The 70,915-nt window shown below is 47.3% G+C and overlaps 5 protein-coding genes across 7 annotated transcripts; 4 read left to right on the top strand and 1 right to left on the bottom strand.

Moving 5' to 3' along the window:
- Positions 1-26,721: 26,721 nt before the first annotated feature.
- Positions 26,722-29,789, top strand: LOC136535727 (calcium uniporter protein 2, mitochondrial-like). Its single transcript, XM_066528099.1, has 2 exons — positions 26,722-27,341; positions 29,169-29,789. The coding sequence occupies exons 1-2, from the start codon at positions 26,850-26,852 to the stop codon at positions 29,670-29,672; spliced, it is 996 nt and encodes a 331-aa protein (XP_066384196.1). The 5' UTR covers positions 26,722-26,849; the 3' UTR covers positions 29,673-29,789.
- Positions 29,790-32,668: 2,879 nt separating this feature from the next.
- On the top strand, positions 32,669-36,923 carry LOC136486606 (proteasome subunit beta type-4-like). 3 transcript variants are annotated; one of them, XM_066483548.1, is made up of 7 exons: positions 32,669-32,844; positions 32,957-33,060; positions 34,883-35,629; positions 35,704-35,833; positions 35,970-36,111; positions 36,341-36,526; positions 36,626-36,923. In XM_066483548.1, exons 3-7 carry the CDS (start codon positions 35,611-35,613, stop codon positions 36,737-36,739), a joined length of 591 nt encoding a protein of 196 aa, XP_066339645.1. In that variant the 5' UTR covers positions 32,669-32,844; positions 32,957-33,060; positions 34,883-35,610; the 3' UTR covers positions 36,740-36,923. The 3 variants fall into 3 exon arrangements, with proteins under 3 accessions (XP_066339645.1, XP_066339654.1, XP_066339659.1); XM_066483557.1 differs by having other exon boundaries at positions 32,943-33,060; XM_066483562.1 differs by lacking the exon at positions 32,669-32,844 and having other exon boundaries at positions 33,047-33,060; positions 34,883-34,911; positions 35,497-35,629.
- Positions 36,924-41,180: 4,257 nt separating this feature from the next.
- LOC136486593 (uncharacterized) lies at positions 41,181-42,932 on the top strand. Its single transcript, XM_066483531.1, has 2 exons — positions 41,181-42,152; positions 42,280-42,932. Exons 1-2 carry the CDS (start codon positions 41,341-41,343, stop codon positions 42,533-42,535), a joined length of 1,068 nt encoding a protein of 355 aa, XP_066339628.1. The 5' UTR covers positions 41,181-41,340; the 3' UTR covers positions 42,536-42,932.
- Positions 42,933-43,014: 82 nt separating this feature from the next.
- LOC136486599 (thylakoid lumenal 17.4 kDa protein, chloroplastic-like) lies at positions 43,015-45,605 on the bottom strand. The gene is made up of 3 exons (XM_066483540.1): positions 45,308-45,605; positions 43,614-43,860; positions 43,015-43,450 (listed from the first exon to the last, which is right to left on the bottom strand). The coding sequence occupies exons 1-3, from the start codon at positions 45,512-45,514 to the stop codon at positions 43,227-43,229; spliced, it is 678 nt and encodes a 225-aa protein (XP_066339637.1). The 5' UTR covers positions 45,515-45,605; the 3' UTR covers positions 43,015-43,226.
- Positions 45,606-47,825: 2,220 nt separating this feature from the next.
- Positions 47,826-48,481, top strand: LOC136486583 (uncharacterized). Its single transcript, XM_066483523.1, has one exon. It carries the CDS (start codon positions 47,947-47,949, stop codon positions 48,220-48,222), a length of 276 nt encoding a protein of 91 aa, XP_066339620.1. The 5' UTR covers positions 47,826-47,946; the 3' UTR covers positions 48,223-48,481.
- The last annotated feature ends 22,434 nt before the right edge of the window (positions 48,482-70,915 follow it).

Genomic DNA, 70,915 nt, shown 5'->3' with positions numbered 1-70,915 from the left:
CATACTTGATTTCTTGTGAAGTTATTTAACTCTTCATGCATAGCATTCACCCAATCAACATCCTTCAATGCTTCATCTATCTTCTTTGGTTCAATGGATGACACAAATGAGAAATACTCACAAAATGAAGCCAATCTTGATCAAGTTTGCACACCTCTTGAAATATCACCAATGATAGTGTCTAATGGATGATCCCTTGCAATATTGGTTGGTTGAAGGATTGGAACTTGATTATTTGCACTTGCTTGATCATTGGGTTGAGATGATGTACTAGCCACTTGATCTTGTTCATTATCATAAGAGCCACTTGTACTAACTTGATTTGTATCATCTTGCACATTTGAGCTAGAGAGCACTTGCACTTGATCATCTTCATCATCATTCACTTGCCTAGGCCTCAATTCACCAACATTCATGTTCTTTATGGCATTTAAAAGTTGAATGCCTCTAACATCTTCCAAGTTCTCATTCTCTACTTGTGAACCCTTGGTTTCATCAAATTCAACATCATGAACTTCCTCAATAGTACCACTATCAAAATTCCAAACTCTATATGCTTTGCTTGTAGTGGAATAACCAAGTAGGAATCCTTCATCATATTTCTTGTCAAACTTGCCCAATCTAGTGTCTTTCTTCAAGATATAGCATTTGCAACCAAAGACCTAAAAATATGCAATGTGCTGACTTAGTTAGTCGATCTACAATAACCCATATTGAGTCAAAACCTTTTGATGTCTTGGGTAGACCTACGATAAAGTCCATACTAATATCCTCCCACTTCCAAGCTAGAATAGGCAATGGCTGTAATTCTCCAGCGGACCTCAAATGTATAGCTTTTACCTTTTGACAAGTATCACACTTGGCTATATATTGAGCAATCTCTATCTTCATTTTGATCCACCAAAATCTCTGTTTCAAGTCATGGTATATTTTATTACTTCCCAGATGAATAGATAACTTGGTTGTATGTGCCTCTTTAAGAATTGACTGTCGCAACTCAAGAACCTTTGGTACCACTAGGCGATCCTTGAACCATAGCACATCTGCATCATCTATTCTAAAGCATGTCGCTTTTCCCTTTCTAACTCTTTCTTTGATATGAACTATACCCTTGTTTTCTTTTTGAGCGGCAACAATCTGGTCTCAAATAGTTGATTCAATAGTTATATTGGTCAAACTACCTTGTTGGATTATCTCAATATTCAACTTCTCCATCTCTTGACATAAAGTCAGATCCATTGTTTTTACTACCAGACAATTGCAATGACTCTTACGACTAAGGGCATCTGCAATCACATTTGCCTTACCAGGATGGTAATGCACCTCTAAATCATAATCTTTAATCAATTCTAACCATCTTCTTTGTCGCATGTTCAATTCTGATTGAGTAAAGATATACTTTAAACCCTTGTGATCTATATAAATATGACAAGTATTACCAAGCAGGTAATGCCGCCAAATCTTCAGAGCATGGACAACTGCTGCTAACTCCAAATCATATGTTGGATAATGTTCTTCATATCGCTTAAGTTGTCTGGAAGCATAGGCGATGACTTGGCCTTCTTGCATCAATACACACCCAATACCAATACCCGAAGCATCACAATACACATCAAACGGCTTCTCGATATCTGACTGTGCTAACACTGGTGCAGTGGTTATAACCTCTTCAAAGTCTAGAAAGCTTCTTCACATTTAGGTGACCAGACAAACTTGGCTTGGTTCTTCAACAATCCCATGATGGACTTGGATATTCTTGAGAAATCTGGAATAAAATGATGGTAATAACCCGCCATACCCAGAAAACTCCTAACCAGATGAACAGTGGTTGGTGGTTTCCAATCTAGTACATCCTTAACTTTGCTTGGATCTACTACAACTCCTTCAGCTAATAAGACATGTCCTAAAAACTATACTTCCTTTAGCCAAAAGTCACACTTACTGAACTTGGCATACAACTAATGTTCTCTTAGGCGGGTCAGAACAATTCTGAGATGTTCCGCATGTTCTTTCTTGTTCTTGAAATATACTAAGATGTCATCAATGAACACCACTACAAACTTGTCTAGCTCAGGCATGAATACTAAATTTATTAGATACATGAAATGAGTTGGGGCATTCGTCAAACCAAAAGACATTACCAAGTATTCATATAATCCATATCTGGTGGTAAATGCCATTTTGGGAATATCTTCAGGCTTAATTTTGATTTGATGGTAACCAGACCTCAAATCAATCTTGGAGAAAACTTTAGCTCCAGCTAATTGATCAAAAAGCAAATCTATCTAAGGTAAGGGATATTTATTCTTAATGGTCACTTCATTCAATGGACGATAGTCAACACACAACCTCAGGGTCTTATCTTTCTTTTTCACAAAAATAGCAGGACATCCCTAAGGTGATGAACTAGGTTGGATAAACCCTTTATCAATCAACTCTTGTAACTGAGTCTTCAACGCAGCTAACTCCTTGGGAGGCATCCTATAAGCTCTTCGAGAGATCGGAGCTGTTCTAGCTTTTAGATCTATGTTAAACTGAACATCCCTATCAGGTGGTAGACTGGGTAAATCTTCAGGAAAAACATCTGGAAATTCACCAACTACAGGGATATCTCTAATCTCCTTGACAGAAGTTGCACAAACTTTTTTCCACTGATCTCTTTAAGGTTGGAAGTTGGATAAGAAGCTGAGAATTATTATCTGGCAAACTCAACCTTATTGTCCTATTCAAAGTATCTATAACAGCTTTATGCTGATATATCCAATTCATTCCCAAGATCACATCTATATCCTGATCTTTTAGAATAATCATGGTGGTGGGAAAAATATGCCCACCCAGGTTTATGGGTATCTGGTATACCATTTCCTTAGTACATAGACGTCCCCCGGGCGACTGTATATAGAAATTTTCCTTTGTTGCTCCAATTGGAATTTCATGCTTTATGACAAAGGTTCTATTGATGAATGTATGAGATGCACCAAAATCAAAAAACATAACTACAGGATGATCGGTGACAGGAAACATACCTAGCATCACGGGTTCCCCTTCTAGAATCTCCCCAGCTTGAGTATAGAAAACCCGTCCCGTCTTCTTTTCATCTTTGCCCTTCTGAGCATTTTGGTTGTTGTTCTTGTTCTGAGCTTGACTCTGTTGTTGATTTCTAGGAGCCTTTTGAAAATTTGGATTATACTACTTAGGATATGGACATTCCCTAGATAAATGACCTGACTTCCCATAATTGAAACATGGGTAATTGTGGCCTTGGGGTGTTGGGGCACGAACACCAGGAACATTTGACTATTGGGAGTTTGGATAAGTCATGGTAGGACGGACATTTGGTTGTTGACCAGCTTGGAACTGTGGCGGATGATAAGGAGGATGATAGTGATTCACTGGATGATAGATTATCTTCTGCCTCTTTTGATTGCCACTGAAGTACCCAGCTAGCCCACTCTTTTTCTTTTTAATCTCCTTATGCTGCCAATATTTTTCCTCTGAAGCAATAGCAATGTTGACTGCCTCATGATATGTGACATTGGTACAGGTAGTCATCATGGTCTAAAGTTTGGTATTTAGGCCACGCATGAACCACTTCTTCTTCTTGGCATCGGTGTTAACATGCTCATGTGCATACTGTGAAAGATGATTGAACTTGCCCACATACTGCATGACTGTTTGATCACCTTGCTTTAAAGCAAGAAACTCATCAATCTTCATGGCCACAAGGTTGGACAAAAAGCAGTGCGGAACTTAGCCCAAGTTAACTGAATACCTGCTGGTTGCATAGCCACAAGGTTTGCCCACCAAGCACCTGCTGCACCTCTAAGCTGTTGGGTAGCAAAAATAGGCTTCTGAAACTCAGTGCATGGAATAAGGTCAAACTTCTGCTCCATGGTACGAAGCCAATCATCAGCTTCAAGTGGTTCGTCAGCCTTGGTAAATACTGGTGGTCGGGTATCCGTGAAGTCAACATATGTAGCTTCTTGTCTATGATGATTACGACCACGGTTCCCTTGCATCATATTCTGATTGCTTTGAGCTAACTCCCAAAGCAACCGAGCATTATCTATAGTCACATTGACTAGTGCTACGATAGCATCAGCCAAAATTGGTGGAACTGGTGGTGAATCAGGAATACAATCCTCGTCTTACGAAGAACCAAGAATAGTCGAACCCCAAGTACGACACATCTGTTCATGACAAACCAAACTTTACTCACAAACATTTATTAAACTATTACAAGAGCTTGCTACAAACACATTACACAGGGATCACTTATTTATACACAAGTCTACACTTAAGCAAGACTACCCAACTAGACTAGAACTCGCTATATTACAACTCTACTCTTCTCCTCGATCACATCAAACCTCGTGATTGGTATCCATTCCTGAAACATTTCCACCTTCCTCATCACTTTCATTGGCCATCACTACTTCTGGATCTTCTTCTTCTTCCTCTTCCGGTTCATCATCATCTGCTATGATGACACCTAGGTCCATTGCATCTGTCTGAGGCTCATGATTTGGATTCAGGAGATTATTCAGCCTATGGACTTCTTCATACAGATTGGTATAATATTTTTCTAAGTCTTCTACATAGAACTCTAACTCATGAGCTCGGGCTCTAGCTACATCTTCTCTATGCCAAGCTTCATTTCTTCCTTCCACCATTTAAACTAACATATCAAAGTTTTCACTAACACATGAATGATGTGCAATGCATATGATGACATGGCATGTTTTAGGGTTTAAAACACCAGAGGTGTTACAATGCTTAACCAATCTATTTAATTGTTTCATTCCAACATGACCAAGCCTTCTATGCTAGAATCAACCTATGCTAGATTTAGTGAACAAGCATATAGATAATCTAGCTTCACTAGCATTGAAATCAACCAAGTATAGATTCTCATATCTAAAGCCTTTGAAGATCAAATTAGAGACATCTACACTTATGATATCTACATCATCTACCCTAAATATGCATTTGAATCCAAGATCACATAATTGAGCCACGGATAGCAAATTGAAGTTCAAGCTCTCTACTAGCAACACATTGGAAATGCTCATATCATTAGATATTGTAATCTTACCAAGCTCTTTGACCTTGCCTTTGCCATTATCACCAAATGTGATACTATCATAACCATTATTGCCATTGGTGTTGATTGAGTTGAACATTCTTGCATCACTGGTCATGTATTGAGTGCACCCACTATCAAGAACCCAATGCCTTCCTCCAACTTTATAATTTATCTACAAAAGAAGATTAATTCTTTTTAGGTACTCAAACTTGCTTGAGTCCTTGAAGGTTAGTCACCAAGCTCTTTGGTACCCAAATGGCTTTCTTCTTTGAGCCCATCCATGGTTTACCAATGAACTTAGCCTTTACACTATTTGTACCCCTAGTAAGCATGTAGAAAGAATCAAGCTTAATGGAGGATACATTAGCATTTTTGCTCTTGTTTTTGTATTCATGCTCTTTATGACCAACTTGCTTACAACTAGTACAAAACCGACCATTGTTCTTTACAAAACTAGTCTTGTGAGGAGCAAAAGCTGTCTTGCCTTTCTTGGGGGTATAGCTTAATCCCTCTTTGTAGAGAAGCTCTTTGGCTACCCAAGCATATAAGCAAGCAGTCCTCACCACCATAGGCCTTAGCCAAGGTGTGAGTGAGCTTATTGACCTCCTTCTTGAGGTTCTCATTCTCAACAATTAGTGAGGCATGACAAGTGTGACCATCACTACTAGATGAGGTGGAAGTAGAAGTACTACAAGAAGGGTTAGCGGGAGGAACAATGATAGGCATAGATAATGATTCATCAATTATATCACAAGTAAAGCCTACATTGCAAGTTTCAACATGCTTCTTTTTATTTTGCTCATCAAGCAAAGTGGAATGAGCCTTTTCAAGCTTTTTGTGAGCTTTGCCAAGCTTCTCATGGGCTTCCTCTAGCCTCTCATGAGATGCATTGAGCTCATCAAAGGCTTACTTAAGGGTTTTTAGTTCCTTACGTAAGCTTTTACATTCCCTTCTCTTGATGTCAAAGTGTTCTCTAGCATCTTCTAGTATGTCAAATAATTCATCCTTAGTAGGTTCATCATCATCACTATCACTTTCATTTTCATTTCCATTATCATGTTCCTCATCACTTCCATCATCATAAATTTGTGCCTTAGTGGACTTAGCCACGAAGCATGATGGAGTGTCGAAGAGAGAAGGCTTTTCATTGATTGCAATGCTTGCAAGTGCCTTCTTCTTGGTGGTCTTGTCATTATCAGTATCATCATCACTTGAGGAAGCATCACTATCCTAAGTGACCACATATGAACCACCCTTCTTCTTCTTGAAGGTCATCTTGTCCTTCTTCTCTTTCTTTTTCTTCTTGTCCTTCTTCTTGTTGTTATCATCATTGTCGCTATTGTATGGATATTGAGTAACAAGATGATCTTTGCTTCCACATTTGAAGCACCTTCTTGACTCTTCCTTGTTCTTGGATGAAGATTTCTTCCTTCTAGCACGGTAACCTTTCTTCATCATGAACTTGCCAAATTTCTTAACAAAGAGAGCCATCTTCTCATCGTCATCATCATCCCATAAACCATCATCTTCACTTGATGTATCTAGCTTTGCCTTGCCCTTGGATGATGTGGCCTTGAATGCCATGCTCTTCTTTTTCTCATCCTTCTTCTCATCTTTCTTCTCTTTCTTTTCTTCCTTTTCAACATTATCTCTATATGTCTCATCGGTCATTATATCTCCTAACACTTGGTTTGGTGTCATGGTGTCCAAACCACTTCTCACTAGAATAGTGACCAAAGTGCCAAATCTTGAAGGTAAGCATCTCAAGAACTTGTGGGAGAAGTCCTTGTCCTTCACCTCTTCTCCAAGTGCTTTGAGATCATTGACAAGCACTTGAAGCCTATGGAACATCTCCGGCACACTCTCATCCTCCTTCATCTTGAAGCTTGCAAACTTCTCTTTAAGAATGTATGCCTTTGCACCCTTCACTTGAGTGCCCTCAAATGATTCTTCCAACTTCTTCTATGCCTCATGAGCTCTCTCAATGTTTTTAATTTGTTCAAATCTTCTCTCATCCAAAGCATTATGGATGACACTAAGAGCAATGTCATTATTTTGAAGTAGTATTTCTTCGGCGATGGTGGGAGCCTCTTCATCTTCAATCTCAATCTTTGTCTCAACCACCGTCCAAACATTCCTATTGATTGACTTGATATAAGTTGTCATCTTAGCTTTCCAATAGGGATAATTTGAGCCATCAAATTGGGGTGGTTTCTTGGTGTTGTTGATTTGAGCCATTTTTTCACCGAAGGTTATTAAGCCTCAAATCATGGTGACCTCGACTTTGATACCACTTGAAAGGTCCTAATGGCTAGAGGGGGGTTGAATAGCCTATTAAAAATTTCTACAAAAAATTAACAAACCGGTTAGACAATTATGAGGTGAAGCAAGTGTTGCGCTAGCCTACTAAAAAGCAAGTCACCTACCACAATTCTAGTTTATATAGTTTCTATCCACACAATAGCTATGACGCTACACTAAGTTAGTGTGCTCTCAAAAGCTGACTAAAAAGCCACATTAACCAAACTAATAAGCTCTCACAACTAGCTACACTAAAGAGCTTGACAACTAGTTTATGGTAATATAATGAGAGTGAGCAATTTGTTTATACCGACGTGTCGAAGAAGGAGCCAATCAATCACAAGAATAAATACCAACGATGACCAATCACCTCAGAATCAAATGATGAACATAATGATTTTTTACCGAGGTTCACTTGCTTACTGGCAAGCTACTCCTCGTTGTGGCGATTCACTCACTTGGAGGTTCACGAGCTAATTGGTATCACATGCCAAACCCTCGATAGGGTGCCGCACAACCAACATAAGATAAGGATCACACAAGCCACGAGCAATCCACTAGAGTACATTTTGGCTCTCCATCGGGGAAAGGTCAAGAACTCCTCACAATCATCATGATCGGAGCTAGAGACAATCACCAACCTCCGCTCGACGATCCTCGCTGCTCCAAGCCGTCTAGGTGGCGGCAACCACCAAGAGTAACAAGCGAATCCCACAGTGAAACACGAACATCAAGTGCCTCTAGATGCAAACACTCAAGCAATGCACTTGGATTCACTCCCAATCTCACAAAGATAATGAATCAATGATGGAGATGAGTGGGAGGGCTTTGGCTAAGCTCACAAGGTTGCTATATCAATATAAATATCCAAGAGAGTGAGCTTGAGCCGGCCATGGGGCTTAAATAGAAGCCCCCACGAAATAGAGCCGTTGTACCCCTTCACTGGGCATAACACGGGGTGACCGGACGCTCCGGTCATATTGACTGGACGCTGGACCTCAGCGTCCGGTCACGCGATGCGTGCCACATGTCCCCTCTCTTCAAATGTTGATCGCTCGATCTCAACGGTCAAGTGACTACCGGACGCGCTGCTGCGAAGTGACCGGACGCTGGACCTCAGCGTCCGATCGTTTCCAGTAAGCATTCAGAGACTATTTTTCACGACCGGACGCGTCCGGTCATGCTCGACTGGACTTACCCAGCGTTCGGTCACTAGGCGTTTCCCCTGTGCATGACCATGTTGGTGTGACCAGATGTAGCCAACCAGCGTCTGGTCGTTTCAGCGCCAGCGTCCGGTCGACGGTCGACGCTGCGCTTCTTCTGCTGCTACTGACCGGACGCGCCGGTCCTTCAGAGACCAGCGTCCGGTCACTTACAGTGACCATGTTCACCTGAGTTTAGGGCACCGATGAAGTTCCTAACCCTTGCTCAAATATGCCAACCACCAAGTGTATTACCTTGTGCACATATATTAGCATATTTTCACAAACATTTTTAAGGGGGTTAGCACTCCACTAGATCCTAAATGCATATGCAATGAGTTAGAGCATCTAGTGGCACTTTGATAACCGCATTCCGATACGAGTTTCACCCATCTTAATAGTACGGCTATCGAACCTAATATGATCACACTCTCTAAGTGTCTTGATCACCAAAATAAAATAGCTCCTACTATTTATACCTTTGCCTTGAGCCTTTTATTTTTCTCTTTTTTCTTTTCAAGTCCAAGCACTTGATCATCACTATGGTATCACCATCATCATGTCATGATCTTCATTTGCTTTACCTCTTGGAATGTGCTACCTATATCATGATCACTTAATAAACTAGGTTAGCACTTAGGGTTTCATCAATTCATCAAAACCAAACTAGAGCTTTCACCTGTGTGTTCCTGGAAAAGTTCAGCGGTCTTCAGCGCCACTGCTCCAACTTTTTCGTGCCCTCCATGCCACTGCCGTCAGTTTGGGCTCTAACGCCGTTAAATTACATGTGTGAAAAGTCAAAAATACCCTTAAGTCTAAATATGTCATTAATTTTTTGAGCATCTTAACGACTTCAAATAAAAATACTCAAAACTAGAAAGTTGTAGATCTCGTCGAGATCTATAATTTTTATATAAAAATTATTTTTATTTAATTTCGCAAAAAAGATATGATTTTTCTAAAATATATTAATCATATCAAATCATATTTTTTTGTGAAATTAAATGAAGATAATTTTTATATAAAAATTATAGATCTCGATGAGATCTACAACTTTCTAGTTTTAAGTTTTTTCATTTGAAGTTGTTAAGATGCTCAAAAAAATTAATGACATATTTAGATTTAAGGGTATTTTCGATATTTCACACCTGCAGTTTGACGGCGTTAGAGCCCAAACTGACGGCAGTGGCATGGAGGGCACGAAAAAGTTAGAGCAATAGCGCTGAAGACCGCTGAACTTTTCCAGGAGCACACAGGGTATTGCGATCTTTTTTAATGGCACACGAGGAATTCCCCCGAGGTATAAAGGGGGATACGAGAGGCTGAGCTAGACATCGGTTACTGCAGAATTAAACACCCTGATATGCACCACTACTTCAGCAGTAATATTCAGTGAACGAACAATGTTTTTCTCTCACAATAAATCAACGTAAGCATCAGCAGCAGTCGAATTACAGCGAAACGAACAAGGCCAATCGTCGATTTCATATAACTTTGTTTTTGGAAATTCTGAAGCGACAGAGTGTCTGTTCTATTTGTAATTGGTTTCTTCTAAGGCCACGGGGAATTCCTCTTTTTTTTGGTTATTTGCTGCTTACAGAACGTGGCTGCCCAGTCAGCGTTTCATTTTCATCAGCCGTCTTCCATGTTCCAACCTGTTGGTCCCATGTGATGTTACGTCCTGAATGAGCTGTGTGGTTGCGTTCGTTCCGCGCGGAGTTCCTGCTCCATCCAAACTGTTCGTTCCGTGCGGAGTTCCTGCTCCATCCAAACTGTCTGGTGCTAGGCCGCCAGCCACCACAGGTTCCGTTCCGTACCCCCACCGGAACACTAGCGTCTAGCGCCTGGGCCTCGAATCGACATGAAAGTTTTGTGTGCAAGAATGATACGGCATCGTGGAGGAATGAGGAATCCATGCTGCGTGGTCGTCTGACACGAAACACAACACTGCTAGCACTAGCCTTGCATGATACTGGGTGTGTTCTCCGTTGCAAATTGCAATGCAACCGCAGAACACTGGAATACCGTCCAGGGCTTCACGGAAAGACCCTGTTGTTTCAGGGGAAAAAATAAAGGCTCTGCTTCTTTTCTATGTCCAGTCGCTTGTTTTTTTTATGTATGTTGCTGCTTCTCGTTTCATGGTTCTTGCATCCTTCGTCTCGTGTAGTTTTTATTCATCATCCACGCATGGGGGCTTGTTTGGTTACAAGCCTAGGCTCAGGTTACTTGGACTGATAGCTGTGTCGTCTCTCATACCTGCCTATGTGCTGTTTAATTTAGTGAAAATCGTTATATGTATCTGATCTAACCACTTGGGCTGCTTGTGTAAACTCTCCTTCTTAAAGGAAAAGGGCATAGTTCTGTCAACACAATAAGATATTACTTGTAAAAATATAATTTATTTTCATTTCTCTCCCTACTCTTTAAGTAAATGTACTAGCTTATACTATTATTAATAAAATATTTATATCTTCTAGAAAAAAAATAGTTTTTACGATTGTTTGAATTCAGAAAAAGAAAAAACAATAATTTATTTTCGTAATCAGACTATAAGAGTGCACATCAACCATATAAAATAAGCATATTATTAATGTACATAGAGAAATTCTATTTTTATTTTTAAAGCATATTATTAGTATATTTTTATATGTCTAAGTGTATTGTTAGCATTGTTTAATTATTTATAAGCATGCCATTGATTGAGTGAACGAACTTATCACCTCGATCTTCTATAGACTAGCAAACATGTTTTACCTATTTATTGGTATTATCATACAGAGCAGCATAGGCTAACATGACCGTTGGTCCCCAAGAAAAGTAGTAGGCCATGTAGCTGTCAATTTCTCAAACCCGGCCACCCAAGACAGTGTTATCATTTCTTCTCTCTCCAAAAAGTGTGTTGGGGTATTGCTCCTCTCGCTCCAATGCATGCCTCAGTGAATGCTTCAAGCTTTTGTGAGACAAACAAAGCCCTCGGCACTGACACCTGTGAGGCTATTGATGGATTTGATGTGGACATAGGCTGTATACATGGAGTTTGAGACTAACAGCCACGGTGTCACGTTGGGGAAGTCCTAACCAAACAGATTATCTTCTATCCGAGCGTATTCTATTAAATGTCGAGGTAACTCTCAAAAATGCTTTGCCAGGCAAGTAGTCCAGGGATTCAACCAAACAAATCCGAGATGTGAGGTGTATTTCATTTAACTAGAGCCCTAGGCAAGAAAACCCATGAGAAGAATCTGGTACAGAGGATTCAATTCATCGATGGCAAGGGTATGAAGATCCCACATTGTGTGCAAATCATGCCTTTAACCAAACAAACCCGGGATGTGAAATGTGTTGTTGGCAAAAAGGTCCAAGCGAATAATCTGCTATAAAAGATCATGGATAGCAAGGCTATGGGGATCGCTCATAATACCAATCATCAGATCATGCGTGAGTTGGCTCCATGATTGGACCTACTTTAGTATCATTATTCAAATCACACTATGGACATAGATGCTCATGTACACTCATCCTTGTAAATACTCCTTCTAGTCTTCTACACTTATCCCAAATTATTTATCATTTTTATTTTTCAATGCACGCTTCTCTTTTTTTTCAATACATTTCTATCTCCATCTCTCTCCTTGTTTGTACTACACTTTTTTCACTCTTCTTGCATGCACATAGCTAACAGGTCATCTATTATGTGGTGGGAGTATATCTTATAGTTATGAGCACCTTTGAATGACTCGAGATTGGCGAAGTCACGTAAATCAGTGCATCACTATCACGGGGCATGTCACTAACAACCAAAAAAAATAGCGTCGTTATATTCAATAACTTTAACTGTAAAAAATTTCAATAAACTTAACCAGCTGAGATACGTCCGGTTCACGCACCCAAATTATTATGAGAGGATTAGCACGGCACTCAAACAAGGTTTCTTTGCCCGGTCTCTTCGTTCTGTGTCTACTAGTCTGAGTCTTGCGTCAGATGATAGTTATGTTTGGTGAGACGGATCGACGAAGCTCATCAGTTGGCGTGACGTACGACCAGCATACATGGGTGTTTTCTCACGGATTTGGGTGTCTTTTCATCATTCTTTTACGGTCAGGTTTTCGAAAGAGAGAGGCAAAGGATCGCATCGAGAGCCATCCGTAAATGAAGCAGCCGGCACCGATTGCAAAAGAACACATTCAAATTCCCTGTAATCGAAAAAAAATAGAGACAACAGTGTGCAAAAGGAGAGTGCAGATGCAATGGGCCGATCTTCTTGCATTGCGTTGTGTGATTTTGATTCCCCACTCGTTGTACGAGTACGACACGTCCATCTTGGTTTTTTGAACAGATGAACGTCGTCATGGCACCCATCCGCTTCTCCGAGCAACCGCCCGCACGGCGCGGCCAGAAATGCCCCCAAACCGCACGGTTTTCGCTTGAAAAGCTTGGGGTTTTTATCTCCTCCTCCCCTCGCCTGCTGGCCGCCTGAGGTGCGCAGTGCGCTGCTCGGCTCATGTGATTTGCGGTCTGACTCACGCATGCTGAGATGATGGACAAATTACATGTGTGCCCGGGTTGCAAAGAGCTTTTTAGCAGATGATGGCATTACATTGGCAGCTGCCCTGCTCCCTCCTGCCATTGGTAGGTTCAGGGAATGTGACGCATGTAGCTCTTGCTATGGAAGCAGAGTCAAAGCATGGCGCACTACTGGAGCCTGACTAGGTCACAACACATTCGGTGCGCCACACGTCCACACCAACCTCCTCAGTTCAAGGAAGTGGTAAACTAGTGTGATCCCAATCATATTCTTTATTCTTTCTTTCGTATCATCTTTTTTCCTTTCTACCTCCTTTTGGATGAGAGGCACTGGAGTGGAGTTTGAGACGCACGACTTGGACATCTGCACGCAACTCCGTGTGAGAGCACCTAGAAACTGAAATTAATGTTATGGCATCGTTGAAGAACTCGATCTCAGAGCTAGGCAAAAACTGGCCTGCCAACGCACAACCGCTGCACAAGCCAAGGATTATTCCCTGCTGGGTTTCACTGCCAACGCTTGGTCTGACGCTGCTAGCTTGCTGCTTCGCACGCACATCCGTAGCAACCAATGCCATGGAGGCATCGATAGCTACGGCGGCACGAGAGAATCTTGCCATGTAGTACTGATATTGTGTGACCTAGCTTGCTCCACGACCACAGACCAACTTCTTATTGTGAGAAGCCAAGAAGCTAGGCCAGCATGCCCTCATCACTAATACTAAATACAAAACATGGCAATTTTCTGCTGCTGCTGCTGCTTCAGGCCTGCTGCGTCAGATGATAGCGATGTTTTGCCGGAGACGAACTGATGGAAGAGGCTCCTCCGTCTCTATGGGCATTATTATTAGCATATACGTGTCTTTCGGCTGGGATTTAGGTGCCTTTCTTTCTGCCTAATCAGAAGCAAGGACCCCCCCCCCCCCCCCCCCCAAGTCTGTTGTTTGTTTCCCTCTTCAACTTCTCTTTTGGCCAGGCTTTGTAAAGGGATCGGCGAAAGGATTTGGTAGGATTCACCTTTTTTGTTTAGAAACATCTTTGGTTGCTTGGTCGTTTGCAAGGTGTGTTTGGTTACCGGACGGAGGTTGCATCGTATATCCTGCATGAGCGAACGTAGGCTGGGTGGAACCGTATTTCAGAAAAGCAGATGTTTGGTGAAGTTGCATGAGCGGATACAGCAAAGTTGAGATGTTGTTTGGTTGTCTGTACGAGTGGATGCAGCGTAACTAACCTGAGAGACTGACATATGGGACCGCACGGAACATCTTGCATCGACGGGGCCAGGCTCCGGAGCGAAGGCCAATTTGGCCGCACCGCTGGAGCCTGCATGCGGGCATGCATCTGCATGTGCGGATGCAGCACAGGACAGTAGAGCTGCCCATCCAAACAAGCTGCTTCACTGTTTTATACGGATGCAGGCATGCAGCGCGCCAAACACACCCAAAGATGCCCATGAATGATAGAGTGGAAGTTTTGCGAAGGAGACGGCGGCAGGTGACCGTGACATCAGAAGCTCATGGGCCAGGCGGTCCATCAGCCCATCACGGCATCGCCAATTCCAAAAGAAGAGCCGACGAATGAAGCGAGCAGATCAAATGCAAATGCAAATGCAATGCAATGGACCGGCTGTACGTACTTTACAACGCCATGCTCCTTGTGCAGAACATCCACTCCTAACCTGTCCAATTCCACGCTCGGCTCATGTGATTTGCCGTTTGCGACCTGACTCGGCTCGGCTCGTGTACGCCGCCGCGCTGGAGGCCTCGCCCTCGTGTACGCGCTGCACTGGCCGTTGACCGCGCTGCAGGCAAGGGCAAGCAAGCGGCACGGGGACGCCAGCCGCGTGCTGGGCCTCCCCGCGCGGCCAGCGAAACGTGTCCCTGGCTCATGGAGCTGGCTCGGAGGTCTCCGCCCGGCGAAACGTGTCCCGTGGGTCTCGGCGACAACAGAATCTGGCAGGGACAGGGAGCAAAGAATCTCTCAGACTCCCGCAGCCTGTTGGGCGGATTATTTCCAACGGTCATAAATTTTCAGTCGAAATAGTATTTTTTTCTTATACTAAACCAGTCAACAGTACTTCTTCACGATTCAGCAACGAAGCAGCCCAGTCAAATGAACAGGCTGAGGGATTTTCTCTCACTACCGCACTGGTGCCATCGAATATTTGAATAGTTTTCGAACTAGGCAAGGCTGCCACAAGAGAATCTTGGCATCTCAAGGAATCGCAGCATATGAGTACATGTACAGTATGTAGTGTACTGTGTAGGCATGTAGCATCGCCGTACGAATCTGCCGAGTTGGTCTCCATGCTCGCATCCAAGTTCAAGTTCTGACTTCTGAGACAGCGGCCACACCAACATGGCCACCTATGCGTTTGGCAACTTCAAATTTGTTTCACTTTTTCTTCGCCTCCTGAAAAAGGAGTGACTACAGCTTGTCTGGTTAGTATTCCAATTTATTTGTTGTCCATTATAAAATTCCTTAAGTGGACTATCAAAACGATGAACTCTTAGATGGGGCATTTCCTGTGGAACAACACTGAAGATAGACATAAATATCACTTAGCCAGCTGGCAGTTAGTAGCTCAAAAAACAAGAACAAGGAGGGCTAGGTATCACGGATTTGAGGAGCCTAAACTTAGCTTTGTTAGCTTCCTAGATTTTTAGATACCATCTGCATAAGAACGCTATTTGGATTAAAATTGTAGACTTCAAGTATAATACCAATGAACCTAATATCTTTTGCTGCCCAGATCTAGGATCATCCCCTTTTTAGAAAGGGGTCCTCTGGGCAGCTCAAGCTGCCCATATGGGCGTCAATTGGGTAGTAGGGAATGTGAAGAAGGTAAGGTTTTGGGAAGATTAATGGGTAGGAAATACAAGTTTGGCCATTATGTTCTGGCCGTTGTATGTCATTAATGAACAGCATGGTAAGGCTATAAGCCAGGTCTGGGATGGGCGTGAGCTTATGCTCACTTTTAGAAGAAATGTATCCGAGGCTCTTATGAGCATGTGGTGGGAACTCTGTGGTGTAATAGAGGGAACCATCCTCAACGATGATGAGGATCAGATATTGTGGAGCTATACCTAAAGATGGCAACGGGCATAAAATATCCGTGTGCCCGCGGATAGAAAACTCGATGGGCATGGATATGGGTTTAAGTTTGTGCCCACGGGCACGGGCATGGGTGTGATTCTAAACCCGATGGATATTTGCTCGTGGGCATGGAAAAATGATATCCGCACCCGCAAACCCGCTAGACCCGCGCCAATGACCCTATAAGTCTATATACGGTTGTATGTCTTTATTCGTGTTAATTTATGATGACTTGAGATACACTAATGTAGACGTACTTTTGATTACTCTTGTATGGTCAATGTGTCATACTTTATCTAATGTTGAGATATAGACATTTATTTTTTGATATATTGTTTCTTACTTGCTATTAAGATATGGTTGGGTGCTTTGTTGCTTCATTTTTGCGGGTATACGGGTGTGCCCACGGGCATGTGATATCCGCGGATAGCGGGCATGGGCATGGTTTTCTACCCATGACGGATAACGAGCGCGGGCGCGGGCACAGATTTTTGCTCGCGGGTATGGATATCTAGGGCTAGTATCCGTGCGGATTTTACCCGTTGCCATCTTTAGCTATACCTCTCATGGCACAAACGCAGTCCAATCTCTTTATGCTAGGATTAATTGTAGAGGTGTGTTTCTGGTTTATACTCATGCCATATGGAAGCTTGTGATTCCACCTAGAGTACAGTTCTTTTTGTGGTTGCTCTCTCATAACAGAACTCTTACGAGGGACAATTTACAAAAAAAAGGGATGTTTCGGATCCCACTTGCCTTTTTTGCAGTGAACATGAATCCATTCCACATTTATTTTTTGAATGTTGTGTATCTGTGAATGTTTGGAAGTTGGTTGCTGAGAAGATAGGTGTGAATATCGGTTCTGACTATGAGTCTGTAGCTAAGTTGTGGGTTGTGAATAAGAAACATTTGGTTACTAATGTGATTTCGTCTGCTGTTTTGTAGTGTCCTTATGGAAGTTAAGAAATGAATTTTGCTTCAGGGGGTGTTTTGGCTAGGTACAAGGATGGTGCTGATCAGGATCACAAAGATGCTAAGAGGCTAGCTTTCAATATTCAAGCAGGAGGTTGGAGTGTTGTAGGAGAGCAGAATCGTCAAGATAGAAGAATTGTCAAGGCACCCGACACAGATCGAGTGGAAGGAGGAGATGGCAACGGTTACATCATCACAATTGGTTCCATCGGAGTCTCGGTCTTCAACAAATGCCAAGAGTGATCTAGCTTTTCTTGGGGTTTTGTAATAAGCAGATGGGCTATACTGTGTGCTTCAGTGTGATGCGCTTATATGCCTAAACTTTGTCTGATCTCGAACCCTTATTTGCTTTTTGAAATATAAAAGCAGGGGAGACCTTTTTTCTAAAAAAAAGGAGTGACTACTGGATAAACAGTACTCACCCACTCACTCCATCAAGAAAAGATACGATACCCTAGCTTTATTTTAGAGTGGCAGGTGGGGCACATGACTGGCCCCACCTGTCATTCGATAGGTGCACAGTGCATGTGAAGCATGAAGTCGCTGCGAACCTATCACGGGTCAAAGATGGGTTAGTGGAGTGTGACTGTATCACACATTGGGTGGACCCTCCCTGTTTGTTTCGCTGAAATTTGGCTTATGATGCTGCTTTTGCTGAAATGTTATAAAAGAAAATCATTGTTCGTTCGCTGAAAGTACTGCTGAAGTGACAGGACCAATATATAATCTAGGTATATAGTATTAGCTATAAGATGATGAGATGAGATGGAGTTATCTACATGACCTATAAAATACTACTCACTCGGTCGAAAAAGAATACAAACAATTTCAACTTTAACTACCTCTATATAAAAAGCTACCAATATTTTTTATATCAAATGGAGTTATCTACATGACCTATACAATACTACTCACTCTTTCGAAAAAGAATACAAACAATTTCAACTTTAACTACCTCTGTATAAAAAACTACCAATATTTTTTATATCAAATAAATATTATTAGATTAATTATAAAATACACTTTTATAATACAATTATCTGGATATATAAATTTTGATATTTTTTCTATAAAAAAAGTCAAACATTAGAAAACTTGACTGTTCTCAAATCTAGAATTGTAATTTTTTTTGGAAAAAGTCTCCTTAACCCCCCACCTTTCATACTTCGTCTACTTCACCCCCAACTATGAAACCGTCTGTTTTACCCCCTGAACTTTCTAAAACCGTCTATTTTACCCCCTGGGCGGTTTTCAGCGGCGGTTTGCTACAGTGCCAGTTGTTTTGAATTTTTTTATTTATTTTTGGTGAATTTTTGGAAAATCATAGTAAATCATAGAAAAATCATAAAATAAAAAATCTAATTTTATTGGACTCTACATGAGTAGATCTACACAGTGAATATATAATACGGTATGCTTTAGTATAAATTTTTTTGTAGCTTTAGATTAATTGAAAAATCCAATTTTATCTGTAATTAATTAGAATTTATCTATAACTAAGTTATACATAGTCCAATGAGTACGAAATTTTTACTATAGTTCAAGCATACAATAATTAGCGTACCATAAAAATTTCACCACAATTGGACCATAGAAGCTGCAGCTATGAATTATTACAATTAATTACAGACAAAATTAGATTTTCCAATTAATCTAAGGCTACAGTAAAAATTTTGTACTAAAGCATACCGTATTATATATTCACTATGTAGATCTACTCATGTGGAGTCCAATAAAATTAGATTTTTTATTTTATGATTTTTCTATGATTCACCGAAAAAAAGAAAATTCAAACCCACCATTACTGTAGCAACCCCCGTTCTGTAGCAAATCCGCTGTTGCTGTAGCAAAACCGCCGCTGAAAACCGCCCGGGGGGTAAAATAGACGGTTTTAGAAAGTTCAGGGGGTAAAACAAATAGTTTCATAGTTGGGGGTGAAGTAGACCATGTATGAAATGTGGAGGATTAAGTAGATTTTTTTCTAATTTTTTTTATGACGAAGGGTAGTAAGTATCAGCTAAAAGCTTCTTTGGCATGCAGTATACATCGTTTTACGCTTAAGACCATCTTTGAATGTTATTGACCTTTTTCATACACTGTTATATAGCAACTGAGGTTCCGGGTCTCGCATGTGTTCTTCTGCCCCGTTCGGTGCTCCTCCGGGTGCTCCGACTCCAGCTCCCAAAGCACCACGCTGGCACACTACTGTTTGTTACTGTAGGCATCGCATCATGGCAGAGAGGAAATCGATTCCAACTATGGCAAAAATAAACTAAGGCCGTGTTTCGTCGGGCTTCGATCGATGTGCTCTTGTGCGAGAGCCGGAGCCGGAGCCGGAGTGCCGAAGTCTCATTTTGTGGCTTCGCTTGTCGTACTAAAAGAAAAAGAGCTCATCCCCACCCATTAAAGCACCAGAAGGGCTCCTCTCCCACCAGCGCTTGGTGCGGCTCAACCACCGGAGCCGGAGCCGGAGCTGTGCAGGAGCCGCACCAAACACACCCTAAAGAGGGGCTAGAGGATCTGCATATTTGGCGTTTCTTCTGGCTCTGCTACAGTATTGCTACAATGGAGAAGCCAGAGCTAGGGACACCCCCCTAAACGGGCCCTCGATCTCACATAGAGCTCCTCCATACGGTAAACTAGCTGCCCCACCTGTCCAGACATGGATGACCCTATCCCTCTCTTCTTTCTCCCTCCGGTGTCACTGATGCCGACAAAGGCGTAGCGCGGTGCCACCCCACAAGGTGACAACGAAGAACAGAAGAAAGTCGAGCCATCAATGCTTGAACCATGGCCCAATAACCTATTAGCCCAAGTACCGAGTACTCCAACTCATTAAGGAGCTGTTTGGCACGACTCCTATCTGCTCCGGCTCTGGCCCTATTGGTATTGTAGTGGCATTGTAGCACAGAGCCGATCGTGGCTCACCGGCTCCTCTCTTCTCCGTTCATTTTTTTTTGCCTCGAAAATCGAAACGTCTTAGCAAACTGTACTAAACAGTAGTGCTACAGTATTTTCTAGGAGAAGCGAGCCATGCCAAATAAGGCCGAACGTCCGACCTCTCAATCACTGCATCTCTCGCCTTTCAGTTCGCATCAAGGATTTAGCCCCCATCTTTCCTTCACATCTCATAACAGATCTGACGTGGCACTGCAGGAGGTGCCCATGTTCGTTTTTCTTATAATCCGTACTTTTCAGCTTAATTTTTTAGTCGGAACACTGTTTTTCTCTCATAACAAATCAGCCGGAACCGTGTTTCTGCTTGTTTTTTCAGCGAAGCGAACCGGGCCATATAGCAATGTACTTACTGTAATTTAAACTATTTAGGCCTCGTTTAGTTCTTTGTCTAAAGTTTAGTCTCTATCCCATCGGATGTTTGGACACATGCAGTATTAAATATAGACTAAAAAACTAATTGCACAGATTGCGACTAATTTGCGAGATGGATTTTTTAAGCATAATTAGCAAATGATTCGACAATGCGGTGCTACAGTAAACTACAGTACACATGTTCTAATGACATATTAATTAGGCTTAATAAATTCGTCTCGCGAAGTACTGAGAACTTCTATAATTTATTTTATTATTACTATTTGAACACTCCTATGTGACGCCCTAAACTTTACCCTCTAAATTTAAACAAGGCCTTTACAACGGTTAAAGCAATTTTTAGCAGCAATCACCTTATTTTGGCGCATCTAAACTGGGGCTTATATGGAACAAGACATGGGCACGCACGCGTTTGAAGTGCCTGCCTTTGGCTTTGTTTAGGACGCGTTTAGTTCCGAAAATTTTTGGCTTTGGGCTATTGTAGCACTTTCGTTTGTATTTGGCAAAAATTGTCCAATTATGTACTATTTAGGCTTAAAAGATTCGTCTCGTCAATTACAGACAAATTGTGCAATTGGTTATTCTTTTTACCTATATTTAATACTCCATGTATATGCCGCAAGATTTGATGTGACGAAAAATCTTGAAAATTTTTGGTTTTTGGGTGGGATCTAAACAGGGCCTTAGTTGTTTGGTACTACGAGTGAGCATATCTTACAGGAATATGCCGCTGATGGAAAGGAAACGGGGTATTGCACGCAGCATATGCGCAGGTCATGCATGGCATCCACCTGCTGCCGCCTGCCGGTACGCACAAAACAATCTAATCCAGCATTATTTTTTGCATAGTACTATATTGTGTTTTCTCACTATCGGCTGACTATCGAGAACGGCGCTTTGTATGCATCCACCTATGACCTACTCTCCGACCTACTCGTATTCACTGGTTGATTTCTACGCTAATAAATTCGACTGAAATTAGTTTATTATAAAAGAAAAATACTATTGACTAACTGATATACTCTGAAACCAATAAGCGATCAAGCAATGTAGATACATCTGCATCTACCGACTACTGGCAAAGCGCAACCAACATGTCGGGAGCGCTCTTCCGGGAAGCCCACATCGCTTCACCGCCGTTTGTCTCTTCCCTCGGTGAAAAATTAAAATGTCCCTGTGCAGAGAGAAAACATGTTCATCGTCCCCCTGCTGATTTTAGTGCATACGTACGCTTCACGTTCGTCAAGTCAGCAAAACTAAAAAAAGGAGTGGGCAGCTAGCCGTGAAGAGCAGCGCAAGTATTTTGGCGAGGCATGGCAACGCAGTCATGGGCAGGTGTCAACGTACAGCTAGCGGCTAGCGCGCAAAGAGTGAAGATTGAAGAGCCACGTTGACAGCGTACCCGGCCCGTTTTCTTGGACGCGCACGCACCCATCCATCCATTCTTTTGGAAGAGAAATCGGCAAACCGGGGGAGGCCGCACCTTGGCCTCGATCCACGCCGTGTTTTTTTGTCATCTCGCTTCCTCCGCTGTGCGACGTGGCCATGCCGCCCATACGTGATATAGAGGACCGGCTTTACCCCATTCCCCAAAAACATTTGCCGGGATAAGGATTTTTGTCACATTTCTTTTGCGCATATGGTGCGTGCGTTCAGGATACGCCGCAGAAATGAATTAATGAAGTCCCTTCAATTCCAGAAAGCGAGTACACTTTTGCCGCTATGCGAGTGGAATGCAACGCCGGGTAGCCGATCAGGTTCATGCGATGCGAGTGCGCGAGGTGACCGCGTGTCCCACGCCCGCGCGCGCGCGCGGGGTCGGCGCGCGGCACACGGGCCGCGACCGCGACACCTGTTGGCGTCGGTGACCGCAAGCGGCGGGAGCTGAAGGCGTCGCGCGGTCCGGGACCTTTTCCGCGGCCAGGGGACGCGTGAGGCGTGAGGCGTGACTGCGTGAGCGGTCCCTCCCTGCCCGCGCGGTCGGGCCGCGGGGCAGTGCCGTGCCGGTGCCGCACTGCCCGGTGGAGTAGTTGACGGGCGCGCGCGGGTCGATCGGCTCACGGTCGGGTTGACGAGTTGCGTGCGGCGGTGGACACGGACTGGCACCCGCACGAGCCCGATCGTGTGGTGCTGGTCCAAGGCTGAGCATAGGTTTTCCAGGACGCATGTTGGAGCTCGGTCTGCCGTTAAACAAGCGAGATGTGCTCAAGAGCTTACTAGATGCATCGGATATTTGGATATCTTTTCTTTATCAGGAAAGCAGAGGTAGGCGTGCATCAGGGAAGGCTGTATATGGCCGGGACATTTACAAGAGTAGTGCTGCACTGCTCTATCGGAAAGCTTCGAGGCTGGATGCCGTATGGGAGATATTCGGATATACATATCGATCAACATGGAAGAGGAGTATACAAGGCACATATAGATCAAGCAGGCCAAAATGCATGCCGACGATGCTTCAATTATGTGATCAACCCGATCCTCTCAACATTCCTCATCTGCATTCGGTATTTCGCACAGGATTCCAATCAAAAGCTAGAGACGGCAACACCGGCCGGCAGGCCGGCTGTACGCCTCTGCTCTGTAGTTTGCTTGCCTTTTTTGACGGGGCAGATCCATGAGGTTCTTGCAGGCATGTGCCATGCCCATCCCTAGACATGGATACGAGACAACGAGAAAGATGTCTCTGGCTTGCCGTGCCAGTCAGCACAACATATTCCTCCAAGATCGTTTGTACTGCACGGACGGGAAACATGAGGCTGCAATCTTTCCCACTCCATTTTACAGTACGTACGACAATACCGGCATATATGCACCTGGCACAAAAGAATCGATTCACGCAGGCAGCTGCAAGATAAAAATAGAGGTCAGTAATTTTACAAGAATATATAAGTGTTTTCTGATATTTTGAGTACCACATCAGTCATAAAATACTTTATGTTTCCATAAAGTTGGCCAAAATTTTTGAAATTTTGACCGTCAATTTGGATGAATATTGTAGATCAGTTTTTCTAAAGAATGCTTCTTTGATCGTCGAGGACAGCATCACCAACTAAAACTTGCATTTGTCAATCAGGGCACAAACCACATATCAACGGCCTAATTTTCAAGAAAAATGAGGTAAAACATACCATGTCAACCCCAAACAAAACAAAACAAAAACAAATTAGGGTAAAAATGTATGAACGGTTTTAAACTTGGAAGATGACGCGATCTAGATTCTAAACTTTTAGTTTTGGACTTTTGGGTCTCTAAACTTGTGTCGGGTTTCAACACTAGTCTAAATGGGGTTGACCCGCTCAATCCACTGACGTGGCATATGCTAACTCAATGTTAACGTGGATCTGGCATGTTATATATTCAAGACTAGTGTTGTACTATATTAACTAAACTCTTGCACGACGATGCCATCTAGACCCCTTCCTAAATTTCTATATGTTAGAATATTAAGAGTTGTAGTCTCTTTATTTTCAGTTTTCATATCTCTTTGTATCCCCATGTAATCTCTATATAAACCCACTTATGATTAATGGGAATAGAGTCGAGTTAATCCTCCAATATGGTATCTGAAGGGTTATGATCTCTTAGCTTCCGCTCCTCCTAGAGACACCGCTGCCTATCGGACCGACGCTGCGCATATAACCTCCACCGTCATGCAATGGTGCTAATTGTTAGACCAACCTAGCTAATTGTTAACTAGCTAATTTTATGTAGGAGTTATTAGCGTCAAAAGAAGTTGTCGGCCCTGAAAGCCGACCTTCTCTGCCACCAAGAGGGGAGCCAGGGGAGGGGCCAATGCCCCCAGGACAACCATGATTTTTTACTTAGTATATATATTTTAATAGTCTATATATGATGACAAAACTCTAGCCATATTATTGATGTCTTATATACATAACAAATCATACAATTAGAATAAAATATTTTAATTCATCTAATTTGTCTCAAGTTTGTCCAAAATTATATAGAGATTTATAAATATTCAACATGTTGCTTGTTGGTTTCAGCCAGGGCTTATCAGCCCTGGTAAAGTATTTTCCTCTCACAACAAACCAGCATCAGCCGGGCTTATCAGCCCAAAAACCAACTAGCGAACATGCTGATTATGATATTAAGATATTAAATAGATATACTATGAAAACATAATTAATAAAGAATTTAATGATATTTATTTGGCATCATAAATATTATTATTTTATTATATACGTTTGATCAAACTTGAGATACTTTGACTTTTAAAAAAGTGAGAATGACTTATAATTTGAGAAGTAGGGAGTATGATACATTTAATGAAAATTTAGATTTTACTAGACGCGTACATGCATTTCATTATGTTTTCATCAATACTACGTCATTACTCATCAAGCTTATTGAACGATGATACGAGAGCAGGATGTTCACGTGACACTGATTTTTTATATTTTGGGAGTGAGATTATGAAAACGAAGGAAGCCAACAAATATGCTTTCACCTTTTTTTTTTTTGGGCAATAATACAAGAAACTCATTGGTTTTAAGAACTTCTTTTTGGAACATTTGGAGATGCTCTTAGCTGCTAGTAGATCCAAATAGGGCTTTAATCACAGTGGGTGCCATAACGCAGGAGTCGTCTCGATTCTCGCTGTATACTGTCTCTTTGATCCGTGCTTATCATAGCTGGACAATGTTGCTTACATGCTTCAACCAAGCCACTCAATAATCATGGAGCCACGAAGTTTCTTGTGTGTGGCTAGGGTTCTCTTTTACGTCAATCATTTATATAAAAAAAGAGCATCTTATTTTATCGCAAAGGGACTTCGTTCACATCTCAATTCGTGCTGGTGATCCGATCCAATTATCCATACCTTTTGCGTGGAGACGCAAATTTAAGATGTAAAACTTGTATCCGACCCCATACGCATCTTATCGTGTGCTATATATGACGTACGCAATTGACACCACTTTTGTTTTGCCACGCCTCGCACGATTTATCATGGGCTGGGCTGGGCTCAGCGTTCGCCGTTCCGTTCGACGGTAACGTAGGAGTAGTACGTGGGAGACTGGGAGCGAGTCGTTCACTCGTTTGCACGACGATGACCTCATGAGCTGGACGCCCGCGAGAGATTTTCATCTTGCAACACGGAACATGACATACACATGATAAAAATCTCGTTCCCAAACGCCTCAGCTCGACCACAAGCTACGAAGTACCTCTCGCCAAAACGCACTCCTACATACATCTCGTACTCCGACCAAACACACGCGCTCGCCATACACGTTTCTAGATTGTTCTAACACGCAGTGAGCTCGATAGTTTTACTCCGTATTTTCTTTATTCGCCTAACAATTTTTAGCTCGGTTTTTAATAAATATGAAATACTTAAAACGCTTCGAATCGAAGAGTACGAGCTAGCCGTACTAGCCTTTAATTTTACAAGAAATCCACATAGAAATTGAACTGTTTGCAAAGAAAACATTTTTGAAAAAAGGTATCATAGGCGTAGTAAAGAAAATATACCCACAAAGAAAATTTAAAAATATATAAGTATATGAAAACATTAGGTTCTACTGATTGAGTTGATTACGATGAAATATGTTTTCCTGAGGCGCATTAAGTGTGCCTTTTAATTTGTGGATTAATGTCCAAAACGATTGGTAAATTGAGCTGGCTCCCAAAGGACTGGAATGCAGGGCCGCTTGTTCGGCTGGCCAGCCCCTTACATGCACACTATTTATACGAATCAGTTAGCAGTACTTTTCTCTCGTATAAACGAATTAGCAACGATATGAACCAGCCAACCGAACAGACTGGACCGTGTTGGAGGTAGGAATAGGAACACGAGCTGGACCCAACAACTAGGATGAAAACGGATCGGATATGAACGAATATCATTGATATTATATTTGTTTTCATATTTTTGTTCGGATTCGGATTCGAATACAGATAGTGTCAACCATGTCGGATAGGATACGATTGGATATCGACATCATAAATATGTGATTTGAGTATTTGAATACGGATATGATATCGAATGTTGAATATCGAGACTCGAATACGGACAAATTTAAACCTCTCTAAACGAATTCGGTCTTAAATACGGTCGGAAAATATCCGTAATATTTTCACACATGCCAACAGCGCCCAAGCGGGGCAAACGGCTGCTATCGTCTGTCGCGTCCTTGTCATCGTGGCGTGGGTGGTATAAATAGCCTGCAAACCCCCACCTCCCTCGAATCAAATCCACCACCGCACCCCACCTCCATTGATTGATTACATTACAGCCCGTTCATTCTTCCATCCATCTCCCGTCGAATCGGAGTAGCTTGGTACCGGCCCATTAAGCAGCAGCAGCGTCAGCAGCAATGGCGGCCGTGCTGAGGAGAGCCGTGGCGCAGCGCTTCGCGTCGTCGTCGTTCGTGCTCCGGCGGTTCCTGCAGGAGCAGCCGGCGTTCCGCCCCGCCGTGCCGCCCGACCGCGGCTTCATGCCCCTGGGCGCCGACCGGATCCGGGACCTCGGGGTCGGCTTCGCGTTCCCGCGGATCAACCTCGACGGCCTCGTCCCGCCCGCCGCGCCGGCTCCGGGGCCGGCCAGGCGGGAGCCGACGGACGCGGCGCTGCCCGCGGCGGCGAGCCTCACGGTGGAGGAGGCGCGCAAGGTGCTGCGCGCCACGCAGATGGAGGCGGCGCGCGCGCGGATTCGGGCGTCCGGCGCCGGCGCCGTGCCGTACGCCGACTTCCTGCGCCTCTGCTGCGACGCCGCCGGCCCGGACGCGGGGCCCTCCGTCGCGCGCGCGCTCGACGAGTCCGGATCCGTCATCGTGCTCGGCAAGACCGTCTTCCTCAGGCCCGATATGGTACGATTCTCTCTCGCCCCCATCTTCTTATCTTATCTTGCTCATTTCAATTCAAATCCATCCATCAGCTTAATGTTGCTTGAATTCTCTTCAATTTTTTCCCCTTGTCTAGCTTTTGCTTTTGCAGTTAGGATGTCTTAAAGAGAAAAGACACGTTGGTTTCTTTACTTCTCTCTTGTGTGCTGATAAATTTCTTTCCGGGCGACCGGGTAGAGATTTTCATTTGGAAACCACAGAGATCTGATGAGACTTTCCGCGTGTTTTTTTTCTATGTTTCCCAACAGGAAAAGATTCAAAGAAAGGGCGCTGTTCTAAAACGATAATAAGAGATGTTGCCACCCAAAGTTTGGGCAATTTTACTCCGCTCCAAGATGGGAGTTTTTCTTCTCTCAAAAACCAGAGAAAAAAAAACTAAATTTAACCCCTCTCTCCAAATCTGAGAGGGTACACCTCATGATTGGGAAAAAAAAAATCTGAATCTTAACTCCGATGAATGAACATCAGGCGAATTCACCTGGCCTTCTTCTGGGCACCATTAATTTTGAGAAAAAAAAAGAAGTTGGTATTTCATTTGGTAACTATATATTGGCAAAGTATAGTGTTTCAATAGAAAATTTACAGATGTAGCCCCATCACATGCCAGTGGTGGAGGGTTGAATTGATGATGATGAACCTTTCAATTTGTATAAAAATTAGTTACGTATATAGCCCAAAAAAAAAGCTGTCAGTTAGCTAATACATATATGCCCAATAACTTATTTCCCAGTACATTTGCTCTTTCTGGCAATCGTGACACCAGCTAGACTATCATGAGCTGTCCTTGTCGCTAGTTTATTGTACGGTAAAATTGTTAATTTGCAAGTTTATACTACTTTTGATTTGATTTAGCGTAGGGGAATCTTCTGATTTTGGGGGAGTAAACCACAAAAATTTCATTGTTTGAAAATATCTTTCCTCTGATTAAAGAACTATGGGAGTTCTATTTTTTACATCAGATAGAAATAGCTTTTTTTTTCACCTTTTCTGTTTGAGTTACATCCTAAGTTTATCAGACCATGTTTTAGTTACTAACTTATTATTGTTAATCCCTTTTTTTCTAGCTGAATGCATTAGCGCCACTATCCATGTGAATAATAGGATACTAATAATGCAGGGCTCAAAAGTTATGGCTAATCTACTTTTCTTTTGTTTTGGGTGACCGAAACAAAGTTGGGTGAACACTTCACATGGCATGTGAGCCAGATTGGGTCATAGCATTCGTAGGCAGCACTAGAAGCACCTTGAACCTTTTTAAAAAAAAATCTTGATTGATCTAGTTGTGTTTGGTGGCTACAGCCAGACAATTTGGCAATATGTCCCTATGGTAGTGGTGGTGCCGTGGTGGGCTGTTGCAGGAAGGACAGTTTTGAAAACTTTCATATGATTTACTCTTGTAATTAACTGCATTTTTCTTTACACGCCATACATGTTCCATGTCCAATTAAACAATCTTATACCTTGCACAAGCCATTCCCACGTCAGCATGTGCATTATTTCCTTGTGCAAACTGCTTATCTATTGCAAACCATGAGGCAAAAAGTTTCTTACTTCCAAAAACATAATAATATTTGCATTTAGCTTGAAGCACTTGTATTGTTTTTTTTTTACTACTGCATAAGCATATATATAACATCCAAAGGTTGAGGCATTTGCATTTCATTTGGTCTTTCATGGATGCTGTCTTCTCCTATCAGCATTGCTCTTTCTTTTGATGGATCTCCCTTGAAAAAGAAGAGCAGCCAAGTAAATCGTGGGAACGTTTTGTCTTGTCTCTGATGACAACCGCAGGTCGTTAAGGCAATCGAGAATGCCATTCCCGTGCGGCAAGCGCTGCCCGTCACCGCGGAGAGCAGCGACCCCGCAAGGGAGGAGGAGCTGAAGGCCATGGAGGCGCAGAAGGCGGACATCGACCGCGCGTCGGCGGCGCAGGTGCGGCGGGAGCTGTGGTGCGGGCTGGCGTACCTGGTGGTCCAGACGGCCGGGTTCATGCGGCTCACCTTCTGGGAGCTGTCGTGGGACGTGATGGAGCCCATCTGCTTCTACGTGACGTCCATGTACTTCATGGCCGGCTACGCCTTCTTCCTCCGCACCAAGAAGGAGCCGTCGTTCGAGGGCTTCTTCGAGAGCCGGTTCGCGGCCAAGCAGAAGCGCGTGATGCGGGCCAGGGGCTTCGACCTCAGCAGGTACGAGGAGCTCCGGAGAGCCTGCGGCGTGCCGCCAGCGCCGCTTCAGGCCCAGGCCCGGACCCCCTGCGCGAGCGCGGGGGCGCAGGAGAGCTGCCATTGCCATTGATCTCGTTCGTTTCATTCTTTCTTTCTTTTTTTCATGCCCATTTGATGGGGATGATTCGTGTACCCTTCTGATGCGCGGATGCGAAAGCATACTGAATTGAGGTGATGACCAGCCGGATTTTAAACTTGAAAACCTGGGGTAAGCCATGTCCTGTTTGGTCTAACTGTCCAAATAATGCATCTAGCTAGGATTGGCTAGAGACCAGCACTTGTTTTTATTTTTACAACAGAAGTATTCGTTGGTGAGGTTGGGCGAGCATATGATGTGAATATCCTCCTTCCTCCAGCAAGAAAGTAGGGGTCGACATACCAATCTCCCATCAGATCTTTCGTTTCCAAGGGAAAAGTGTGAGTGAACAGTGCAAACCAAACAGGCAAATACCAAAGCTTCACCATCGAATAGTCTAGCACACATTCTCTAGGCTGCTCGGGAAAAAGATGATCTCGAAGTTCAGCAATTGTGACCTTGTTGGAACGGAGTCATCACTACTTGCCGCGTTACCGGAAGTGCAGATGACGTTTTGTTGTCCAGGCCTCCAGGGATGTGATGGGTGTGCAGATTTTCTAGTACTACTAGAGGTAACGTGAACACCGGCGCATGCCGCATGGTGTCCCATACAAAATCCCAAATCGTGCCAGTCATCCTTTATGTTTTCACCTGATGGCGTGCTCGCCTAGCCGCCGCCTCAACTTGGTCCTTTCCGTCACAGCCGAACCGAAAGGCATCGGCGACGGCTGCCCCGAAAACAGGGCCCGCCACCGAAAAGCGATCCCCCGCTCGGCCGCTCCTGCCCGTTTTCCCGTCTGGCCTGGAAAGCCTGGCGCCGCCGCTCTCGCCACCTTTCGCTCGTGACCGGCCCCGCTTCGCTGTCCGCCGTTCGCTCGCTCTCGCCCGTTTGAGCTGCATGACTGGGCTGGGACAGAGAAAATGCGGCGGCTAACTTGTCTTTCGTGATTCGCGACGCTTGCCGTGCCCGTTCCGCCAGAGGAAAGGGTGGCTATCCGAAACTCGGAAGGAAGACCAGCTCCTTCCACCCACCCGCCCCACGGGATCCGTCAGTAGAAATCGCCGACGGGGCGCGGCGTACGTGCGGTGCGGCCCGGGTCCCCGTGCGCGCACGCGACGGTGAATTGGGCGCCGGCTCAGCGCCACGTCCCGGCCGGCGACATGTCGCATCGCACGTTCACGTTCGCATCCCATGAACGGAAACGCTGCGCGCGCGAACCGTGTGTAGCACAGTATACTCCGCAATTCCCTCCTCAAGGCCTCGACACCCCATCGACTCACGCCTCTGCTGCAGGCTGCAGGTTGCAGCTCGCCAGAATTTGCCTGGGGGAGGTGGAGTGGAGCAGAGCAGCCCCATGAGTCCATGACCCTTGTGAACGAAGAAGGATAAGAGTATGCTTGATTCTTTGCCGAGCAATGTATCACCTCGCCAAGCTAGGAATCAGAGTGAACAAGGTGTCTGGATGTGTACCTAGCTCACCTCAGTTTTTGTGTGGATAATTTTTTTTTTCTTGTTGGCTTAGGTGAGCTAATTGACACTCTTGCCCTGATGAGCACCTCGGTGCCGTGTGAGGCAGGCGAGGCGAGTGCAGCGTTGCCCTGCAGAACCAAGCACGTCGCAAGTCTCTATTGCAAACGATTTGCTTCCCCTGAAGAATCATCGTCGTCTATACTTTAGAGCAATAAACAAGATGATGTAAATGGGTTGTAAAAGATGTCGTATCAGATTTATGTTGAGGTGGAAGAAAAGAAGAGAAATGCGCTGAAAACTTATGCACGCACTTCACAACTTCACCGAGAAAGTGGTGCGCAAGAGGGACTCCCCGCTGATTCGTGAGCCGCCCAAGCAGCCGTCTGCGAAGGCGGTGTTGCCTTGGCAAAGCAGGCGGTTGGCGGCCCAAAGCCTCTCTCGAGTACCCACTTTCAAGCGACGTGAGGTCCTAATCATGCAGCGTATGGGCTACACCAAGGGTCCATCAGCGCCATCCGCGTCGGAACTGGAGGCCTTTGATATGATCTTCAACGGGAACCTGACTGCGTCCAACGCCGAAGCATTGGACGCACTCTTCGCGGACGGCCGAACGGGTTCGCCCAGGCAGCCGCGAAGACGCAAGGCCACCTAAGGTGCACCGCTGAGTCGGCATTGGTTATTTTTTATGTAATATCGAAACGTGAGTTCTCCTGTTAAAGATGCAACGATTCCGGATGGACGGTGCCGTGTTCTCCAACGGCATGACTGACCGTGCAAAGCATGCATGCACATGAGATGCAAGCAAGACTTCATTCACCCTTGACGCATGCATGCTGTCGATCAGTCAAAAGCTAGCGGCGACCGTCAATACACTCGCGCTTTGGACCACGCAGCCTGGGTCTGGCCGTCCACGATATCGTTCACGCACGACCTTAGCAGTCATGTTCCCGTTTCTGCCCCGTTCCCGGAACGAGAACGGAAACTTGAATATCATTTTATAACGTGGGAACAGAAACATTCGCGTTTTCGGACCGTAGACGTTCCCGAACATGAAACATGGGAAGGAAAACGTGGGCCAGGTTTCGGTTCCCAGGCTGCTAAGCGCACGACAGCTCGAATATGTGCTTGTTGTCTCAGCTCAGTAGGTCGATCGTGGAGTCGCTCACTCGTCAAGCACCATGGCGGTAGCGGATACGCCGTCGGCCGCGCGGACTAGATGCTCTTCAAGCACTCGTTGGCGGCCTGGTGCCATTTGGCCCTATTTGGACGGCACAGGACCATCCCAAGGGCCGGGCATGCCGCGTCTTGTGCAGTCGTGCGGGGAGCCCATCAAGCTCAGGCGTCAGGCCAAGCCCAGCCCACGTACTCCGTATGTCGACTTTGTGTGAATTAAAAAAAAAAAGGTACAGACTCTGAATTCTGAACTCGTTCCGATTCCTCCGCCGTTTCTGCTGGTTCTTCCTCTGCAAGACTGCAAGTTTTGCTTTTCCAATTCCGAATTTCTCCTCCTCTTCCTACCTTCTCTAGATCCGAGTCCATATTGCAGATCGCTTCACCCTCCGCTACAAGCACCACCGCAACCCTCTGCTCTGCCTCCCTGACTCCCGAGTTCGGACGCCCTGCCGCCGCTTCCTTCGCCGGAGATCCTCTCCTTCAAAGTGGAGCCGGCGGAGCGAACACTAGCCTGCCACCATTGTACGCACAGCGACCCATTCCGACAGAATACTTCCGGTCCCTTGCTCTTCTTTTTTTCTTGGTCAGATTTTGGGTTCTGATCGGTGTGGTTTTGCAAGTGGTGGTGTTGCAGGTGCCGCAGAGGCGCAGAACGACATCGACGTGCTGAATCCGCCGCCTGAGGTGGAGAAGCTCAATCACAAGAAGGAACTCCTCGTCCAGCCCTCCAGCTCCATGGTACTCCCCCACCCCTGCATCCCTCCTCCTGTGTTTATTCTGGAGCGCGCCTTTTCCTTCTTGTCGAGAACATCACTGTAGCACGTTGTGGAGAACGCGCACGTAGATTCTGAGGGAGCTCTGTTTCTGCTCCATGACAGATTAGAATCTTGATTGAAAACATTTTCATGCCACTAGATACATCTGTGGGAGAGCAAAGGATGTCTACTTTCGTTAGCATTGGTTGCCCTTGATTAATTTTATTTGCCCAAGAAACATTGTTAGAAATTTTTAGTTTTACCTGTATTTCAGGGGAGCCCCTCAGCCTACAATAATTTTTTTGGACTCAGGTGCTCTTGTTGCGCTAGCACTGGTGATGATTTGTGTCTTCAATTATGCTGTCGATCATACCGATATGTTTACTATCTTTATTAAGCTAAATGCACCAGAGATCCATTAACTTATGATAAGTGTATCACTTCGGTCCATATGCCTCCACATGGACTTCTTATACTGACGTGGCTTGCTGATTTGTCTATGTAAAGCGTGTCTTGGCAATGCATTTCGTTAAACATGCTGTGGCCGTGACGAGCAGGCAGAGTAGGTACCGCGGCGCTCGACACTGTGTCCGGCCTCAGCCTGCTGCTCTTCCTGCTCCTGGTCGGCCTCGAGCTCGACTTCCGCGCCGTGGGAGTGTGGCCGTGGGCGCCAGCGGACGTGCGTGGGAGGCTCGCCGTGGCCCTCGGCGGACACGCGCGGTTGACGTGCCCATCGTCCTCGCGGAGCACGTGCCCGTGCAGATGCTGCGCGAAGATCATGCCACCGGCCGAACGCTCATGCGATGCCCTGCTGGATGCCCACGGTGCCGCACTTGGAGGGGGACTTGCTGATGCCCATCACAGTGAGCACGGAGCCACATACGGACACGTAGAGGAAGATGAACGTGGCTACGAACTCGGCGATGCTGGACCGGTAGAAGGACCACGGTGCCGCACTTGGAGGGGCTCGTTGTAGTCGCGAGTAGCCATGAGACTCGTACAGCGCGCTCTCGAATGTCTTGACGACGCCAGTGCTGCTGCTGCATATGGTGTCCAGGCACTGCATCACCATATCTCCCTCTGTGACTGGCTCAAGTTCCAGGCCGCCGAGGAATGCATCCCGCACGGTGTGGCCCCGCCCCAGCTGCAGCGCGAAGTCATTGCACTTGGCGGCCGACGAGAGCACGCAGGCGGTGTCCGCGTCCTCAAGCCACGGTAGCGACGCGACGTACGCCGCCGCCTTCAGGAACAGGCGAACAGCAGGTTCTCCGCGCCGTCCATGGCGAGGCGCGGCACCTCGTAGTACTGGTACGCCCGCGCCAGCTTTGTGCCGCTGCTGGAGCTTGCCGTCCCGCCGCCGGCTCCTTGCCGCGCGGCCTTCCTCCAGCTCCGCGTGTTCGTCGGCGCCGCGCTCTCGGTCTACATCCTCGCGTCGGAGGCCGCCTTCGTGGCGCTCATGCTGTGCTCGCTCCGCCCGCTCATGGCGCACCTGGCACGCCGCGCTGGCCTCGCCCGGCACCGTCATGTCTAGCGCCCTGATCGCAGGCGTGGTGATCCGGTGTCGGCACCGAAGGCAGTGGCGCTCGCCCACAGCCTGTTTGGCGAAATGCATTATCTAGAGCTGCTTTAGATGGCAGCGAGCCACGTGAGTATGAGAAATCCACGCGAAAACATATGGACCTAATTGATATGACATATAAAGTTTATGGAGCTAAAAATCCATTTTTATAGTTGATGGACCTAAATGAAACCTGCTCATAAGTTAATGGACCTCTGGTGCATTTAACTCATCTTTATTTATGCAGGATGTCAACTGCCAGCGCACCTTGACCATGTAAGATCTTGAGCTTTTGTACTTTCCCACAATATGTTTTTTCTTTACTGCTGGAGTTCTGGTTATGAATGTTCTATTCTATCTACTGCCAGCCCCTTGCCTTTTCTGTTTACGCTTAATAAGTTAATTTGCTGTGTGATCATACCATTGCAACAATGGGCTAGTTTTTTTAAGTGATTGTCATTCTATACTGTTCAATGTTTCTAAGCTGGATTATACTACTGCACATTGACCTAGTATATACACATTTACAATTTTTTAGCTTATTGGCGATACTATATCTGTTACTGTTACAAGTATTAGCTGTGAACAGTATCCTGGTTATTGCCTTTGTTTCTAACGTTTTCTGTGAGGGCAATATGACTGGCATGAATTGTGTGCTTGTTATTTTCAGAACACCTCTACTACTGTCCAAGTTTCCTTGCCGTGTGGCATTTCTATTCAACTCTTCTTTGATTCTATTGTTGTGCATTGCTTTTGATAAGCCTATCCATTCACATACTCCGGTCATTGTTTCACATCAGTAGGTATCCGTATGTGATTGGCATTAGCCTGTTCGGCTGAACAACTTTAAGCTTGTTTCAGTTTATTCTCTCTCACAGAACACTATTGAATCAACCGAAATCTGCTGAAATCAGCTGAAACTGGATCAGCCGAATAGGATACCATTATGCCTTGAAATACAAGGATGGTGTCATCATGGCATGTGACACTGGAGGTTAGTCCCGGTTCATCTGCACAGACAGATACCATTATCACAATGGGAACTTTAGTATTAACTTCTTTTTGCAGCCTCGTGTGGGTCAACTTTGAGATACAAGAGTGTGGAACGCATTAAGGCAGTTGGCAAGCATGGTCTCATTGGAGCAAGCGGAGAGTTCAGTGATTTCCAGGAGATTTTACACTATCTGGATGAACTAACGTATGTCCTTAACTAATGTGTTCGAGAAAAGTGTTCCATAACTAATGGGCGAATATGGAACTTCATAATGCGAACTCATGTTTTTCTCTATAATGCTATGGATATTTGAAACTCTTCATTGGCCCTTTCTTTTCAGTTTGTCTGATCATATGTGGGATGATGGAAACTCCTTGGGCCCCAAAGAGATCCACAGTTATTTGACAAGAGTAATGTACAACAGACGCAACAAGTTTGATCCTAAAAAGGGTCCAAAGGGTGATGAGAAGTATCTTGGCATGGTATGCTCTTCTTTCAAATGATAGTATCTTACTTTTCACTGGGCACTTGGGAATAGAAACTGTTGCCAGTTTGCCACTAGAAGATGCCACAGATCAGCGGCAACTCCCATACTAAGTATGATGTCGCATATCGATTGTCTAACTAGCAACCTTGGGTTCTTTTTATTGATTTTGTGAGATTTAAAATTAGGATTGTCAACATCTTATGCCTAATTCTTGGCCTGTGCAGGTTAACATGATTGGTACCCATTTTGAGGAAAACTATGTTGCTACTGGATTTGGAAATCATCTGGCGATCCCAATACTTAGTGCTGAATGGCGTGAGGATATTACTTTTGAAGAAGCTGTAAAGCTGGTTGAGAAGTGCTTGCTGGTCCTTCTGTACCGTGACAGGTCATCTATCAACAAGTTACAGGTATCAACCCATTAATCATGGTTAATGTGCTTAGTTTGCTGAACATGTAAACATTCAGCATATGATTACAGATTGCTCTAACCAGCTGTTGAATGACAGATTGCCAGGATCACAACTGCAGGACCAACCATCCACCCACTGTACTCCCTGAAGACGTACTGGGGCTTCTCCCACTTCGAAAACCCAGCCCAGGGCGCTGTAGGATCATGGTAGATTAAAGCTCTGTGCACGCTGCATATCAGGCCATTGAACTTAGGGAGAAGCAATACCTTTGCTCTGAACATCAGAGCAACTCTGCACTTTATTGTATAACATGCTGTTAATGATTCAGGGAATTTAATTTTATGATTCAGGGAATTTAATTCCAACATTTGGTAGCCTGTTGCAAATGTGAAATGTGGATCATGTGGTTACTGTTTCTAGTGTCAAATTTTGTTGATTATGCTGTGTTGAAATGTTAAACCAGTATGGGTAGATTTCCCTTTTTTTTATTGCATCTGCGTGCAACTTTTGATTTCTATGGAAGATTCGTGTTAGTGTTATTTTTGAAGTGAACAGCCATCACTTGTGGACCTGTGGTGGATTTTTTTTTAATTTTAATCCCTTTTTAATCAATATTTTAGTACTAATCGCTAAAAAAAGTAATTGCACAAAGTGACCCTTTTGGTCGCGCCACATGCACTAGCGCGACAAGGGGACCCACGCTGGCGTCCGTAATTGACCCGAGCTGACGTGGCGGAGCATGGGATCCGCCCTGTCGCGCCAGGCGGGCTGGCGCGACAGGGTGAGTTAGGTTTTGGCCAGCCCGGCCCATTTCTTTTCTCTCTCTCTCTCTTTCTCTCGCTCTCCCTTTCCTGCTGCCCCCGATGCCAAGAACGATCGAAGTTAGTGCCAAGAACCTTTTTCATAGTACTGGAAAAAAGTGCATCTACCGTATGATCATTATTAGTGACCAGTATAGTTATTCTATGTTTGGAGTTGAGGATAACCATGACTTATTATGTATAACACGATAAATAACTCATGGTGACATGTGCTTTCTTACCATTTCTCATATCCTAGAATAGACACATGACAAATTTTGCATGACAAAATGAAGGTCATTAGCATAATACCACACCTTTCCATGTACATTCTTTGTGTGTTGTTTCTTGTATCAACAATCAAGTTATTGATGATATAGATGTCACACGTAGTTATCTTTTATCCTGCTAGATCAATATACAAACTAATACAACATTATAACACATGTCAATCCTCCCATGTCATACAGTGAAAAACCACGGTGCACCACATATCTCATTTATTCTTTTGACGTCTAATGCAACAACCATCACATATCTAATTTCTTCTTTTGACGTGTAGAGCAACAATCACACATCTTAGACTTACACATGCAATCCAACCTGTACTGTTGGTTTGGTGTACAATGCATGATATTTGTACAATTTCATTTCTTGTATCAACAACTAGGTTTAGTGAGGATACATGCTATCTTTGATTATACTCAATGTACCCATGCCAATACAAACAATGTAACATACTCCAATTCTTCCACATCAAATAGTGGAAACCCATGATGCACGCTTATCTGTTTTGCTTTTTGACATGTAATGTAACAACTTATCATCCAGTCCAACCTCATAGCATTGGTTTGGTGTATGTACATCGCATGACACACACAACACAACGGACCACTGCACAATCAACATAAGAAACTACTTTCACAAACAAAAAAATTGGAATCTAAAATAATTAAGAAACATAACATATATAGTGTGAGTCAATCAACCTATGTTAAATAGAGTTTTTTTTCTTTATTTTGACGAGTAATGCACACACGCTGCTTCTTACACTTGACCTACTTTTATATTTCCATATATGTAAGAATAGATATAATAGATACATCGATTGCCCAATCAAAATTGCTCCTTAGCATAATATCATCTAGTTCTATTCAACCTTTGTGTATTTGTTGTTTCCTCCTCAAACCAACAACTAAATTTAGGATATACATGTCAATTCATGATTGTTCCTAGTCTTCCAAGAATTGCACATGCAAACACATGACGTACATTATAATCTTTCCACGTCAAATAGTGGAAATTCAAGGTTGTACTATACTCCTTCTGTTACATATTATAAATCGTTTTGACTTTTTTTGTTCATCCATTTTGCTATGTATCTACACATATTATTATATCTAGATGCATAGCAAAATGAGTGTACCAGAAAAGTCAAAGCGACTTATAATTTGGAACGGAGGGAGTACTTTCTTGTGACTCCCTCATATTCTGAAATAGACATGCCATTTCTAACAAAATGAGTATATGAGCCCAACACCACACCCTCTACAAGTTTTGTGTGTTCTTTCTTATATCAACAATCGAATTATATGGATGCCAAACTCATAGTTATTTCTGATTCCATTGGTGTTGGTGGTGGAAGATGATGTACGACGGTTTGCCCTCGTTAGGGTAAAAGTTGTATATCCTAGGTAAGGTAGAGCTTTGTGTGTACTGTCTTTGTTCTTTTGTAATCCTCCCCCTCCCAGAAAGCCACCTTTTATACCCCCCCCTCAGGAGGTGCTACAAACCCTCAGAATCGGTCACCCACACATACTCCTAACAAATGCCTCTCTGACGCGTGCTAGCTCGCGGTTGGCATGCCCTTTTGTCATGTTGTGGGGGCTGCCTTGTCGTCCTCATGCCTTGGGAGTCAAGCCGTTGAGATGCAGGCACAACAACCCAGTGAACCCGATTCATATCTACGAATGGGACAAGAGCAGGTAATTATGATAGCATATGTCCACTCCCATTCTCCAACCGTTCCATCTCATTTAGTTTGTCGATCTAACCCAAGCGTGAACATGAGAAGGCGTAATTCTAAAATCTCCATGCACCTTCCCAAGGACCCGCCCGCCTGACCTAGTCCTATACTCGGTACAGGAATACTTGGCGCGGGGCATCCTTGGCCAAGCACACTCCCTCCCTAGGTGGTCGATCGCCAAGGACCCTTTTGGGTCCTGGTTGGCCTAACTACCACGCCATTTTCATTGGTTGAACCAAAGCTATAGGGGCACTGGGTCATGGCCATCGTGTGTTAGGTGGGACCCCTAGTCTAGCAGCGCCAACAACTAGATCAATATACGTAACATATGCTAATCATCCTACATTAGATAGTGGAAGCCCACGCTGCACCACGTATTTGATTCCTTCTTTTGATGTGTAATGCGACAACCATACATATTACACTTAATGCGCAATCCAACCTGTAGCGTTGGTTCGGTGCACAATGCACCCTATTTTGTACAACTTCTGCGTGTCGTTTCTTGCATCAATAACTCAATTTAGTGAGAATATAGATGCCAACTCATAGTTATCTTCAATTCTGCCAGATCAGTATAGGCTAATACGACAATGCAACATATGTCAATTCTCACACGTCAGATTGTTAGAAGTGATAATGGACCGCGCACATTTGTTTTCCCCTTTTTACGTGTAATGCCACAACCGCACATCATGCACTTATCGTGCAATTCAACCTTGTAGCATTGGTTTTGTGTATGCACGTAGCATGACACACAATGGAGCATGATAAATATAAGATAATTAAACTAGTTTTGCTAAATGAAAAGAAATATAATCTAAAACAATCAATCCAAGTCGTCATGTCAGACAATGGAAGCCCACGTTGCACCACATATTTGATTCCTTCTTTTGACGTGTAATGCGACAACCATACATCTAACACTTAACGTGCAATCCAATCCGTAGTGTTGGTTTGGTGCACAGTGTACCCTATTTTGTACAACTTCTGCATTTTGTTTCTTGCATCACAACTGGGTTTAGTATGAATATCAATGCCAACTCATAGTTATCTTTGATTCTACTAGATCAATATAGGCTAATACGACAACGCAACGTACGACAATTCTCTCACGTCAGATTGTTAGAAGCAACAATAGACCACACATTTGTTTTTCCCTTTTTACGTGTAATGCCACAACCGCACAGATACTCTTATCGAGCAATCCAACCTCGTAGCATTGGTTTCGTGTACGCACATCGCATGACACACAATGGACCATGGTGATATAAGATAATTAAATTAGTTTCGTTATAAGAAAAGAATTATAATCTAAAACAATCAATCCAAGTCATGTTAAGAATCGTTTCAAGTTTTCTTATAAATCCCGGGCAGTGACAATGCTACATAAACGACGCGTAACTTGGAACGCAGAGCACTATCACATGCCGCAGCAACCTCGAGTAATTTATTCAATGCTGTTTTCCATAAAATAAAATAAACAATATATAATTTCTTCAATACAGGAATAATATATTAATTAATTTTGCAAGTGATTGATTTATCCTTTCCCGGTATTCCTCTCCGGCCAGTTCTCTGCTCGCATCGGCAAAGGACACGTTCCCGTGCAGTCTGCAGTGCCACGCCAGATCGCCGTGCGCGTCACACGAGCGGGTGCTGCCACCGCGCGCGGCCAAAACGACCCTCGCCGAGAGCAGCGCGCGGCCGAGCCTTTTTTCCCCTTGCTCCGCGACGAAATTAAGCAGGCGCTGAACTGGCCCGAACTGGCGCGCAAGGCACGCATCGTCCAGGAGCACGACCCTTCCCCGACGTGGCACGGCCCGGGGGGCCTATAAATGCCGCCATTGCCTCTCCCTCTCTCTCCGCAAGCGCAAGCTAGATCGCCATTCCACTCCGCCTTCGGTTGGAGGCTCCGTTCCTAACCAACACAGCAACCTTTCCGTTCGAGAGAGTCCCTTGCGTTGCGTTGTCGGTGGGTCGCGAGGATGACGCCGGCGAGCGTGGTCGCCATGCCCAGGAGCGTCCCGTTGGCGCTGGCGGCGTTCCCGGCGCCCGCGAGGGCCGGGGAGCGGAAGAACGCGCGGTCCTTCAGGCCCGCGGCGTGTGGCGCCGGGGACGACCAGCAGCAGCCGCCGTCCATGGCCGCGATGCCGGCGTCGCTGCGCGCCATCCAGGCCAGGAGGAAGCAGGCGGCGGCGCAGCGAGGGGTGACGCGGGCGATGGCCACGAGCGCGGCCGGGTGCGCCGTGGCGGCCCTTGTCAAGGCCGTGGAGGCCGTCCAGGGAGCGGCGGCTGGGGGCGCCGCCGAGGCCGCGCGTGGCGCCGGGGGCGCCGTGGCGTGGGTCTTCAGCAAGGTTCACCTCCAGTCGCCGGACCTCGCCGTCGGGCTGCTCGGGATGGTCGCCTGCTGCCTCGGCACAATCGTGGAGGCGGAGAGGGGCCGCATGGAGGCGAAGAAGCCCGAGGCGTCGTCGGGGAACGCAGCAGAGGCTGACCGCCCCGACGGCAACGGGGACGCGGCGGAGGAACCACCCGAGGACGACATGCCGGAGCTGGTGGAGGCGGACATGGAGAAGGAGCTGTGGGGCCAGATCGGCATCTTGCATGGCGGCGGCCTGTTCGGGGACAGCTACGGCCAGGAGGAACTCGACGAGGAAGAGATCAAGGAGATCGACAGCGCCCGCGCGCGGCGTCGGAAGGCGGAGTACGAGAGGATCATCGCCTCAGGCGGCGCCAACTCGCTCATCCTGTCCAACTACGCGCAGCTCCTCTACGAGTTCGACAAGGACATCAACAGGTGCCTCTTGGCGCATGCATGCATGCATGCTTTCAAATGCGACCCTTCATTCAATCACGATCTAATTAACCAACCTGTTAGGAATCTTGGTTTCTTACGCGTGATCACGGCACACATGTGACGACAGGGCGGAGATGTACTTCAAGCAGGCGGTGGCCGCCGAACCACCGGACGGCGAAGCGATGCGGAGGTACGGCATGTTCCTCTGGCACGCCCGCGGCGACATGGGCGGCGCGGAGGACATGTTTACCGGCGCCATCGACGAGGAGCCCGAGAGCAGCCACCACCGGAGCAGCTACGCGTGGTTCCTCTGGATGACCGGCGGCGTCGAGACCTGCCTCATCGACAGCGGCAAGCAGAACAACGGCAACGAAGTCGAATGAACCGCAGCACTTCGATCGGAAATACAATGCATCCAAACAAGACAAGAAGAAAAGACCTTACCACCGGCAAGTGCCCGGCGGCGGGCCGGCCATTTAGATGGTGCGTCTTGGTTCCGCGTGCCCGGCAATGGCTATACAGCAAGCATAGTATCATCCATGAGCAGCATCGGCCCTTGTAGGGGCCAGTTTTCCAGTATACTAGTAGATGGATGCGCATCAAGGAGCCAACCCAGGACCAGGAGGCAAACAAATAAGGTTGGCGAAGCTAGCGCATGTTAGAGCGTGTGTGATGCTAGTACTAGTAGTATGTAGAATAAAGCATCCATGCATCTTTCCATTCCATGGCATGGTTCCATCATGAGATAGTAATGTTATTATAACTGCATTGTGAATGAACAATAATAATAATATGCGTGTGGGGAAACCATAGTGCTTCCTTTTATATATATGTATATATGTGGTGCTTGAGTTTGCAAGTGTAAGAACTAAGAAGCATGGTTACATTGCTGCTGATATTTGAGATATACAGAGGTTTGTACATAGATCGATAGATACATAGATATGGAGAAAATCGGCATCACGTCTTTCTGCGAGGATCGCGTCTTGTTATGGTGGCTCTATAGACAGGCATGAACACTTAAAGGACGATATCGACATATTAACTTGAACCATAGGGATGAACTCTGTTGAATCACCTACAGCCCAGCTCCAATCTCGCGTCTGGGTTGATACTTGTGTTTCTACATAGCTTCTGAAGGTCAATGTAGCCAATGATTGTGTCCTCAAACACGACATCGTCCATCTTCGCATCATCAAAGGTCGATCCTGACAAAACTGTGTTCTTGAAGATTGCCCCTGTGAGATCGGCCTTCTCGAAATTGACACGGTCTATCACTGCATTCGTGAAGTCGGTTCCTGAAAAAGCATTTGAACCAGAAGAGCATACCATTCTGTTCATTCAGTATTACTGTATTACAGTATAAGTAAAACAATTCAGCAATATTGTGGAGTGAACAAGAACAACAAAATAAGCTGAGCAATTTTTCCTTAAAAAAAGAGGTGCACAATTAGTTAGTACCTTTGAAACTTGCACCAACAGCATAAGCTTTGGACATGACAACTTCAGTCATGTCAGCGCCGTCAAACTTTGCCTCGGACATTAATGCTGCAGCTAAAGACTTGCCTTTTAGATTAGTTTTCTCGTTCGAGTAATCACAGAACCGGAGATCAAGGGGCTTGTCATACACCCCATTTGCTTGACCAATTGTGTTCCCCACAAATGCACGCTCACATCGGTTTGGCTCCGTTGAGAGTGGAGGCAATCTCTAACAAAATAAAGCAAACAGTGAATAATGTAATGTCAGTAAAGTAATTCAGCACTGTAGTAAGGAAAAGAAGTCCTAGATTTATGATGAGGCTTCCGAAGATGCTGAGTAGACTGACTGTATATTCAGTTCACACTTACAGGATCAAAAAGAAAATGAAGAATAATTCTGTCTTAAAGCTAAAATAGTATTTCCTCCATTCCAAATTATAAAACGTTTTGTGTTTTCTAGATTCATATCTTTTGCTATGCACTTAGGCTGTCTCCAGGAGACCCATTGCGGAACCTAAACCCAAAATGGGTCTCCAACATAATACCTATAGCCTCCAACAGAGTACTTATATGGAAGACCCATTTTAGGTGCCAGAAGAGGCATAACCCAAATCTGAGTATTCTCTCTCCTGGAGACCCATTTGCAGAAAGAGTTTTCTTTTAGGTCTTGTTGTTGGAGAAGACCAAAAATAGGGGCTACCCAAAAGACGAATGCGTCTTATATTTTGGGTCGCGGTTGTTGGAGACAGTCTTAGATATATACTATGTCTAGATACTAGAAAAGCCAAAACGTCTTATAATTTAAAACAAAGGGAGTAAAATGTATTCATAGTTCACAACTCAACCTAAGCAAAGTGAAAATGGCCATGCTTCATCCGGTTAATCAGATCACCAAATAGAGCACAATAGTTATTTCTCCACAAATATTCCCCTCTTCTCTGTAGCTGTGCCACAGTACCAGAACCCACTTTTGAAGATGCAATGCCAATCTGAAGTCTCATAAGACTAACCAAGAACAGAATTTATTTCTAGCTTTAGATTGAGCGCAAGTGATGCTAAATTTCAGGTGCTTTTCAGAACATATAGAAAATTGAATTGAATAACGTGCTGAGCTTCAATAACTGATGTTGGCATGTTGCAGTAGCCCACATCAAATGCTGCGGTAGCTGTACTATATATTCTTTAACTGGAACAGCTCAAACTCGTGAGACTGATCCGATTTTATCACCATGAAAAAATACCTTGTAATTAACTCTTGAGTAGTGAGTACCAATACCTGTTTTAACAGAACCCTCAAAATCTTCCAACGGTTTTATTAAGGAAAAACATCTTGTACTTAACTAGTTATTGTTTTCCTTGTAAAGAAATTTTCAATGGACAGCTCTACATATTTTACAGCAACTTATTCTGAACTGAATTAAGGGAAACAGTAAATAGTGACTATGCCTGCTATCAGATCGCAAAATGTGAGGCCGATTCAATTCAATCAGAAAAATCACACCCAGTGACCCAGACCGAGACTAACATTTAACAGAGGTTAAAAATTCCATCCCAGCAATAGCTCCCTTTCACTGCCTAATGCAACGTGACGTTATCGATAAAAACTACATTCCAGAAGAAATTGCACCCCAGCCCGCAACGCGAATATGTGATAAAAAAGACGGATATTCACCAACCTGGCTGGCGGCAATGACCGGATTGGACGCGGACGCGACGGCCCAGGCCGCCAGCACGCCGCACGCGAGGCGGCCAGCGCCCTTGGCCCACGCCGGCTCGGTGTTCCCGCCGGCGTCGGCCGCCGAGCAGGCCACGCGGCACCTCGGCCGCCGCGGGCGGCAGAGCGCAGCGCCAGACGGCGAGGCGAGGCAGGACGACGATGCCATGCCAATGCGGTTGCGGTGTGGCTGGCTTGACCTGTGTGAGGTGAAGGGGAAGGGGAGGGAGAAGAGAGGGTGGCGATGAGGCAGAGTCGGACCGAGCTCTCCCCGCCCGCTATCTTATCGGCTTATCCGTGCCACGGTGTCCCTGTTCTCCTGACTTGGCGGGAGGCCCCACGGGGCCCACGTGAGACTCGAGGCGCCGCGACCATTTGGGAGCACCCACCCCGGTCTATTTTCGGACGAGTTCTGGTTCTTTCTCCCTTCCGTTCGATGCAAGTGGGCGGTTGAGTTGGATTTTGAGAACTTTGAAGCTGAAATCAGAAGGTAAAACAAACAACCTAACTATTGAGTTGGCTTTTGATTTTTTTAAATGAATTAAAAACTAAAAATACGTTTTAAATAACTTTTCCTAATTTTTATGCCGAGAAGCTAAAAATTTATTTCAAAAAAGATATTCCATCTGTTCCGAAAAAATAGATTTCAGCTTAAAAAATTGTTTCCAAATAAATCAATCTTTTAGAGACTGAATGGTTTATCGGGCTATTTATTTTCTCGAAGTCTCTGTGTTTATTGCACCCCTCCCGTCTCTCAATTTTAATATTGAGTTTATGTAGTTAGATGTGTGTAGTAAATACTATTGTTTGTGTGTTATTGGAACAATCATCGATCAGTGTGCAACTACTCTGGTTAATAAAGGATAGTATGGTATTTTCTCTATCATACTGCTTTCCTAAACTTACTTGGAATGTACGGGAGTATAGATATAGGGGCTGTTTGGTTGGCTGGTTCCGGTCCGGCCAGGATCTCCGCACGCGACTTCTCCGTGTTTGGTTGCCTGCGCCAGTAGTCGAGCCAGGCCCCGGCGGCGAAGCAAGATGCTCCTCCCAGCCAGGCCCGCTGGAAACGCAGGCATCGGGCGTTTCTGCCGAGCTAGGCCGGCGCGAGCGCACGCGCTGCATGAGAGCAGAGAGGAGCGGTGCAAGGCCAACTCATGCGTCCAAGCAACCAATCACCTTCTCTGTTCGGCCAAGCTGCATGCGCGCAGGCAACCAAACGGTGGGCGTTTGCATGGCGGCAGCCTGAGCAGTGAGGGCCTGTCTCGGCCGGTGCGGTGCAGGCTGGGGCATGCGAGAAACCAAACAACCCCATAGTTGAGTACTTGATATGAACAATAAGTTTCTTATGATGCACCTCCATCTTATAGCTATCCAAAATGAATAAAAAATGATTGTTGTCCCCTTTGCTCTAAGATGGGTATAGTCGAGTAACGGGTCAAGATGAGCAAGATTGATTCTTTTATTTAGTTTTTGTTTACACTAGATTCGTCGAACGCCCAGAGTGTTGCAGTCGCAGTAAACGGATTGAACAGATTCTGTGTTATTCATCGTGGAACCTGTTCGTTCTGTTTAATTAGTGGACCTACAACGAGGCTTTGAAATGGTAATTTGTGAGCACTCGTGACTAACACATGGGGTTTCACCATAGTTTAACTAGCCAAAACAATACCAGCTAACAGAAAGATACATGCGGGAGCAACTAAACGTTGCATCCATTTAGGTCATGTTTAGTTCCCCAAATTTCTGAATTTGGCACTATGCAAAAAGAAGATTTCCCGTCACATCAAACTTGCGGTACATGCATGGAATACTAAATGTTGACGAAATCAAAAACTAATTGCACAGTTTGGTTGTACTTTGCAAGACGAACGTTTTGAGCCTAATTAGTCAACGATTGGACAATTATTACCAAATACAAACGAAATGCTACAGTGTGCTACAGTGCTCTGGGTTTCCGGCGTCGCCGAATCCGGCCGGAACTAAACATGGCCTTAGACCTAAGCTAGGTTGTCTGGTTCATTAGTAGTCGTCAAAGGACCCCTTTGCTAAGGAGGCTATGCCATAATGTAAACATTCTTTTCCTCCTTAATTAGTGCGCTATTGAATAGCGTGTCGCGTAAAAACTATTTCCTACTTAATACAAAGATGCACAGACCTTTTGCATATTCCAGAAAAAAAAGAGACCTAGCTAACTAATAAGTTGATCTATTTGCCACTCAGGGATGCTGCTTCATTGCATCTGCTAGGACCACCATCTTCCAATCAGCAGCGATGCAGCATGTCGAAGAACAAACATCTCTTGCGCTGTCTTGTGCATCACTAAGCAATTATGCCTGGTGAGTTGGTGAGGACGCCCACTTTTCAGGGACATCACCATCTTTTCTCTCTGTTAACTCCTTTGGGCACTTGTATATGGCTCACAAGTCACAACCAGGCTATAACTCTCCTAATTTCGGAACAACCATCGTTGTCTTTTGTCTAAAAAAATCGGAACACCAACAACCCACACAGAGACGGGTCTGAAACCGAAGGCAAACCAAACCAACCGACCGACCGATCGTCCACCGCCTCGTCTCCGCTCTCCCTCGGCCGGCAGCCATGAACGGCATCAACGCCAACGGCGGCATCCTGTCGTACGGGAACATGGAGGGGTACGCGATGTGGGTGGCCACCGGCGTGGCGTCGGCCTTCTTCGCGTCCCTGGAGCGCTGCTCCTGCATCCACCTCCACACCGCCGAGGACGACGGCGACTACGACGAGGAGGAGGACCTCGAGGAGGCCAACCGCTCCTTCGCCCGCCCGCCGCAGGCGATCCCCGAGTACTACTACGACCGGTCCGGGTCCTCCGCCTCCTTCGCCACCGCCAAGATGTGACGACCAGGCATGGCATGGATCGCGGGGCCAGCCGGCCGGCCGTTCAGCATGCTTGATGATACCATCCATTTATTGATTTATTATTAGTTCTTGCTTGATCCGTTGTGTTCCTAGCCAAGAACACACAAAAAAAATGCGGCGCTCCGTCCCTATTGTAATAGTTGATGGATCTGTGACTCCGTACCGTGAGTTGTCTGATGATTTGATTTCTTTTTATTTTTTTCCCTTATTATGGGCTCCAAAATTGCTGCAGAGATCTCGAGCGACTCTGCAAATTTCAAATGTGTGTCATTCGAAGATTCAATGTTCGTCTGCATGCATATGCATTTACTTTCGCGTGTCACACAATCATGCCTGAGTGCATTTCCCTTAGCCTAACACTATCTCCAACAGCCGATCCCTAAATCAGTGACCTATACCCAGATTTGAGTTCGGCACAGTAAAAAAGTCAGCTACCCAAAACATTCCTTCTCCAACAGCCCGCATCCATCCCCGCCTCGCCGTCGTCGTCGGGCCTGCATCGCCGGCGAGCTCCCTCCCCTGCACGGCCTCTCCTTCCCTCCCTGCGCGCAGATCCGGCGAGCGCCGCCCGCCTCCTCGTCGTCGTCGGGCCCGCCTCGCCGGCGAGATCCCCCCCTGCACAGCCTCCCTCCCTCCCTGCGCGTAGATCCGGCGAGCGCCGCCCGCCTCCCTCCCCGCCAAGCTCCGCCCACTTCCCTCCCCAGCGAGTTCCGCCCGCCTCCCTCCCCGCCTTGCCGTCGTCCTCGGGCCCGCCTCGCCGGCGAGATCCCCCCTGCACGGCCTCCCTCCCTCCCTGCGTGCAGATCCGGCGAGCGCCGCCCGCCTCCCTCCCCGCCTCGCTGTCGTCGTCGGGCCCGCCTCGCCGTTGTCGTCGGGCCCGCCTCGCCGGCGAGATCCCCCTGCACGGCCTCCCTCCCTCCCTGCGCACAGATCCGGTGAGCGCCGCCCCGCGCGCGTCGCAGCAGCGGCCATGCCTCCGCCGCCGCGCTGCAGTACTTGGCCCGGTGGACGGCCACCGCGTCGGCGGACCGAGCCCCAGCCCCGAGCCCGGAGAGGAGCGCGCGTCATCGGTGCCCGTTGGCGCTCACCTCGTTGCCGCGGAAGACTTTGCATCTTCGAGAAAGAGGACACAAATAAGCGTCCCGGATAGCCTCATACCCAAAATGCAGGCTCCGTCTGCGTTGTCTGTTAGAGCCGATTAAAACACTGTGCATCACCGTTTTTTGGTATGCGTTGGAGACCGTCTAAGTTTTAGTTTTATATATTACGGATTGATGAACACAAAGGACCATCTATTCTCCATACTAATCACACCAGCGCATACATGTCTAAATCTACTTTACTGCAACCATGAATTGTGTTACGAACTTAGTGGATCTCAAAACTCAGTATCGGTACAAGGTGTTTGGGTCGGTAGCCGGATGAGAGCAGAGGACGGCAGCAGAGCAGGAGGATGGGGTCTGAGGAAGTTGCAGATGGAAGCAATAGTTTGTACAATAATCTTTCATCCCCCCATTCCTCTCACTCCCGGTATGTATACCGCTTGCTTCATGCTTTGGCCCATTCGGCGCCCGTGACGCGCCGGTTAGCAACTCTGGGCCGGCTGGACCGTCGTAGCTGTGGCCCATTCATCTCCTGCGTCTTCAGCCCGTCCTCAGCGAGCAGCTCACGCCCATCTTCAGCATTCATTGCCGGACTCGTCACAGGAGCCGGTCCAGTCGTAACACCCCCCCCTTCCTTGCGCGCCGAGCCGGTCCCATACGGCGGCGCGAGGAAACTGCTGACGAAGGAACTCCAAGTCCTCCCAAGTAGCTAAAGACCTGGGCAAATTAGACCACAAAACGAAACCTTGTGTGATGGAGCGCGTGTCGACGAAATATGGTCGGCAGTCCATCTAGGGGTATGCCCATGATGGTAGATTGTCGGTAGACGGTGCGCGTAATCAGGAACCAGATGGTGACACAAGGCGCAGAGACAGCGATTTAGACAGGTTCGGGCCGTCTGATCGACGTAATACCCTACGTCCTGTGTCTTTGGTGTATTGTATTGAGATGTATACTGTATGATCTGTCGTCTAGGGGACCCTTGCCCCTCCTTATATACTCCGAAGGGACAAGGTTACAAGTAAAGTATCCTATTTGGTACTATTACAATGTCTTGCGGTGCACGCCAAGCAGCGTCGTGCACGTCTTGATCTCACGGGCCGGGCCACCTCGGATGGTGCGGCCCATGTACCATCTTGTGGTACCCGGGGGTCTATCCCCCACAGCTAGTCCCCGAGCGCCATGTATTCTGATGCGACACACCATTTTAACCTTCTCCGAACAGTGAGGCTTGAGTTCTTGACATCTCCGACCACCGTTGTCGCCGGAGAAGTAGGTTGTCCGAAGAATGTATGGTGCTCTTAAGAAGAAAGAAAAAGATTTCCGTCCCGGAAAGTGTGCCCACTTGTATTTCTGAAAAGAAATGTAAGTGCGTCTTGAAGCGTAGCATCTTTGATCATCAGAGGCGTAGTGGTCGAAAAACAAGCACATTCACCGCAAGGTGAAGTGTGCCCACTTAGTCCCCGAGCCTGGTAGTAGGTGACGTAGGCACGTGGTGCCAGGGTCTAAAAAGAATTCCCAGTTAAGTTGAGAACTCAATCGTCGTACAGGCGATACGAGATGCACCGGCAGGTGCATCGTACCGATGTAGTCCCCGAGCTTGCTGGAAGGCGAGGTATGAGCCTTGTAGCAAGGTCCAAGTGAGAAAAAATATCCCAACTGTATGCGAGTTGCCAGTCACATGTAGTCAAGACGCAAAGTCCCCAAGCCGTGGTCGGAGAGTGGTCGAGGCAGTCCCCGAGCACAGGTCGAGGATGAGCGACGAAGTCCTCGAGCCATGGTCAGAGAGCGGTCGAGGCAGTCCCTGAGCACAGGTCGAGGAGCGAGCGACGAAGTCCCCGAGCCGTGGTCGGAGAGCGGTCGAGTCAGTCCCCGAGCACAGGTCGAGGAGCGAGCGACGAAGTCCCCGAGCCGTGGTCGGAGAGTGATCGAGGCAGTCCCCAAGCACAGGTCGAGGAGCGAGCGACGAAGTCCCCGAGCCGTGGTCGGAGAGTGATCGAGGCAGTCCCCGAGCGTAGGTCGAGGAGCGAGCGACGAAGTCCCCGAGCCGTGGTCGGAGAGTGATCGAGGCAGTCCCCGAGCGTAGGTCGAGAGGCGAGCGACGAAGTCCCCGAGCATAGCTCAAAATTCCTGTAGATAAATACGTAGAATGGTAGTACATGATGTACAAAATAATAAATTATGGAGAAAAAATCAGCGGTGAAGAAAATACGATCAGCAGTCATTTGCAAATGAGCATGATGTGATAAAGCAGTTGGTGCTTTGTGAACATCAGTGTTAATATGAAGTTTGTGTTTATACTTAATATAAACCGCTCGACCAGTTAGTATGTAGCTGAGTCTCCAGCCCTAGCTAGCCCGTGAACCATAACGCGGGGCGCGGAGCCCGTGCACGTGTAGGAAGAACAAAGCGTCGCTAAGGAACCGCTGCCGACCACCCATAACGCAGAGGGCAAACGCTCATGCACGTGTAGGGAGGAGCCGGAGACAGGGCCGTCTCTGGAGGCATCGAGCGTCAACATGACTGGTCGATGATTTGCATTAAGTATAGATGTATGTTATATTTAAGATGGTATACATGGACAAACGTTATTTGAAGAATAATCATGACGAGGACGTTGTGGAGAAACGTCGTAATGAAAATTATATTGAATATAAATATTAGAAGTGTACTTATCTTTGGATAGAAATCTGGTCGGTGGTGATGAATTATACTTGGTGTAATATTCGAAAAATAACATTAGCTATTTTTAGCCCTTTTGTTATGTAGAGGCGTAGCGCGATGTATTAACCTGTCCTGAAGAATGCGCCAGCCCTGGGCTGACCAACATCTCGTAGCGCGAGGTACGGAACGCTGCCGCGCGTAGAGTGCCAGTGTTACCAGGGAGCGACTGCCGACTACCTGTAGCGCAGAGGGCGGACTCTCATGCACGCGTGGGGTGGAGCCGGAGACAGTGCCGGCTCTGGGATTCTCAAGCAGGAAGGAAAACGTATCGGCGAACCGTTGTAAAAACTTATACATGTTTTGGACTGTATGTATGGAGAAAATTCGACGCGGAGCGCACCCTAAGGGTGGTCGGCGGAGGTGTACGATGATCGAAGAAATTTTCAATTAAAAATAATACTTAGCTTTATTGACGACCGGTGGGTGTAGTCGGTGTGTTGCGATGTTCGAGAGATGGCTTGACGTGTCGTTGGCGATGAAGTTGTCCAGTCCTCGAGCCTTTTGACCTGTCGTCATGACTGTGGTCGCGATTGTCATAGCGCCGTTCTTCGCGGCGATCATCATTGCGACATGGTCTGGTGGTCGAAGCTCGGCGGAGCCGCTCGGGATGTTTTCGACGTGGTCTGGTGGTCGAGGTGGTCGGAGCTCGGCGGAGCTGCTTGGGACGTGGTCGACGTGGTCTGGTGGTCGAGGTGGTCGGAGCTCGGCGGAGGCCATCGAGCGGTGACGACAAGTCGATGGCGAGGGACATCGGCGAAGGCCGTCGAGCGGTGACGATGAATCGACGGCGAGGGACGTCGGCGAAGGATGTCGGCGAAGGCCGTCGAGCGGTGACGACGAGTCGACGGCGAGGGACATCGGCGAAGGATGTTGGCGAAGGCCGTCGAGCGGTGACGACGAGTCGACGGCGAGGGACATCGGCGAAGGCTGATGAGGGCAGCGACGGCGAGTGGTCGGCGAGGGATATCGGCGAAGGCCGCCGAGCGGTGACGACGAGTCGACGGCGAGGGACGTCGGCGAAGGCTGATGAGGGCAGCGACGGCGAGTGGTCGGCGAGGGCTGACGAGAGCAGCAACGGCGAGTCGTCGACGAGGGCCAACCAGAGCAGCGGCGGCTAGTCATCGATGAGGGCTGACGAGAGCATCGGCGGCGAGTTGTCGACGAGGGCCGACGAGAGCATCGGCGGCGAGTTGTCGACGAGGGCCGACGAGAGCAGCGGCGGCTAGTCGTCGACGAGGGCTGACGAGAGCAGCGGCGGTGAGTCATTGGTGAAAACGACCTCGGAGGTGGTTCCGAGATCGGATCTGCTGTCGCAGGGGCTGGTGTAGCAGCGATGAATCGTCGTCGTGGACCGGGATGGATCTCCACGAGATTGACGACGAGAACGCGTTGTTGATTTGAGGTCCATCTGGCTCGCCATGGATCAAGCGCACACCTCCTACCCGGCGCGCCACTGTCGACAAAATATGGTCGGCAGTCCATCTAGGGGTATGCCCATGATGGTAGATTGTCGGTAGACGGTGCGCGTAATCAGGAACCAGATGGTGACACAAGGCGCAGAGACAGCGATTTAGACAGGTTCGGGCCGTCTGATCGACGTAATACCCTACGTCCTGTGTCTTTGGTGTATTGTATTGAGATGTATACTGTATGATCTGTCGTCTAGGGGACCCTTGCCCCTCCTTATATACTCCGAAGGGACAAGGTTACAAGTAAAGTATCCTATTTGGTACTATTACAATGTCTTGCGGTGCACGCCAAGCAGCGTCGTGCACGTCTTGATCTCACGGGCCGGGCCACCTCGGATGGTGCGGCCCATGTACCATCTTGTGGTACCCGGGGGTCTATCCCCCACAGCGCGTACCCTTGTTGATGGATCGAGTTTGCAGAATGCGTTCTGGAACGCTCCAGAGAATCACTTCCGAAGGCGGGTGACTGGTGACAGAATGAGAATTCCCTACTGACTTCTTGAGCTGCAAAACGTGGAATACCGGATGCACCGAAGACGAAGCTGGAAGCTCAAGTCTGTAAGCCACTTGTCCCACCCGAGCCAGAATACGGTACGGCCCGAAGAATTTGAAGGCCAATTTCTGATTACTGTGATGTGCTAAAGAAGACTGCACATATGGTTGGAGTTTGACGAACACCAGATCACCAAGCTGAAACTGCCGTTCAGACCGATGCTCATCAGCTTGTTTCTTCATCCGTTGCTTAGCACGGTTCAGATGCTGGCGAATCACCTCAGACATTAGAGCTCGGTCCGACAACCAAGTAGCCAAATCTGTAATGGGCATGTCTAGATGAGTGGAGACACCAAATTGGCGCGGTGCATAACCATACAAGACCTCAAAAGGGGATCGCCCCAGAGCAGAGTGCCAATTGGTGTTATACCAGAACTCGGCCTGATCCAACCACTGTCGCCACTGATGCGGACAAGCATGGACGAAGCAACGCAGGAAAGTCTCAAGGCATTGATTGACCCATTCCGTTTGCCCATCCGTCTGCGGATGATAAGCAGTGCTCATTCTCAGTTCAATGCCAGCCAACTAAAATAGCTCGCGCCAGAAATGACTGGTAAAGATTTTGTCGCGATCCGAGACAATGGCTTGCGGCATACCATGTAACTTATAGACTTGCGACAGAAAAGACTGAGCCACTGATCGAGCAGTAAAAGGATGCTTGAGAGGTAGGAAATGACCATACTTGGAAAAAAGGTCCACCACCACTAGTATGCAGTTATAACCATGCGAAGATGGCAAGCCTTCAATAAAATCCATTGATATCACCGACCAGACATTGTCAGGAACCGGCAATGGTTGCAGCAAGCCAGGCAGTCTGGAGCGATCAGGTTTAGCTTGCTGACAAACAACACAAGCAGCGACGAAAGACTGAACTGCTGACTTCATGCCGTGCCATGCAAAGAGTTGCTTCAGTCGGCGATAGGTGACTGACATGCCTAAGTGTCCTCCCACAGCTGTAGAGTGCACTGCTGTAATCAAGCGAGTATGCAACTCCGGATCAGCACCCACCCAAATTCTGGACTTGTAGCGCAGCAAACCATCTCGAAGAATAAAGTTAGTCACAGAATCTGGAGCCACAGCCAACTGTGCAATCAAGTGTTGGGCTCGATCGTCATGAGAGTATGACTCAACCACTGCCTCCAGCCACTGAGCCTGACAAACTGACAGGGCGGCCAGCTACGCAGAAGGATAACGGGAGAGAGCGTCAGCTGCGCCATTGTCCGCGCCCTTGCGGTATACAATCCGATACTGCAGGCCAATGAGTTTGGTGAAGACCTTTTGCTGCCATGGTGTGTGAAGCCATTGATCCGTCAGTTGCACGAGACTGCGGTGATCGGTAATGATCTGAAACTCGGCATGCTGCAAGTAGCTGCGCCATTGCTCCAGGGCCAACAAAATAGCCATATATTCCTTCTCATATGTAGACAATCCTTGCAAGCGAGGTCCCAAAGCTTTACTGAGGAATGCCAAGGGATGACCCCCTTGCATAAGGACGGCACCAATCCCCGTGCCACTGGCATCAGTCTCTACAGCAAAGGGTCGACTAAAATCAGGCAAGGCCAACACCGGAGTAGTTGTCAGGGCATGCTTCAAAGCTGCGAAGGCCTGATCCTGGGTGGATGTCCAAACATAAACAACACCTTTGTGAAGAAGATCCGTCAAGGGTTTGGAAATGATGCCGAAGTGTTTCACAAAGCGCCTGTAGTAACCTGCCAGGCCCAAGAAGCTACACAGTTCCTTAACAGACCGCGGAACAGGCCATTTCAGAACCACCTGAACTTTGTCAGGATCCGTGGCCACGCCCTTCTCTGAGATGACGTGCCCCAAATAGTGAAGCTGCCGTTGTGCAAAGTGACATTTGGACATCTTCACCTGCCACTGATCTTGCTGCAGCAACTGTAATACCAACCGCAAATGCTCAACATGCTCTTCATAGGAACGACTGAAAATGAGAATGTCGTCGAAGAAAACGAGCACACATTTACGCAACAGGGGGTGGAGAGTAGTGTTCATAGCCTTGAGAAAGGTGGCTGGCGCTCCTGTGAGACCAAACGCCATGACACGGAACTCGTAATGGCCGGAGTGAGTTTGAAAGGCAGTCTTGAATTCCTCTCCGTGCTGCAAACGAATCTGGTGATAACCCGCTGTCAGATCGAGGCAAGAAAACCAAGATGCATGTGTGAGTTCATCAAGTAGCTCTTCAATGACTGGGACTGGATACTTAGCCTTGACTGTGATGGCATTGAGTTGTCGGAAGTCCACACAAAAGTGATATGTCCCATCTTTCTTCTTGACCAACAAAACCGACGAAGAAAATGGACTAGAACTAGGTTGGATCAGTCCCGCTTGCAGCATTTCAGTCACCTGATGCTCAATTTCATCCTTAAGTAAGGGGGAGTAGCGATAGGGCCTTACTGAGAATGGACTGGCACCAGGAAGTAACGGAATGGCATGGTCGCAATGGCGTGACGGCGGATAGCCGGTCGGAGGAGCAAAGACAGACTGAAACTCTGTTAAAAGTGCTGCAATCTCCGGTGGAACAGGCTCCTGACGAGCTACAGCATCATCTGACCAAATAGTGGTAACCTGAATGACCGAACCGATGGGCAGGCTCATCAGCTCACCTTGCAAGCAACTGTGGCCTTGACCATAGGGAATGAGCATCCACTTGTTGTGCCAATCTACCTGCATCAGGCTGCGAGAAGCCAACCAGTCCATACCTACAATCAACTCATAAGATGACAGAGGCAATAGCTTGTCTGCGGAGACAAAATCACAATGCTGAACAGACCAAGACAACTGAGCAATTTGAGAGCAACAAGCCACTTGAGAACCATCAGCTATGGTGACTTGGAGAGCCGGGCTGAAAGTAGTTACCCCAGACAGCTGAGAAGCCAGAGCTTGACTGATAAAGGTGTGAGTGCTACCGGAGTCCACCAAAATCCGAGCCGGATGACCCTAGACAGTGCCCACAAACTGAATAGCACGCGTGAGTTGATTTCTGCCTGATGCTGCCATGGAGATAGTTGCACAATGGGGTTCTTCCTCATCCTGAACCAGTATAGAATCCGAGTAGCCCTCCGAATGGTAGATGTCCCAGAATTCCTGCAGGACCTGAAGTTGGATAGTCTCTGAACACTTGTGGCCGCGAACCCATTTGTCGCCACAATGGATGCAGAGGCCTCTAGCTCGGCGGTAGTCGCGCAGGGTGTTCAGCTTGGATTCGATGCCTCGTCCACGCTTGTCCTGCGGCTCAGCTCCTGGCACGGCCGGCTTGTCCTGGCGCTCAGTCCGAAGAGGTGGCGGGGGCAGAGGCAAGGGTCCCCGTGGCGTCGCCTTGGCAAAAGTGAACGGCTCCGGCCGCCACACATCCCGCCGTCGTCCCGGCTCCACCAATTCTTCCTACAACAAGGCGAGCATGCAGGCAGTATCCAGAGTAGTAGGACGTTGCAAATGCACAGCAGCGCGTATATCAGCGCGAAGGCCATCGACAAAGCGCATGGCATAGTACAGAGGATCGGTATTGCGACCATAGGCTATCAATTGCTCAACCAGCCCGGTGTATTTATCAATATATTCCTGCACGGACCCCGCCTGGTATATGTGGAAGAGCTGGCGGATCAGAAAAGCATGCTGATCCTTGCCAAATCGCTCCATGACATCCTGACAAAATGATTCCCAGGTTCCCTGACGAACTTGCTCTTCCACGGACTGAAACCAGCGAGCCGCGGCTGCAGTCATGTGCATGGTGGCGACCTTAACCCAGCGATGGTGTGGTACCGTGTACATGTCGAAATAATCCAAACAGCGTCCTAGCCACAACTTTGGGTTCTCTCCATCAAATGGGGGAAAATTCATTTTGGGTATGTGTTCGTGAGATCTCTCTCTAACCCAATTGCCCCCAGAAACCCCTTCCCCATGCCAAGGACGATGCGAGAGGCCATCTCCCCCACCCGATCCATTGGGCACACCGGCTATGAGCGCTGACCCAGAGTAAGAACGAAGTAGCTTGGGTTTGGGATCAGGATTGGCAGGAGTGAGCGTACCCTTGACCGGGGATTGAGTTGGATACTCGAATCCCCGGTGGCTTGATTCCTCGCGGTGCCCTAACGGGCTGAATTTGGTCCAGCCGGCGGGAATCGTCGCCGCGGACACCTTTGGAGGCGACGGCAGCACCCCGGTTGGCACGGCCGACGCAGCGTCGAGGACGGAGCGGCTCACGGTCTTGCGCAGCGCGGTCATCTCTTCCCGCAACGTCTCCACCTTCTCCTCCGTCTTCCGAATCGCGCCCACCTCCGCACGCAACTCGTCCACCGTCGCATCCACCTTCGGCCGCCAAGTGTCGAACGCCTTAGCGGCATCCTCCAGGGAGCCGACGCGCTTGCCGATGGAGCTCTCCATCAAATCCATGCGGGCGGTGAGATTCGCCTGCACGGATCTGAGTTCGTCGAGGATGAGCTTGGTGTTGGAGTCCATATCGCCCAGCTGCTTGCGAAACCGGGTGAAGTGGTCGTGGATGATGTCGTGGGGCTCCAGCGGAACACCGGCGACGATCTCCGCACAGGGCAGCAAGCAGGCGATGAAATTTTGGATTCGAGGCTCTGAGTACCAATTTGTTACGAACTTAGTGGATCTCAAAACTCAGTATCGGTACAAGGTGTTTGGGTCGGTAGCCGGATGAGAGCAGAGGACGGCAGCAGAGCTAGAGGATGGGGTCTGAGGAAGTTGCAGATGGAAGCAATAGTTTGTACAATAATCTTTCATCCCCCCATTCCTCTCGCTCCCGGTATGTATACCACTTGCTTCATGCTTTGGCCCATTTGGCGCCCGTGACGCGCCGGTTAGCAACTCTGGGCCGGCTGGACTGTCGTAGTTGCAGCCCATTCATCTCCTGCGTCTTCAGCCCGTCCTCAGCGAGCAGCTCACGCCCATCTTCAACATCCATTGCCGGACTCGTCACAGGAGCCGGTCCAGTCGTAACAAATTGGAAGTATAGTGAGCCATTTGTAGCAATGCAAACAGGTTTCCATCATACCATCAACAAACATGTCGTTGTTGGCCATATCTTCAAGCAGGGAATGAGTTCTCGAATCCAGTAGCTAGGTGTGCCGCCGCCGATCACAATGGACCCTCGCCATTGCGTTCGCGTTCGTGCTCTTGTTTAACGGTGATTGTTATCCTCTTAATGAAAAACGAGTGAACGGGCCTGATCGCGAAAAAAAAAGAATAGGTACGAATATGAATTCTAAAAACAGGTACTAAATTGAGTTTTTCTTTTTGGTTTGAGCACAGGTACAGAAACTCTGTCATCCAATTAAGGAGGAAAGAAGGTTTAAGTACGAATTTGAGTCTCATCCGTATCTGAAATGAGAATTCAAGGTACAGAGTTAAGATTGACGGCTTGATATCGTTATGGTCTTATGGATGTGAGCAGCTATTCCAGCTGACGCCTGACGCCCTTCTTTATTCTCCGATGCTGCCACTTTCACAGCCTCACTTCTTTGTGAAAATTCTTCAGACAAGCCCAACCATCAACACAAGTTAAGAATGGCCCAAGGCGATAAAATTACAGGAAAGGCCCACTCTCTCCCCACAAGTTAAGAATAGCTCAAAAGCAGAAGCTTTGCCAACTGGCATGACACTAGTGCTGTTTAGTACCACACTGCCTGTTCATAGAGCATAACACCCACTTAAATAGCCAGCACTCAGTGGCTCCCTCGCCGAGCAGGTAGCGACTGCTTGTAACCCGAGCGGGGGCAACAAGGTGGTGTGGATGTCAATTGTGGCGCTTGGACCTGGGCCTGGTGTTGCATTCTGCGGCCCGCCCGTTCCAAGTTGCGTAGTGGGCCGTGGGCGGTTTGGCGAAGGCTTTGCCGTCCCGGCACCTAGAGTGGTGGGCAGTGCGTGAGGCTGGTCTTACAGAGCAGCGAATACCACCCGTTTCCAACGGTGGGAGGATAACAGGCCGCTGCACTCCTGGTCCGCTTAGGCCCATGCGCCCTCTCTGGCAAACCACCATTTTTTTGGCTATTTGTTCCTTCTTTTTTTTTTTCTTTCCTGATTGAGAGCCTGCACAGGGTATCCACTGGTGCGTGTTAGTGTGCCTTGTCTACGATTGTTCTACGGCTTGTCAGACAAAATGAGGTCACCTGAACTATCGATTATGCAGGGGATTTGAGCCTCGAGGCACTGGTCTTGCAGATGCTTGATACATTCGGCCGGGAGGAGAGCCACTGCCAAGATGTTCTTGCGCTCTTGCCATTTTGTACATCTGCTCCTCCACTGAAGACGCCGCCGGTCTGTCGTCTTCTCCAGCGACGATTAGCCTCCCTTCACTGAAACTGGTAAACTCTGCGATTAGCAGTACGCATGCTAATAGCATCAGGCTACGCCATGTTGAAATCATCATTGACGTGGTGGAGAACAGGAGCAAGAAAGCTGGACTGGAAGGGATATGGAGTTGGGGCAAGTAAGTTGATGCTGAATTGAATTTGCTGATCGGCGAGGACTGCAGGTTCACTTCCAGAATTAAGTAGCAGGGCATCACAGGTTCGGTGGGGTGTCCTTGCTCCAACTTTGGATTCGTCTAATTATTGCTTACATGTTGCATTTGTCTAATGCATGACAGATTCGTCGTCATCTCATACGGTGTGACATCATGGCTTGCCTGTATGATTACTCGAGGGCAAAAGAGTAGTTGGGCTGGACGGCAGCCGAATTTAGATTCCAGTCACAAAGTTGACTGAGCATCCAGGTAATCCTATCCTTTGAAAGTTCATTCCGGTGTCTAACATTTTTTAGAGTTCCAGGGTCACTCAAAACCCCCTGTCCATATGGATTAACAACAGGACAAACAAGTTTAGTGTTGCATTCTTTGCTCACACATATAGTTGAAAGTTCGGAACATCAATTAAGGATACGCATGCAGTTGACCAAAAGTTGCAGAATTTCCAGCAGTCCCCACCTATCCTCTTCACTCTGAGAAAAATGCCGCGGTGCTAACGTGTTCGTCGACTCCAATCATGTTGCATTAAGTTTTCTTAAACCACAGCCTACGTGTTACAGCTGAACAATACACAAGATCTTTCCTTTGCTTGTGCCATTTTCTGATGAATTACCATCTCCTACTCAAAGACGAGAAGCGGAAGAGAGAGAGAGAAAAAAACTATCTCTACTGTCCTTGTTTCTTTTTAATCTATCAGCTGCCACCTGCCTGACTAAACAACGGTACGCATTTGGATCATACTTCATCACTTGTCACGAGGCGTTTGGGAATCGACAATGCTGATGTTGTTTTTTAGAACCCTTGGAGTGTCCTACTGGCTAACTCACCAATCATCGTAGCACTATTCTATTTCTATCAAAGACATCAAAGAGCTGATCTTATTTTAGTCTGCACTGCACATGGACAAGAACACGCCTCTGTATGCTGGAGTCTTGGACGAGCAGTCAGTTAGTGAGTGCTATTTTCACTTGCAGAGAGGGGTTGCACTGCAATTGAACACTAGATGTGATTCCCATCTTACAATTTCAATGGTCATACCATAGCACAGGATCATCTGAGAAAATCCACTGAAAAGACTACAACAGTTAAGCATGTAGAGAAGAATACAATGTCAGAATCACAAATCCCAGTGAAAATTCTCATCATCAGAAAGCATTTTGTAGATAAAGGAATTTTATTTCGGCCTCAGCAAGAGCTTTGCACTCGACCATCCATTACTACAAAGTTTCAGTCTCTGACTGATGAAGAGCAGCTCTCAAAAGTGAGAGAGACCGTATGAACTAGCCGCAAACTAAGCTCTAACTAAGCCTATAGATTACATGACCTCACGAAAGAACAACAGCTTGACTAATCACTCTGTATGGCGGCATAAAAAAAACTCTGACTATCTCTCGTTGCACTTGCAAGTGCAGAACGGTTTCTCCTTCAGTTATGCAGAGGGTTTGGGCCCTGGGGCACCAACCTCTTGGACACAACATGCATGTGCTTGCAGCAATCACCAAGGTGTCGCCCTGACGCTGAAGAAGATGCCTGGTTGGACAAGCAGCAGCCTTTGCTCGGCGGCGAGCCACGGTCACCGCCTCCGCTGTCGCCGACTGCTAAGACATCCAGTTCTGCAACTCTTCGGCCATAGCCGACGATTGCCAGGTCTGCCATTAGAAGAAGGCTGATGAGCACCAGCGTCGGCCTGGCTTTGAGGGATCTTCTCGCCATGACGCGATGCTGTGATTCAAGAGAAACGTTAGAGAAGAAGAAGAACTGGACCGAGAAGTTTGAACACAAGTATCTGAATATCTGATGCTTTGGTGTTTTATAGTGAGAATATTTATGGATTACCAACTACTTTTTCCATTGGAAGTCTAAGCAGTAAATGCCATGATGAGCACGGACTTGACTTCTCATCGGCGACGTGACGTCGTGACAGATTGATCTCTTATAATATTAATTACACGGCATGTCTTGAAGAGAACAGTGCACATAAATTTCAAGAAGAGTTTGTTTGCTTTGGCAGTTACGCTGAACCTCACTCACATGGCCATCAGGCCATGCTCTGTTGCTCTATCATCAGAAAAGAAAATGTGCCAGGATCGAGCCGGGATTTTGCAATGGCTGATGTGTACACATTGTGCAAAGAGACATGCATGTCGTAGAAGTCTTCCACGGGCGCAGAAGAGCACAAACTGCACCGTATCATCTATCCTTTGTTAGGTGTAATAGTTTGACTCAATCAAAGGCCAGAGTACACAGGTGGCCATCAGCCATCAGTGTTGGGTCGGTCGTAGCCATTGCCTTTTTTTCTTCTTCATAAGCGAACAAAAAAGAAGTATTTTACATGGATTTCATGCCACGTGAGTGGATTTCTAGCACCGCACTGCGCTTCAATGTCAGAGAAACCAAACAAACCTGTACTTAAAATTCTCGGACAACGGCACAGTGTTCCATCGGCAAGTAGTAGAACTGTAGAAGCATGAGTGTCAAGGAACTGGAACTGAAGTCTGGAACCATGCATGCATGTTAGGGCTTGTTTGGCACGGCTCCTCTGTTTTTTACTGAAAAACGGCTCCTCCAAGAAAACGTTTGGCAGGGCTCCTCTGGAGGAGCCGGAGCCGGAGCCGGAGCCGGAGAGGAGCCCTGCCAAACAAGCCCTTAGTATGCCACATGCCTGAGTAAGGGGGTGTTTGGTGTGTCGGGAGAATATTGCACGAGATATATAGATACTAATAAAAAAAATAAATTACATAATCCATCGGTACTCCACGAGACGAATTTTTTAAGCCTAATTAATCCATCATTAGCATATGTTTACTGTAGCAAAACATTGCCAAATCATGGACTAATTAGGCTCAAATGATTCGTCTCGTAAATTAGTCGCAAACTATATAATTAGTTTTGTAATTAGTCTATATTTAATGCTCCATACATGTGTCAAATATCCGATAGGACAACGACTAAAATTTATGAGAAGCAACCAGACACCCCCTAAACTGAAGGTTTCAGTCATTAGCTTACACATCGTCCTCCACAACTGAGCTGGCTACAGCAACCAACTGAACCCTGGTTTTCCTCCCCGGATTGCTCGCGGATGTGACCGCGCGAAAACGATGGATGGGGTGGGACGGCCTCGCGCTCAAGCCGTGCGTCAAGAGGTTCACACTGATGAACGGCGTCCCGCCCGGCTCCTGGGTTCCCTTTCTTCTTGGGCGCCATCGCCCCGAACAGAGCACATCAAGTCATCAACTAGCGATCTCACCGACGATGGTTGGAAGAACCCACACCCACTTTTCTCTGGGATAGGGAGTGTGCGTGTGTGTGTGCGGGGCTCAAAACCACATCAAACTGTTCTGTGAAAGAACATTAATTAAACCAGAGGCCCACACCAGGCCACCACTCACCCTCCCAACTCCAAACCAAACTATACCATATGTCTCAAACCGGTTTCAAACCATTTCCGACATATGCAGCCTGTTCATTTGACGGTAGCTTATCGTAAACGACCGTAAATTTTCAACCGAAACAATATTTTTTCTCACACAAACCAGCCATCAATACTTCTTCATGAATTAGCAACGATACGAACCTGCCAACCGAACATGCCGACGGTGGTTTCTGTCCTACGCAGACTTCCGCTGGTTGTAGCTGGCTTTCCCGCTGCCGCTCACTCTGTTACCGGTTTACCACACGCTCTTGCGAGTACGATCGAATATGTGCACACGCCAACACATGGATCTGTTCAACGCCGTTTCTTGAATGCTTTCATATACGTAGTTTCAACTTTCAACTACATGGATAAACCTGATGCCAACGAAAAGAATGAATAAAACCAAACATTTAAATAAGAAACTATGAGATGTGGAATTTTCACAAAGTTCACAACAGGAGTACAGGAGCGATATATGATTGCTGCCTAGGAGACCAAGCACAGTACAACTTAATTCACAGGGAAGTTGAAGGCATATGGTCACATGTTTTAACTGTCACAGTATGATAACTTTTGACCCCCGGTAAATGACACTGTATCTTGTCAACTGGAACAGGGCCGTGCCGGTAAAATTTGAGGCCCTGTACCAAACTGTAAAATGAGGCTTTATCCTTTGATAAAAAGGACTACAATAATTATCAATTCTACATGCATATCTTATATACATATTAACCTTAGAACACTAGCCGTAATCATACGAAGGAGAGATAGTTATAGTTCACATAATGATTGCCTGGAAAAAAAAATTCATATAATGATAGGAAGGATAGTAAATTCAAATCGAAGGAAAAGATTACAATGACCTAGGACCTTTTTTATAACAGTCCTGACTCATGCCTGTTCTAGTGCTAATCCATCACGAAAGTTAACGGCATGGGCTTGAATTTATTCCCTATAGCTAAGCCTATAGCTGGCAGTCACTAGCAGTTTGCACACACCTGGTGATGAACTAAAGATGGAGTGATGGTTGGTAGCTATCCAACAAAATTTGGGGCCTCTGGTAATTAGAGGCCATGTTCCCTCGCACCGTTTGCACGCCCCTCGACACGGCCCTGAACTGGAAAGGGCAATCTGTGTGGCCACCTAAATTGTTACGGATCAGCATCAATTCATTTTAATCAAAAGAAACTAAGGGTAGTAGACAGATGTATTGTAGGATGATTTACTAATGCATATGTCTAATACACTTTGTAGATAACTCACAAAAATATGATGGCACCTAAGTGTCAAACTAAGCACCCATAAGAACTCTGAGAATTGTACGCTCTCTTCTAAGTATCAAAGATGCAACTTAAACTGCGGCTCCCGCCAGTCATTGCTGTGACAACAGTAAGCATGGGGGTCCCTAGTAAACAAAGGCTTCAGTTCCTATCGTAGTTGCAGCCAGAGAATGGCAATTGGGGGTGTTTCGAGTTACCACCGACGAGTAAATTTCTAATATTATGCGTCTGACTCGGATAGTGCGTTTAGAGGACACGATGTTTATACTGGTTCGGGTTCCAGTTTGTCACTACTAGCACCGAAAGTTTATAGTAGGGGTTACAAATGGGTGAGAGGGACATGTTTCAAATCTCTGGTGGAAAGAATGAACGGGTGCTGAGAGCTCGGTCGATGTTCAGCCGTGTGCTCGTGTGTTTGTTATCTCGTGGTTTGGGGTTCGATGGGTTCGTTGGTTCGATCCCCCTCATGGGACGTCCTGCATTCCTTTTTATAGGCTAAGGGAAAGCACGGGTTACAGTGGAGGGAAAAAGAAGAACGAGAGAGAGCCGAATGCCTTCAGGATCGCCGGGCCCTTCTTCTCTTTCATGCGGGTCCCGTCGACCCTATAGATGTCAACAGGGACGGCGCCATGTTGCGGCCTTGTCCGTCACTAGTGCCATGCGCAGGCATCGTCTGTCGGTCATAGCGCTCCACTCCGCCTGGGGGACGTTGTGGTGAACTGATGCGCCTATCAGTGTTCGTACGAGGGTTAGGCAGAACAGTACTGGTACGCCCGACACTGTTCTTGATGTGAATCCTCAAGTATGGCCCGTTGTGGCCGCGGGTTACAGTGAGACATGCCAGTCTCTTCCCTTTTGTTAGAGTTTTGACCCAGGCCCATACGCCTGGAACTAGAGTGGTTGGCGGCGGTATGGGACCCCGTTAGGCGAGACAGAGCCCGCACCCTAGGGGTCAGGCGAGGAGGAGAGCAAATCCAAGGGTCGAGCGAGGCAGAGCCTGTGGCCTCGGGGTCGGGCGAGGCGGAGCCCATGGCCTCGGGGTCGGGTGAGGCAGAGCCCACAGACTCGTTGTCAAGCAAGGCGGAGTCCACCCCCAGATACCGGGCGAGGCAGAGCCCGCCCCCAGGGGCTCCCAGAGGTTAGTCAAGGCGGAGCCCACGCACCTAGGGGCCGGTTGGAGCCGTAGTCACGCTCTTGACTGCTCGGATGAATTAATGTTGCCGACCATTAGCCTCTTCTCTTTAGGTACCCTAGTATTGGTCTCCGACAGTAGCCCCCGAGCCTATGGAGGAGTAGAATACTCCTTCGGAGGCTTTTTCGAATGGGAGGACTCTGGGGGCCTTGGCCTTCTTTTGTCGCCCAAGGCGTGATCTAGGGACGATGATCTCCTTTCGTCGAGATCGGACTCCTTAGGGGTATAGCCATGAGATTTGGTGGGTCAAAAAAGGTCTTTCCTGATTTCGACCACTGTAGGGTCTGTCGTTCTACGGCCGTGCGTTCGACCTTCGTGCGAGTCCAACTTTCCTCGAGCCCCTACCCATAGCAGGGGTCCGGTCGAGGATTGGCTCATCTTTACGATTGTCTTTCCTCGAGCATTTTTTTGATAAAAACAGAGGGGCCAAGCCATGCCATGATTTTCCTCTATAGACAAATCATGGTGCTCGGTGAGCTGTTAATGGGCTAGTCTCAGTGGGGCCCCGACATCCTGTTCGCGGGGATCCGGCTTGGGTCAGCTTGGTGACCGACTCTAGATTCTTAGCGATCAATCCATATAGTTCTTGGGTCTGCTCGACTGGTCCCGAGGGCTCTGTGCCTTTCTTCGAGGAAAAACCATGGATCGTATCTGGTCGAGACTCGAACATGGGCCGGGATGCCCACGACGCTCGTGCGCCTGGGTACTGGCCGCTAGCAGGCCCATCCCTTTCCACCCTCACTCTAAAGGTGCCCGGAGCGGTTGTCGAACCCATCGGTGGGCCAACCTTCGAACTCTTGAGCCTAGACAGGCCTAGGAGCATTTTTAGCTCCGTATCCCTTTTACCTGTGATGGGTCGTGGCCCGTTTGAGAAGGCAAAACGTTCGGCGAGTTTTCTAAGGGAACAGACATAGGTTACATGTGTACGTCCTGCGGCAAGACATGGTGGTATGTCATGGTAGGCGCAAAGACCTAGGTAGACGGTTGGTTTCCTCACACCTGTCGCTCCTATAAAACCAATGGGTGAGCCCTCTTGGTTTCATACACAAGCTTGCATCCTTGCCTCTACAGCCACGCCGTCGCCATCACCGCTTGGGTTTGTTGCCTCTGCATCTCCGTCGTCGTTGAGCTCACATCCATCCGCTCCCATCTCTAATGGATCCACGGTGCCGTTCTGACATCACCTTCCAGCGCATGGAGAGCCTCATCCATCGCGGTCTTCTCTGCACATAGACCTCGACCGAGGAGTGGCTGCTTCCCAGCGACGAGGATTTGCCATCACCGCCTGACGGCTATGTGGTGTCGTTCATCCACTTCCACGAGTGTGGGCTCACGACCCCCGCCCACAAATTTCTTCGAAGGCTGTTGCACTACTATAAGATCGAGTTGTAGCATCTCAATCCCAATGGAATCCAACACATGGCGGCGTTTGTCTCGCTGTCCAAGGGATTCTTGGGGATCAGCCCCCACTTCAACTTATGGAGGCACTTCTTTGCCATCAACCTCTAGAAGAAGAGGGAGAAAAGTGACAGGCAGGATCTGTACATGTCGATGGGGTGCGCCCGTATCCAACTTTGGAACAATTGGGTCGGCGAGTACCCATCCATGTGGCTTTCGACATCCAAGAGGGGTGGCATTCATAGTGGTTCTACCTCAAGAACGACACCGCTGCCCCTCTGTCAGAGTTCACCACAGGCACCTGACCGAAGAGGCCCCGGAGTTGTGGAGAAAGTGGGGCGTCCCGGAGAAGGACAAGAAGAAGATCTGAGACCACATCGCCGTCATCCAAATCTTGAAGGAGAATGGCTTGAAGGGGTCGGGCGTCATCGGGACTTACCACACAAGGAGGGTGGCACCGTTGATGACACATGCGCTCCCGCTATATGCGTTGGTGCCCGTGGTGTCGTTTGACGGAACGGAGCTCGCTAAGGGGATGCTCCCCAACTTTGAGATCACACAACGCATCAAGGAGGCGATGGAGCCTTTGCGGGATGACATGGGTGCTGCCCTCGACTTCATCTACTTGGTGCCGAGGCATCCTCCAATGCGGCTGGAGTCGCGCTACATCATCTTCATAAGTTCCCCTTTTCCTTGCCTTTCCTTCAATTGATTTCTCGACCCCTGATACTAGCCTTGAGAGGGGCGGGACCAGCCGAGGGATCTCATCCTCAGTGATCACCCGACGCTGTTGCTGAGGGATTCAGCCATGAGGACGGTGAATCACGCCGAGGCCGAGCAGCTGAGGAAGGTGAAGGAGGACAAGAAGAGGAAGAAGCAGCGGAAGCTACATGCGCAGGAATGAGGGGTGGACACTAACAGCAATGATGATGATGATGAAGATGGAGACAACGATGAGGTAGCTGATGATATTGAGTATGACAACCTGGAGAACAAGGATGCGCTGATAGGTATCGGTTCATCCTTGCAGGCGTTGGGACCCTTCCCGTTCCACGAAGGGGAGGGTACATTCAGGGAGCCGGTGGAGGCAGGCCATACCATTGGGCTGCCCTAGGAGCCAAGGGAGGTGGGCGGCTCTATCGTCATGCCTGAGGTGCCAACAGAGACAGGTGGCTCTACCATTGTGCCTAAGGTGCCAGTGGAGACAGGTGGCTCTGTCATCGCGCCCTAAGAGCCAAGTGGAGTGAGCCCCTCTGCCTCGGAGCAGGGGGTGGGCTCGAAACGGCCTTGTTCCAATGAGGCGGAGCGAGGGTCAGGGGGTTCACCCCACAAACATATCTACTGCCTGATGGCACCGAGGTGAGTTATCAGTTCCTCTGTTTTTCCCATTTTAGTCAGATTTCATCATGATTTACGCTTTTTGTCCCTTGCAGCATCGACAGACAGCGTAATCCTTTGGCACTAGTGCCAAAGAAGAGCGTGCCCTCTAATTGAGGCGACAGCCATCGGCTAGTGCTGCGCCCATTTCGGGTGGGAGCGGTGCCAGTGTGACCGCGTCACCAGCCGATCAGGCGCTGCTCACGGTGGCGCCTGTGCCCTTGGCGGGATAGGTGGACACGGGGGCTCAAGGTGCGCCTTTAGGGGTCATAGAGCAGCTAGTGACAGCCGTGATACTGCTGCTGACATCAAGATAGATGGGGCTGCCAACCGCGCTCGTGGCGCCGACCACGGCAGGCGTGGCGTAGCTGGTCATGACCCTATCAATGCAGGTGGAGGTGGCGGTGGCTGTGATAGATGGGTCACAGTCGGGCGCAACCGCAGCGGTGTCTAAGGCACCGTCATGACCTATATGGTCCCTCTAAACGAAGGGGAACATGGTCGAGGGTCCCCAAGAGTCATGGTGCTGGGAGAGGGGTTGGCGTCTGCACCACTGACCCCTTCCATCATCGGAGCAGATATTGTCCCAGCGGGGACATCATGGAGAGAGGGGTCAGCGGCGCTTGGAGCCGGCGAGGAGTCATCCCTGGCCCTGATGTCGGTGGGCAGTGGTTTGCCTATGTGGGGCGAGCCCTGCTCTAGTGGATGAATCCATAGGATCCTGCATCGATGCTTTTCACCCTTGATGATGCTACCGAGAGCATGAAGTGGGAGAGCCTCGATGTGGAGACCACGTCCATTCTCAAGGCCTTGAACCACGCCATGGGTGCATTACATGACGTTGTTGTTCCCTCCGGCCAGGTATTGTTTCATCCTACTTCTTGCCTTTATCTTCCTTTTTCTATTTTTTGTATCCTGATCATCGTCTTCCTGCTTTCCCTCATAGCTCACAGCCGGGGTAAGTCTCGCTTCCTTTGTCAACAGAAGGAGACCTGGGACCGCCTCATCGAGGAGGCATGACTACACAAGAAGGTGACTGCTTAGCTTGTTGCCACCTAGCAGAGGGTGGCTGAGCTAACTCCCCTCGCTGAGGAGGCATCCAATCTTTAGTCGTGGGTGGCCAAAGCCTGTCGGGATGCTGATGAGGCCGAGAAGGCATTCAAGGCCCTATCGGCGAGGTCGCGGAAGGATGAAGAAGAAGCCGCTAGGGTCAGGAAGGAGCGGGATGAGCTGCTCTAGAGGGACTCTGAGACCCATTAGTGGATCCTTGACCTTCTGGGCGAGGTTGAGAATGAAATGGATCTGAAGCTAGGGGCCGAGGAGAAACTCGCGGCCCTGGAGAAGAGGATGAGCCTAGATGTCGTGGTGGTTGCTCGGCTATGCAAGGAATGGGATGAGCTGCTCCAAACCGCGGAGAGGCTCCGCTCAAAATGCAGCGTGGCTCGTGAGGAGCGCGACTAGGCTTTTTGAGAGTGTGACCAGGCCTACCAAGAGTGCGACGATGCATGGCAGAAGGTCAGCTCCCTCTAGACCGAGCTCAAAAGCACAACGGCCCAGAAGCTAGAGGACGAGAGCGTTTCTGCTGGGCTGGCTATGGACCATGCTGATGTGAGGAGGAATCTTTAGGCGAAGAGTGATGAGCTCGGTATCCTAA

Source organism: Miscanthus floridulus, chromosome 1 (genome assembly GCF_019320115.1).
Source record: "Miscanthus floridulus cultivar M001 chromosome 1, ASM1932011v1, whole genome shotgun sequence".
NCBI lineage: Eukaryota > Viridiplantae > Streptophyta > Magnoliopsida > Poales > Poaceae > Miscanthus > Miscanthus floridulus.
Note: the sequence above shows the minus strand (reverse complement) of the source record. Positions and strands in the feature narration are given on the sequence as shown.

Excerpts from the sequence above, each read along its gene's own strand:
- LOC136535727 (XM_066528099.1), top strand. The coding sequence starts at position 26,850 with ATGGCGGCCGTGCTGAGGAGAGCCGTGGCGCAGCGCTTCGCGTCGTCG. Across the intron at positions 27,342-29,168 it reads TCTTCCTCAGGCCCGATATG|GTCGTTAAGGCAATCGAGAA; the intron begins GTACGATTCTCT and ends TGACAACCGCAG.
- LOC136486606 (XM_066483548.1), top strand. Across the intron at positions 36,112-36,340 it reads ATGAGAAGTATCTTGGCATG|GTTAACATGATTGGTACCCA; the intron begins GTATGCTCTTCT and ends TGGCCTGTGCAG. Across the intron at positions 36,527-36,625 it reads CATCTATCAACAAGTTACAG|ATTGCCAGGATCACAACTGC; the intron begins GTATCAACCCAT and ends GTTGAATGACAG.
- LOC136486593 (XM_066483531.1), top strand. The coding sequence starts at position 41,341 with ATGACGCCGGCGAGCGTGGTCGCCATGCCCAGGAGCGTCCCGTTGGCG. Across the intron at positions 42,153-42,279 it reads TTCGACAAGGACATCAACAG|GGCGGAGATGTACTTCAAGC; the intron begins GTGCCTCTTGGC and ends ATGTGACGACAG.
- LOC136486599 (XM_066483540.1), bottom strand. The coding sequence starts at position 45,514 with ATGGCATCGTCGTCCTGCCTCGCCTCGCCGTCTGGCGCTGCGCTCTGC. Across the intron at positions 43,861-45,307 it reads CGGTCATTGCCGCCAGCCAG|AGATTGCCTCCACTCTCAAC; the intron begins GTTGGTGAATAT and ends TTATTTTGTTAG. Across the intron at positions 43,451-43,613 it reads TGTTGGTGCAAGTTTCAAAG|GAACCGACTTCACGAATGCA; the intron begins GTACTAACTAAT and ends ATGCTTTTTCAG.
- LOC136486583 (XM_066483523.1), top strand. The coding sequence starts at position 47,947 with ATGAACGGCATCAACGCCAACGGCGGCATCCTGTCGTACGGGAACATG.